The sequence below is a fragment of the Silurus aristotelis genome, assembly GCF_946808225.1.
Source record: "Silurus aristotelis genome assembly, chromosome: 15".
Classification (NCBI taxonomy): domain Eukaryota; kingdom Metazoa; phylum Chordata; class Actinopteri; order Siluriformes; family Siluridae; genus Silurus; species Silurus aristotelis.
In genome coordinates, this window is record NC_139588.1 from 16148645 (window position 1) to 16220733 (window position 72089).

The window sequence follows — 72089 nt, forward strand, 5'->3', positions numbered from 1 at the left end:
CATACTTTCTTTTTCATTCCTTTTGCCAGAATTTACAGTCGCATCCAGAACCTACTGTTCTTGAACCAAGGTTCATACCAAAGACAGATATAGGTGTTCCCATCCAAGCTGACAGCTTTTTATTCTTTTTTATGGAGTTTATCTTTCATTTGAAACCACTACTGGCAGTAAAATAAATTATTTATTAAAAAAAAAAAGATATAGTTACAGACGCACTTAGGTCACCTGAGCCAGGACTCAACCACGATTAACACCCTAGAAACAAGGCACTGGTCTTAACCCATTGAGCCACCAGCTACAACAAGCTGTGAGTTTCTGCAAGTGGTTTATCATTCATTTTACACCACTTGCTGCTGGATTCAACATAAACCATGTACATGATGAGACATGAAACTGAGCACAGCAACAGAACACAACAGCCCAAAGAGCCACCTTGGCCTTCGGAAGTATGACTTTTTTTTCCGGGATTTAACATATATTTGGGAATTGTCACTTCCTCTGGGCCAAGTTCATGTTATGGAAGTATTTTCTACATGTGGATTTAAGGAAAACTTACTCCTACTTGTGCACATGTTATTTAGTGGGTTACAGTACATCTGGAAAGTATTCCAAGCGCCTCACTGTTTTCCACATTTTGTTATGTTACAACCTTATTCCAAAACAGATTAAATTTATTATTTTCCTTAAAATTTTACAAGCAATACCCCATAATGACAATGTGAAAGAAGTTTTGTTTAAAAAAAAATGACATGTACATAAGTATTCACAGCTTTTGCCATGACACTCAGAATTGAGCTCAGGTGCATCCTGTTTCCACTGATCATCCTTGGGATGTTTCTACAATTCAATTGCAGTCCACCTGTGCAAATTCAGTTGATTGGACATGATTTGGAAAGGCACACAGCTGTCTATATAAGGTCCCACAGTTAACAGTGCATGTCAGAGCCATACATGGGAGAAGTTTGGAATCACTAAGACTCTCCCTATAGCAGGCCGCACAGCTAAACTGAAAGATCGGCTGAGAAGGACCTTAGACAGGGAGGTAACCAAAAATCCGATTATCACTCTGAAAGAGCTCCAGTGTTTCTCTGTGGAGAGAGAAGAACCTTCCAGAAGAACAACCATCTTTGCAGCACTCCAACAATCAGGCCCGTATGGTATAATGGTGAGACAGAAGCCACTCCTCAGTAAAAGGCACATACAGCCTGTTGGAGTTTTCCAAAAGGCACCTGAAGGACTCTCAGGCCATGAGAAACAAGATTGAACTCTTTGGCCTGCCTGCCAAGCATCAAGTCTGAAGGAAACCAAGCACCGCTCATCACCTGGCCAATACTATCCCTACAGTGAAGTATGGGGGTGACTGAATCATGGTGTGGGATGTTTTTTAGCAGCATGGGAGATTAGTCATGGTCGAGGGGAAAATAAATGCAGCAATGTACAGATACATCCTTGATGAAAACCTGCTCCAGCATGCCCCGGACCTCAGACTGGGGCAACGGTTCATCTTCCAACAGGACAACATCCCTAAGCACACATCCAAGATAACAAAGAAGTCGCTATGGGTCCACTCTGTGAATGTCCTTGAGTGGCCCAGACTTGAACCCGATTGAACATCTCTGGAGAGATCTGAAAATGGCTGTACACCGATGATCCCAATCCAACCTGATGGAGCTTGAGAGGTTTTGCAAAGTATGGGAGAAACTGCCAAAAAATAGATGCCAAGCTTGTAGAACCATACTTTAAAATGACCTGAGGCTGTAATTGGTGCCAAAGGTGCTTCAACAAAGGGTTAAGCAAAAGCTGTGAATACTTATGTACATTTTATTTATTTTTTTATTTTATTTTTTTTTTATGAAATTTGCAAAGATTCAAACACACCTTTCATGTTGTCATTATGGGGTTTTGTTTGTAGAATTTAGAGGAAAATAATGAATTTAATCTATTTGGGAATAAGGCTGTAACATAAAATGTGGAAAAAGTGAAGGGCTGTGAATACTTTCTGGATTCTGCACTGTACCTGTATTTTGAGTATTTTGTTTTATTTCAGTGATTTATCTTTTCCTATTACAATCAAAAAATTGCACCGTACATTCACAGTGCTATCATTGCCTGAGCAATCACATGAAAGCAGAGCTGTATTGCCAGCAAAGAATTTCAAGAGTGAATTGTTGTTTTAAGTTGTTTAAGATGTTTATGTTTTGAACAGAACAGTGGTGGAATTCTTATACTCTAATAAGGAAGGTCTAAACAATTGAGCAATAGGATGCCATAATCATGTAATCCAAATCTGTTCATTTTTTATTTTTATTAAATTTATAGGCGGAGTAGCAATAATGACAATTAGATGTAAGTATTAGAGCATGAAAGTGTAATGTTTAATGATCAGGCAGTACTGGCAAAAAAACGTGTAACATGGCCTCAGATAATGGTCCTGAAGATGCTTATCAAGCTTTGCATCTACACAAATTTGGCGCTAAGATAAAGTCTTTCATTTTGCAGTCTTGGTTTTGACATAATACAATTTCACAGAAAATCAGCTGATATTGACTTTATTTGGAGTATTGCTTGAACTTACTGGATCCAAAGAAGCCATATGCTTGGATTTTGGGCACATCCTCTGTTTTACAGCCATAAATGCATTTCAGAGAGAGCCTTGGCAGCACTTGGCCCAAATTTTAGGCTGCCATAGGCAACCTATCAATAATAATAAGAAAAAGTAGGATAACAAAAAGCAAACAACAATTAATTGACTTAAAATGAGTTTTGAACTGCTGTCTGTTGGACATGTTCCAAAGAATATAAACCATATAGGCTTAATGAGGCATGTTTCTGCAATAATGGGAGAGATTTGTACTAATTAAATGCGTTAAAAACAAAACAAACATTAAGAGTGCTAAATGCTCCATACAATGGTAACATGTACTGTGGCCAAGTTCATTAGACAGCATATGTGTTGAAGTTCTTGTGTGTGTGTGTGTGTGTGTGTGTGTGTGTGTGTGTGTGTGTGTGTGTGTGTGTGTGTGTGTGTGTGTGTGTGTGTGTGTGTGTGTGTGTGTGTGTGTGTGTGTGTGTGTGTGTGTGTGTGTGTGTGTGTGTGTAAGAGAAATGCTCAAACTGTAGGAGCACATGCCACACTCCCGCAACGCAGACTGTTACTGAAAATAAATAAATATTTCCCTCTTATTTCCGTTGCCAAGCTCATTTCCTTCTGCGTGACTGATGACTTGTGTTCAGCTGAGCAAATGCTTGCAGTCTGTCATTGATAGGACCCTATATGTAGAGCCTTCAGACAGCTTATACAGCAAGTTTGTTTTCCTAAAGTAAAGATTTGGTTTAAACCAAATTTTTTTGTTAATATTGGCTGATTGGTCAGACTTAAACCACTGTGACATCAGCCAGGTTTTCTAAACAACCACACATTCAATTATTCTTATGACCTTTTATATGAACAGTGCAGTTAGTAAATATGCATTTAAAATACATTAACAGGCCACATGTGAATGGCTGTTCATCGTAGCTGACCGCTCGTGATCCAGTTGTGGTACAAATACAGTCTAAATCTTTAAACATAGTTTATGATGATTTCAGTGCACAGTAACGTCAATAACCACCTAAGGCATGCTTTACATGAGTGCTATTCAGGATACTGTGTATGAGCTGGTGAACATGTTCAGTAGTGCTGAATGTTCCCTTAAGAATGTCTGCAATTACTTAGTTTAGTGCAAATGCCTTTGATAAAAAATATCACCTTCAGCCCCTGCAGTGCTTTGTATGAAGCTTCACAATTTACCTCCTCATGGTGTGGTAATTAATGGAAGTACATTTCTTTTTAAAGCTAATTTTCCCATTGCATTTTCTCAAGCCTTACACAGAGCACAGCTTCAGTAGCACATCACTGGCAACCAAAAAGAGTTGTGGTGATCTATGATCATGTGCTCCAGTTCTCTTTTACCTAAAACTATGTCCCTGATCAGGATAAAAGCTGAAGATCAATAAGTAAATGAATAAAGTTCATGGAACTTGTTTTTCACCTTTCATTCATTCATCTATCTTTGGTAACCATTTTATCTTGGAGTATTCCCAGAAGACTGCAGTACACAATGAACAGTCCCTTGGGAGCTACTTGGCATAGTCAGACCACCTACCTGCTAGAAAACCTGAAGGTTCTGGAGAACCTGGAGTAAACCCACACGGACATAAGAAGAACATGTGTACAGACAGTGAACTGAGCGCAGGATTGGTTAAAGGATCATATAAGGTTTCTGGCTGTGACATCAAATATGCATGATCAGTTAGAAAACTGGAATGCACTATAAACCAGTGTGTGTCTACTGACCCCCTGTGCCTTATCAAAGAAAAAGCAAGAAAAGGAGTCAGTAACCAACATTTCTAACATGCCGCATAGAATGTCCTAATTGTAATGTCTAATTAAATTAGACATTAAAATTATTTAATTTTGATAATTTAATTTAATGTTAACTATCCAGTCCTACTACTTAAAGACTGAAACAATCCTCAGACATATTTCTTTTAATTCTTTCTGGCCAAAACTGCTTTTGTGATAAACGTACCATATCCAGTTTTGTGATTGATTTTAGAGTCGCACAAATAATACAAATAATGGAATAATTAATTAAATAAATAAAAGCACCTTTAACTTTCTTTCGGCTTCTCCCATCAGGGGTCGCCACAGCGGACCATCCGCATGTTTGATTTGGCACGTTTTTACGCTGGATGCCCTTCCTAACGCAACCCTCCCCATTTATCCAGGCTTGGGACCGGCACTAAGAGTGGCTGGGGTTGGTTCCCTGACCGGGAATTAAACCCGGGCCGCAGCGGTGAGAACGCCGCATCCTAAGCACTGGATATATATTAAAAAAAAAAAAAAAAAAAAAAAAAAAAAGGGACAAGTCAGGAAGTACCCCAATAAACAAGACTTGACTTAACTTATTTGACACAGCTAATAAGCAAAACTTTAGCAATATTATTAATTTTAGTATATAATTTTAGTATTTTAGTATTTTAATTTTAATATTTAGTAATAAACTTGGCAGAGGAAGCACTAGTGATCAGAACTAGTGAGCAGAGACAGGAAGACAGATAAAAAGGTACTACAAATTAACCCTGATTAACAGGGTGTGAACTCAATTGTCTAAACGTTTGTGCAATTAGTAACACAAATGACCAAAAACACTAAAAACCTTAAAAAAAATACAATAAAAAATACAATAAGTCTATGCCTAAGCCCAAGTTATTTAAGTGAACGTGACCTTTATATCATCGTAAACCCTTTGTAGACATGATTTTATGTATTGTGATGCTACCACACAATTGACCGATTCGAATATTGTAAAAGTGTATACCCAGATTCTTGCATTAGGGTTGATAAAAACAACGGCACATGCGCTCTACTAATGACAAAAACTAATAAAACACGTCTCATACAGCGTTTTAAATTTTTACCATTTGTTTTCCTAATGCCATCTAATGTTTCATCTAAAGTAACATTAAACCTTAACCATACTTAACTGCTTGAGTTTTGTGAGGAAAAGCACAAAGGTTAAGTCAAGCTTGGCTGCTGCTTTATTTTCTTTTCGTAAACTGTCTAGCAGAATCGAGATCCCCAAAGACACAAACATTTACTATACCCAACAACAAAGTCATTCATGTGAATCAACACTGGAATTAATAAACTGCAAGTAATGACAATTGTGGTGGTGAATGCAGAAAGAATTTAAAATTTTTGTTTCTAAATGCTACAGACTACCTCTTCCTACACTTATTGAGCAATGTGCTACAATATTTTTCCTGTTTGCACGTGTGTTTTAAACATTGTCTAGCTCAACAGTCATGTTCTGACTTCTATACGCTTTCTGGAGAACAGCTTATAGCCTGCAGGCTAGATGTGATGTTAGTGTTTTACTGAGGCAGTAGCATCAGCACAATAAATGCACAAAAATAATAGGGACTTTGAGCATGGATGGCCGAAGGAGAGGCTGTTGTGACTGTATCTTCACAATTAAAATCCCCAAATAAATAAATAAATAAAAAGGCACAAGGTTAAGTGCTTTATGAAAAATCCAAAACATAGTGATCTCAGTACTGGAGTCTTTAATCTTTCAGAATTAACACTAATGTCAAGAGCAAATGAAAACAACTAATTGAAATAATTGGCACATGTACCCTTATAACAGAGCATATTGTTGGCAATAAGATACAATTCTTATTCAACATGTTAAATACAAAATGAGCTCTTCACAACTAAGGTCAGTTTTGTCATACTAGAGTTGTTTAATAGAGGCAGCAAAGGATGAAACAGGAAGTCAAACCGTTAACATTTTCAAAATATAAATTTTACACTTTGGTTGAATATTTGCTCAAACATATTTTGATCCAGGTCAAAGAATGAACTCCATACATTCTTCGTTTAGTGTGACAGAATGCGAGAGCTGAACAATAATAGTCTTTCAAAAATTTTAAATCAAGAGAAAAAGAACGATACAGCGGGTTTGGCTTCCAGGGTGTTACTAACGGAGAATTCGAAACACCGATCAATTGGGATTCAAATGTCAGCTATTTTTTTCTACAATTTCTAAGACACATATGTTACAGTCAGCATATACACAGACAAGGTAATGTACATGACTGGTTGGTGCAATTAACTGGGAACTTGTAGATTGGAAATATTGACAGATTAGCAAAAATGTGAACGTTGAGATTAAAAACATTTAGAACTTGCGTCAGTAACAATCCCGGATCTATTTTCTGTCACTGATGACTAAAACTCTATGGACTCATTAACCCCTTTCTTTAATGATTTCAGGTGAAGGTGATCAAACTGAGAGGCAGGAGGATGTCCATAAAGCTGTTCACACCACCTCAGTCAGACTGCAGGGCCGTGAGGACGGACTGTGGAACTCTGCTGGCGTAAAACTGATGATTCTTAAGTGTGGCTAACACACCCGCAGAGTTCATGTGCTTCACGTTGGCATCGTACCGGTAAGCATTCCCATGCATGTCAGTCAGCTTTCCTTTGGGGTTGCAACAAGTGAGCTTTATTTCACACCACTGTTTCATATATTGCTTAGGTTTGAGGTAATAAAAATAAAACTTGGAAATAATGCAACAAGAGACATGATGCGTTACCTCCGACTGCATGCAGAATGGCTTCAGTTGCGCAGGTGTCCCACTTCTTACAGCCCGGACTGGCAAACACATACGCAGATGCTGTTCCCTCCACCAGCTGAATAATCTGTGAAGTAAAGAAACACTCCTCTTATTAATATAAGGAGGAAGTCTGTTTAAAAAAAAAGTTTTTGAGGCATGAATTATGATTTGGGTTCCACAAGAGAGCTTTTTTTTTTTCTTTTCTCTTAACTCTTAGAAGTAAAGCTGCAATCATGTTTACAACTTGCTTTCTGAAAGTCTGAAATAACTGCCTCTGGAAGTATCGTGTAACGTGTTCATGCAGTTAAAAGCATCACAAATGTTAGAGAACTTTTTTTCTGAAATAAACCAACCATTTCATTTTGGACTGTTTATAAGAATTAGAAAAAAAAAGAAAAAAAGAATTCATCCATTATAAGATGCCTTTTCTCCAGGAAAAAAAATAAACCTTGATCAATTATAAACCAATTCAGTTCTCATTGTAAGCATTTCTGAAGCGTTTTCTTTTTCACTCACAAACTGTATGCAGTTTAGTATGAAGCAGCTCTCGTATCTCAGCACTTCAAGTTAATGTTTAAATACACTGTTCTGTCACTCATTGAATGATCTACTTAAGATTTTTTTGTTACTATGGTTATCACCTATTGTATGCTGTATTTATATTGAGATGATGAATGATAAAAGGTGAACCTCTTGTATTGGTAAAATACAGATATATTGTATACAGAGTGTATGATATGCCATAAAAAATATAATGTTTTAATACCAACTTTTAATACCATCTTTATGATTGGTTTGGCACAGATAATATTCGACTGAGGTCCAAGCCAATACCATTTAGTTCAGTTTACACAGACAAATGAATGTAAAGCAGTTGCTGTGTGCACTGGTTTTCAGTGGTCCCCCCTCCAGATCATAAATGCCATTAATTTTATAGTCTATTGGGAATTTTAATAGTATGTTTATTAATATGATACAGAACAATACTATAAATTAGGCCGGAGAAGAACAAAGGTCACGTGACCATCTCCTAAATAAAAATCCCTAGATGACAGCTGACCTCATGTAGACATACTAAAAATAAAAACATTTTCACAATTATAATAATGTACAGTCTATTGAATAGCTAGCTCTACCACCTCAGTAATACTTAAAAAAAATACTTATTTCATTTAAAAAAAAAAAAACGTTCTACTACTTAAACTTTACCTATGAGCAATAGCGAGGTTTTCTATTGGCCTTCCATACTAAATTCAGAAGGGGGATTAGAAAGAATGTTAACATCACCTATGATCACAGTTATAATGTAGATGATAATGCAGCCAATACTACTACTAGTGTAAATACTAATAATAATACGGTTCGTCACACACCTTATTTCCAGCTCCTCCCACTCTGATGACTTCATGAGGCTCCATGGCCTGCACAGTGTCCGTAACGAGTTTATTGCTATGAGAGCGAGTGGTGGTAATGATGCGTTTGCCTTCTGGGACTTCCTGCAGCTGGAAACCAAAGGCCCCCAAACCCAACATTCCCCAGAGAGTTCGGCCCAAAGTGGCACCTGCACCTGCCTGAAATTTCACATTATGTTTACACGAAGCAGCATTACACACATATCAACAAATAAGACAACTATAGAGACAGCTACAACGAGGTTTTTGTATTTTGTATCTATTTGCGAATTCTTTGGCCGATATTGACCATTTGTATTGCAGTCTGTGGAACAGCCTGACCTGGTAGTTGTAGAAGGGCTGATTAATCACTCCAGCGATTGCTTTTCCTTTATGAGCGATGCCTATCAGCACGGTCACATGATCCAGGAGCCCTGAAAACACACAGAAAATACATTCCACATTGGTAAATTTAGTTTTAAAATCATTTTTTTCCTTTTGACTAAAAATCTCACTTTTAAAATATATAAAGTATCTTAATATTAAGAGTCAGAAGTGGCAGTTGTTGATTATTGTAGAAATCAAATTTTAGGTGAAAAGCACAATTTTGTTTTTTTTTATTTCCATTTGATTTTTCATTCTGTACAATTCAATTAAAGGATAATGCGCTCCTTGAAAAGGTTTGGTTTATTACAGCATTGTCACAGGTCACTTTCAAGCTTGAAGTCAACTGTGACATTGTAAAGCTCTGAAAATGTTTCTATTCAGCCAAACACGCAATTCCTAGAAAAAAAAGTACAAGCAAGATAAATTAATGATGGAAATGACTTGAAATAAATATTTCAGGTCTGTTTGATATAACTGATGATGCTGCTTTTTGTCATTATTTTTGCTTACGAAAGAGAAACAATTTAAATGTTATTTATGTGGGAGAAATGCATAGTGTAGCACTACTGCTAAACCTGATTCTGTCTGTTCGTATTGGAGCTACAGACCCAGAATATAATATTATCATCCCTATACTATAGAGTCTAATACGGTTTAGGAGTAAAGGGCAAACAAATACGTACATGAAATGTGAACTTCCTGGCCTTACAATACAATGAAAATGTTATATATAGAAGAAAAGACATTCAGCATAGAATAGCTCACCTAATAATAATAATAATAATAATAATAATACAAATAAAATCCTTAAAAAAAAAAAAATTTACAAGTCTACAGAATGTAAAGAAATCAAACTGCGAATTGTTCGAAGATTTACACACCAGTTCAAGTGCGCGCCTGCTGAACAATACACTCGTGTGACATAGGTGGAGAAGTTGACAAGGGCGTGGTAAAGTCAGGATTGGAAAGTAGAACAGATTAAGGATTAGCATACTTGTTGGAGATCTGTGGGCCTCGAGCCAAATTCACAGAGACAACAGGGCTGTTCAATATGTATGCAGCTGAAGCACAGATACAGACAGAAGGGGAGAGGAGAGAGAGAGAGAGAGAGAGAGAGAGAGAGAGAGAGAGAGAGAGAGAGAGAGAGAGAGAGAGAAGATTGATTAAAGAGTGGTAGTGAATCTGTGTAAGACAATGTGACTATATGAAATGGAAGTCAAGGCCCCAGGGAATGGAGAAATGAACAGAAAGAAAAGTGCAAGTGAAAGCAGGTGAATTAACATTTCTGTCTATAATATAATGCACCGTTTTTAACCTTTACTAAAAAGTATAAATGAATATAAGTGAAAATAATCAATTATACAATTTACTGACCTATACCAGGGTGCTGCTGAATTCTACAGTCTGTACTACAGCAGCAGCTCTGACAGCGGTGCCGACTGCAAGCTAAATCCCACGTTTATTTTCATGCGTGGTTTGTTACTGCTGTTGTGAAAGCTCGTTCGCAGAAACTTTTATGGTGAACATTTCACATAATCTACAATTTACAATAAACAGATTGAAGCATGTGCTGCTATTTAACAGACAACATACAAAATCTCCTATCATTTTCTGTAAAAGGATATTCATAACATTTAGCAAATCTTGAGTGCTGGTGCTTAATACTAACAAAATGACAGGTTTTCCATCATGGGAAATTTAAGGTCACAGAACTTTACAGTTTCTTGTTTGTTAGTGACATGTCAAGCGTATTTTTGTCTTCTTAACCTGGAAAAAGAGGCAGGAAGCTATTGAGGGATTGACTGTTTATAGCTGCTACAAGGTACATAATAAGAGGAAGCTGTCTTCTGATTATTAAATGGGCTTGTAAATGTAGGAATGGGTATAAAACGCTTGCGGTGTTCCACCTTGTTAAATATTTTACTATGGTAACACTCCTCACTGTTTCATTCCTTAGATATTCAGTATGCACTATATTGTTACTGCACACAATTAAATACACCAACACTCCCTACTCACATGATTTAACAGCATAGAACTGTTTTACCCCCAACTCACTCAGTTTTATTCTTCTCAGGTTTCCTGTTAATCTGAAGCCACTCCTGGAATCACTCGGTGCAAAGCGGAAACATATGCATCACAGTGCACCAAATACACACATTTACAGACAATTTGATCTTAGCCATTTCATCTGCTGTTTTTTTCAGGAAGGGCGAAAGTGGACAACCCATAGGAAACCCACCAAGTAGACCAGGCCCCCAACACACAGTATATAGGCTGCACAGTGTGTGTGTGTGTGTGTGTGTGTGTGTGTGTGCGTGCGTGCAAGGTGTATAGGAGAGCCAGAAGTTAGATTTTCATTGGAGATGTTCTTACCTTCCGTGTATTCTTTGGTGCCATCTAGAGGATCAACCCACACAACCAGCTGAGAGACAAAAACAAAGAATTGTAAGGTCACAAAAACAGTTCACAGTTAACCGCCAGCACTTTAAAGCATCTTCTTATTTTTCGGCTGCTCTTATTAGCGGTCGCTACAGCGGATCATCTGTCTCGTACTACTCTGTCCTCTACATCCGTCACCTCACCACATCCATAAACCTCCTCCTTGGTCTTCCTCTTTTCCTCCTTCCTGGTGGCTCCATCCTCAGCATTCTCCTACTGATATACCCTATGTTCCTCCTCTGCACATGTCCAAACCATCTCAAGCTCACCTCCCTCACCTTGTCTCCAAAACGTCCTACATGTGCTGTCCCTCTCAAACTAATTTCTAATCCTGTCCATCCTCATCACTACCAACGAAAACCTCAACATCTTTAGCTCTGCTACCTCCAGCTCCACCTCCTGTCTTTAACTCAATGCCACCGTCTCTAATCCATACAACATCGCAGGTCTCACCACAGTCCTATAAACTTTCCCTTTCACTCTCACAGATACTCTTCTATCACAACCTTCTAGGCCTTCAAGGTACATAAAATAACATACTGAAAGAGAAGAATTTTTTAAATCAAACTATTATAAGTTTAATACATTTATATTCATTTTCTCCCGCTTATCCGTAATGCGGGTCACGGGGGCAGCAGTCTAAGCAGGCCCCAGGTGGTGAGCCCACGGGAAGATACATTTATATTGTCTCACTTTATTTTTAAATGACTTTTCGCAGGATTGTGCAGTGTGCAGTATAAATAAAACTTTAATATGACCAAGTATACTTCATTACAGTTTTCTCAGATAACAGAAACAAAACAAAAAAACAAGACTGACATCATTCCACCAAGATTTAATCAAACATTCACATCAAGTGTGCGCAAGTAAAACCTAGTGACCAGAAGGACTAAGAGTTTTCATACTGATGAGTGAGTCAATTAGCTAGTGTTTAAGCAATGCTCAAATTTCCCACATACCCATGACATGTTTTATTTATTTTGCTGTGCATTTCTCACGTCTTGGACATTTTAATGCCTAGAGATTCACATAACTTCTTTTCAGGTGTTTACCTCCTCCTCCTTTAACTTGCTGTACTCATCAGGACATTGCTTTTGCAATATTCCATCAAACAGGCTGGTCTCAATCAGGTCCTCTTCCGCTGACTCAGCTGGCAGATCCTAAAGAAAATGTAGGAGAGGAGAAGAATTATAAACTGTTATACTTTCCTAAAATATTGCACGTATCTTTAAAATGTTGTAGCAATTACAAGCTCTAAATGGAGGCTGCAAAATGCTACCTAATCCATCTGTAGCAATTTAAACCTGCTTCAGAATTATGAGTTTCACCACTCATCAAGAACACACATACCTCCTCACCAATGATGGTGATTTTTGGGAAGCTCCTCAAAAGAGAGGCACATATACTTTTCTGAGCGAGTCGATCAGCTAGTGTCTGCAGGTCATTAACCCCCGTCTGATGCAGGAATACACAACGTCCAAAATTAGGATTCGGTCAGAAATATACAGTGTGAATGCAAACACTTTAACATCCTAGCAGCTACACAGCCACGAATTCACAAATCGACACACGAAATCCAAAAATCTTACTTGATGTCCAGCCAAACATACATTACCTAATAACTCGGTCTGGTGGCTAACAGAGACTACATATTAAACCATTAAACAATATGAAATGGCAAAAGCAACAAACACACAAGTAGGACAAAGCGAATGGAAATTGTCTGTTTTGCAGCTAAAGCCTATCATTTTTTTTTATGGAATTTATGAATTTTCACATATGTTTTACTTCTGTTTTTTTTTTTTTTTTTTTGGGGGGGTTTGGAAAGATAAAATAGAAGAAAAAAGGAGATACATTAAATATATATATATATAAAAAAAAAAAAACAATATGTAAAAAAACAGCCAGTTTAGTGCATAGAAACAAGTCTGGGAGTCTGCAGAAAAGATAGTGTGACTATTCATCACATAGTGGTGAATGTAGTTTACACAACATTTTGCTATAAAAAAAACCTTATTGTACAAAAGGCCTTTATGTACTGTGTATTATGTGTAGCTGAAGCTAAATGTAAGATAGTTCTGTCCTACTCTCTAATTTCTTCCTTCAGGCAGTGCCGAGCTGCTTCTACAACTGCACCTATTAAATCTGTATATTCTACTCACCTTACTTGTAGTTAGTGTTGGAGAAGAGTACAAATAAAATGAATAACAGACCCACTGACACCAGCGAGAGATGAAAACTTACCTTCTCTACGATTCCCAATTCTCCACTGTGCAGCACTTTCCTTACAATGGCTCCAGCTTTTTCAGCCACTGAGTAAGCTGAAGCCAGCAGCCGCATTACCACAACTGCATTGCCTGCCATCCCTGCCTTAAAACACAGATATCAACAGATTTTAGTGCTTCAAAAATGATTATTACTTAGTATTTATGACTGAGAGCTCATTGTGAGCTGTTCAGCCAATAAGCAGTATTGGAGCGACTTTACTCTGGCCACTCATTTGCATTTGCAACATTAATGTCATCACACTCATACACACCATCTCACTCTCTCACACACTCCCACACACACACAGTACTGTGCATAACTTACACAAGTGTGTGGGGGGGGGGGGGTGCTGTAAGGCGATAATAGTTTTTAAAGTGTTAATATTTATTTTTTATAAAATTAGAATGTGTGACACTCTTTCCCTGCAAAACAGCATAAATGTTTTTTGCATTAACTTGGCAGTTAGACTGTTCCAATCATCTTGGAGAACCACAGATCTTCTGTAGATATAAGCTGCCTCAGATACTCGTCTCATCACTAAAGACATTTCTTAGTGACATTGGCTGTATTTTTGGGGTCACTGCCCTGCTGCAAAATCAATTTGTGTCCAATCAGACGTCTCCCCTGATGGTATGACATGATGGATAAGTATCTGCCTATAGGACACAATTAATCCTGACCAAATCTCCAACTCCATTTGCAAAAATGCAAACCTCCACCATGCTTCACTGTTGAATGCAGACACTGATTTTTGTGCTGCTCTCCAGTCCCTTGGATGAACAACTTGCCTCCTGATACAGCCTTATTTTTTTTACATTTCGACTCATCAGTCCAGAGGACCGGCTGCCATTTTTCTGCAATGCTGAGATGCTCAGCCTTGCTTTCATGTTGAAAGTATGGCTTTGTCGCTGCAATTCTTCCATGAAGACTACTTATGGGCAGATTCTTACGACAGTAAATGGATGTACCTGGGTCCCACTGGTCTCTTCTGATAGCACTGCTGGAAATATCCCCACACGAAAGGTAAGTAAGCATGATTGGTCTTTCATCTGCTGTCTTAGGATTCCTTGGCCAAACACTGTGTATACGCTCCTCAATATTGCCCGATTCTTTGTGCTTCTTCAAAATAGCTTGAACAGTACATCCGGAAACCATGGTCTGCTTTGAAACCTTGGTCTGGGAGATACTTTGCTGATGCAGTATAAATGCCTTGTGTCCTGTTGCTGTGCTCATTTACAGTGACATGAAACTTCCACAGGTTCTTCCACACCCTCACCTTAGTAGTAGAGTTTGGCTGTTCCTTACTCAGTTTTAAGCCTCGAACAAAGCGGTATATTATATATATATATATATAAATAATAATACACAACATAACAGTGTGTGTGTGTGTTTATATAAACATATATAAATGAATGCTTAGATGCCAGATATACATTTATTCAATTTAACATGGGCCATTTAAAACCATCGTAACACATTACACGCAGCGACTTACATATTTTTTAGTTATTGCATAAAAATATCGACTCACAAACTCCGTGCTGAAGCTCTTCTCGTAGAACAATGATTCCAAAGTCCAAGTTTATGGAAAACGGCAGACACTGACCAATATAGTCGGAGTTATCTGAAAAGCGGCGCTCCCGCATATGTTATCTACCTGTATTCGTACTACTTCCGCATTCTTAAGGCGGGATTTTATAATACCCACCCAATAGAAGTGCTTCTGTAAGATAACGAGTCTGTAAGATAGCCAATCAAAACGGAATACAGTTCCTGATATTAACCAATCTGAAAAATCAGTCATCCCCAAAAAAAACGCATGGTCATAGTGCCTGTTGAGTTAATGCGGAATTTTCTTCTTATATATTTTTTACAACAATCCTTTACTTATGTTTTTTTATTTCAGGTTTGTCTATTCTACTATGAACAGGTCCAGGAGTCTGTGCCCTTAACCATACTAATAAACAAAAAAAAATATTTTCTAAGTGTCTGGATGCTTGACGCTGTGTGGATTGTACTTTTTTTTTTTTAAGAAATCTGTTTTGTAGTTCATCTCTTTTAACATGTTCTTTATCTTATATATATATATATATATATATATATATATATATATATATATATATATATATATATATATATATACACACACATATACACATCAGCACAATCTATAATTTGGAAAGAGTATTGTCATTAATTTTAGCGTAATTACTTGCTTGCGACATTATTGTATGTTACAGTTAATTTAACATTTCAAACTTTACAGTAAAATTCTGTGTTTTCTACATATTAAGATGGTAAAAAATTTAGGCTACGTACTGTTTAAGAGAGTGGTAGCTCAGTAGTTAAGGTGCTGGGTTACTGATCGGAAGGTTTGGGGATCAAGTCGTGGTATCACCAAGCTGCCACTCTTAAGCCCTTGAGCAAGCCTCTGTGCTCCAGGAGCGCTGTATCATGGCTGACCTTGCGCTCTGACCACAGCTTCCTAACAAGTTGGGATATGTGAAGAAAATAATTTCACTGTGCTGTAATGTATATGTGGCAGATGAGAGCTATTCAATTTTTTATTCGTTTAATACATTGTCTAGTATGGCAATATGCTTTTTTGGACTTTTGAGGTTTTTTTATCGGTGCTATTTGACAGCTTTTTACCCTAATCTTTGGTGCGAACAAACATCATGATAATAGAAGACACTTAAATAACATACAATATCGTATGATACGTAGGTTTGCTAATAAACGAGAAGTGAATTAGTAATGTTTTCTTATTATTTAATGATTGATTTCAGTTAATTAGAAGTATGACAGTAGTAAATGAGACATATAGAAAACCACACAGCTTTCAAGTTCAATTTTAAGTTTATTTCTATAGCGCTTTTCACAATGGACATTGTCTTTGCAGAACTTAAAGAATTTAAGTAAATATTGTGTATTTGCCCCTGATGAGCAAGCCTGTGGTGACTGTGGCAAGTAAAAACTCCCTAGATGTTATGAGAAAGAAATCTTGAGAGGAACCAGACTCAAAAGAGAAAACACATCCCCATTTGGGTGATATAAACGGTGTGATTTCTGTTCCACATTGTTTTCTTTTTTAGTTCTTACCTTCTTTCTCCTTTACGTCCTGGCTTTGTTGTCTAAACTACTTTTTTTTGGTGACTCACAACTGCCTTTATTTCAAAACGATTGCTGTTTTTTTTTTTATCAACATTAAACATGAGGATGGGTTCCCCTATTTAGTCTGGTTCCTCTCAAGGTTTCTTCCTCATAACATCTAATGAAGTTTTTCCCTGCCACAGTCACCATGGCTGCTTATCAAAGATAAATACACCATTCACCTTAACTAATAAATTCTGTAAAGCTGCTTTGAGACAATGTCTGTTGTGAAAAGCGCTATAGAAATAACCTTCACTTGACTTGACTTGACTTAAACACAAGTGTGACAATTCTGCCAAAGGATCATAGTTGCTCTGGCCTGCTGGTTTTTTATTTATTTATTAATTTTTTTAGAAATGAGTTTATTAGAGGGACAGCGCATGTAGGACGTTTTGGGGACAAGAGAGGGAGGCGTTGATTGAGATGGTTTGGACATGTTCAGAGGAGGGACATGGGGTGTATCGGTATGAGAATGCTGAGGATAAAGCAACCAGGAAGGAGGGAAAAGAGGAAGGCGAAGGAGGAGGTTTATGAATGTGGTGAGGGAAGACATGCAGGTGGTTGGGTTAAAAGAGGCATATAAAGGACAGGGGGGGTGTGGAGACGGATGATCCGCTTTGGCGACCCCTAATGGGAGCATCCCGAATTACAGGTGCCGCTTCCATTCATATGGTGAATTGAATGCGCTAATTAGGGTTGTCGCTGACGTCACAGAAAAAGGCCTGAGCCTCTCGGATAAAAACGGTGTCGCAGCCGCCGAAAAGCAGTAGGCGTCAAGTGACGCGAGGTGGTATTTGGTGAGTGTTTCTGTTAGTACGAGAGTTTTGTTAGTTAAAACACTCTCTCTTGTATATTCTCCTCCACACTGTACACCGTTACCGCTATCCCGCTCCCATACTATTCTGCAGTATAGCGCTAGAGACGAGCGCCACCTACTGTTATTTCTGATCGGTTAGCTTGCATGTAGGTGGAGAAGTCGTTTTTCGGATATATTATGGATTTTATTATCCATTTATCTGCATATTTAATGAAAATAACTTACTTAAGTGGGACACGGGAGTGTGTTTGTTTGTTTGTTTGTTTGTTTACTAAGACCGCGAAAGTCAATAAAATGGCAATAAAAATCTTTATTACAAAATATTCAGTTTTTTCTGTGCTGCCCAGTGCACATAGTCCTGTTTAGGATTCGTGTCATTAGTATTAAACTAATACTGGTGAGGCAAAGCTACTATTGGGTCTTGTTTACCAAATACCAAAATAATACACGAATAATATTTGTGTCTTCACATTGAGATCTCAGTTGTCAGTGATTTAAAAAAATATAAATATATGTATATTTTGCATTTTTGTTCCAGTGAGTACAGACAGGTGTAGCATCCCGGACAGAGAAAATGGTGCGATCAAACTTCATGACACAAGAAGACACCTGTGACACGTGACACACTAATTACATTATGATTACAGTTTTGCTAATAAACTTGCAGGTTGAAATAAAAAAAACAAATGTGTTCCTCTCTAGGAAAACTTTAAACAGGCAAGAGAGAACCGGCAGAGTCTTTTGACGGCTTCTCACCAGTATTTGATTAACGTTTTGGCTTCAGTCCTGAGTTTGGAGGAGTCTGTGGCTGAGGAGTTCATTCTTGATTCACCATCTGTAAGTAGCAGATTTACACTTTATATTTATGGCTTTCATTTTGTGATAGAAGAGTATCTGCAAGAGTGAAGGGGAAAGTTTATAGGACTGTGGTGAGACCTGCGATGTTGTATGGTTTAGAGCAGGGGTCACCAACGTGGTGGTCGCCCGCAAGGACCACATAAGTCGCCCGCGAGCCTTTTCTAAAAATAGCTGTTTGCTACCTTGTTAAATCATTGTTGATGATTATTGTGAGAAATCATTAACATGATCAGTGTCTTCAAATAGATCAGGGGTGTCAAACTCAGGGTAAAATCCGGCCCGACGTACAATTATATCCGGCCCGCGAGATAATTTTTTATAGATCTATTATTATTGTTATAATGAAGCGCTGATAACACAAACTACATATCCCATAATGCAGCGCTTTAGCTGCCTTACCGAACACTAGACTACCTGAGAACATTCCAGCGTCAATCAAGTCAAACTTCTGTTGATGTATTTAACCCTATTGTAAAGTTATTGTGAAACAGCGCCTCACAGTGGTGAAGAGAAAAGTGGATTCTGAAAACAGAGCCTTTCCAAACCGATGGGAGTTTATGTTTACTAACATTGCTGGTAAACACGTGTGTCTTATTAGTGTAGCGATTGTGGCTGTAATTAAGGAATTGAATCTAAGACGGAACTACGAGACAAAACTTCAGGATAATCTAAAAAACCTGAATGCAGAGCAGAAGATACAGAAAGTAGAAGAGTTAAAGAAGAATCTGACATTTCAGCAGATGTTTTTCACCAGAGCAAAATCACAAAGTGAAGCTGGTGTGAAAACAGAGGAGAAATCAGTCACATCAGCCGGTTATTTACTGAGAGAGAGTTTCTGAAGAGCTGCATGATGAAGCTGTGAGACGTCTGGTGTTTGACAGGAGATATTTTTATGGAGAGCAAAATATTTTAAGTTATTTAAAGTTTAAGATTATTTTTTTATGAAATGGCATAAGAGCAAAGAAATCTGATTGTTTTGATTTGTTGTTATTTTAACGTTTACTTAAAAGCACAATTTGTATTTATTTGTTCAGGGTTTTTCGCAGCATGTTTATATTTCTAACTTGTATAATTTGGACAGAAGATATTTTTATGGAGAGCTATTTATTTAAAATTTAAGTTGATTTATTTTGGAATAATATTCCTGTCTGTTCTTATTCATATTTATGTTCAAAAAACATTGTTTTAGTGTGTTCAATAAATGTTTATCCTGTTCGGCCTGCGACCTAAAGTTTGCAATTGAGTTTGACATAGATACATATCATTAATTATTAATAATAACATACAATTAAAGGTAAATTGAGCAAATTTTATATTTTAGAATTGTGTATCAAACTGGTAGCCCTTCACATTAGTCGGTACCCAAGAGGTAGCTCTCTGTGTCAAAAAGGTTGTTGACCCCTGGTTTAGAGACAGTGGCATTGAGTTAAAGGCAGGAGGCGGAGCTGGAGGTAGCAGAGCTGAAGATGTTGAGGTTTTCGTTGGGAGTGATGAGGATGGACAAGATTAGAAATGAGTTTATTAGAGGGACAGCGCATGTAGGACGTTTTGGAGACAAGGTGAGGGAGGCGAGATTGAGATGGTTTGGACATGTGTAGAGGAGGGACATGGGGTATATCAGTAGGAGAATGCTGAGGATGGAGCCACCAGGAAGGAGGAAAAGAGGAAGACCAAGGAGGAGGTTTATGGATGTGGTGAGGGAAGACATGCAGGGAGTTGGGTTGAAAGAGGCAGATGTAGAGGACAGTGGGTATATAGACTGATGATATAGATGATTTATGGCTTTCATTTCTAACAATAATCTGGTCAGTCACATCCGATGTTTACTACGTCTGTCTTGATTTCTATATACACTGACCAGGCATAGCATTGACAAACAAAACACTATGACTGGTAAGAAGCATGAACATTTTCAAGTGTAAGGATTTGAGTGAGTTTGACAAGGGCCAAATTGTGATGTCTAGAGGACTGGGTCAGAGCATCTCCAAAACTGCAGCTCTTGTGTGATTTTCCCAGTCTGCAGTGGTCAGTATCTATCAAAAGTGCTCCAAGGAAAGAACAGTGGTGAACCGGTGACAGGGTCATGAGGGGTGCAAGGTTCATTGATGCACGTGGGTAACAAAGGCTGGCCCTCGTGGTTCGATCCAACAGAGGAGCTCCTGTAGCTCAAATTGCTGAAGAAGTTAATGCTTGATGGGTCGGGACTGTTTTAGCAGCAAAAGGGGGACCAGTACAACATCAGACAGGTGGCCATTAAGTTGTGCCTAATCAGTGGATATACAGTATCACAAAAGTGAGTTCACCCCTCACATTTCAGCAAGCATTTTATATTATACAATATATAGTATTGAAAAGAGACAATGAAACGTGGATATATTTTAGAGTAGTCAATGTGCAGCTTGTATAGCAGTACAGATTTACTGTCCTCTGAAAATAACTCAATATATAACCATTATTGTCTAAATAATTGGCATCAGAAGTGAGCATGTCCAGTGTCTATATTGTGTGAGCACCATTGTTATCTAGCACTGTTTTAATCATCCTGGGCATAGATTTTGCCAGAGCTGCACAGGTTGTTGCTGGGATCCTCTTCCACTCCTATATAATGACATCACAGAGCTGATGGATGTTAGACACATGGCGCTTCTCTGCCTTCCGCTTGAGGATGCCCCACCGGTGCTCTATAGGGTTCTGGTCTGGAGACATACTTGGCCACTCAATCACCTTCAACCTCATCTTGGGGTCATCTTGGTGGTGTGTTTGGGGTCGTTATTATGTACAGGGTTATTCAAAAAGAATGAACAGATTTTATTATGCAATATTTTATCAAGGAAAAGTAATACAAAACTCCAGCCATGTCACAAGTATTATACTCACAATCAACTTTTATGTAAATGACTGATTTATAAATAAACTGACTCATTCTATGAAAATGCTTGAGGACTGAAGCAATGCGTCATGATATCGGTTCCTTCTTTTTGAAAACCCTGTATTTCTACTTCTTTGATCGACTCTCGTGAGATCTGTTCCGAGTGGAACCCGTCTTGGAAAACCTCGGCATCTTTGTGGAGAGCAACAATTCTAATTCTCAAACCCTCAGAGAGTTCTTTCCCATGAGGTGCCATGTTGAACATTCAGTGGTCAGTATGAGAGAATTGGACTCAAATAACCAGATTTGAACTGCTCTATTACTAGACAAATTTGTATAGTCCTGTTAAACTTTATTTCGGCTTCTCCCGTTAGGGGTCGCCACAGCGGACCATCTGCATGTTTGATTTGGCACGTTTTTACGCAGGATGCCCTTCCTAACGCAACCCGCCCAATTTATCCGGGCTTGGGACCTGTAAAGCAGACAAAAACATGAAGATGATAAATAGGACATGTGGCTTTGCATGGTTACACAACATACAGCTGTTATAACTTGGGGTGTACTCCTTTTTTTTTTTGCCAGCTCTTTAGACAATAATGTCTGTATGTTCAGTGAATCTATGCTGCTGTACAATCTGTACATTGACTACTCTAAAATATATCATTTTCGTTTCTATAGTATTGTTCCTTGAAAATATGTTATAAAAAAATATAGTTGTTAAAATGTGAGGGGGGTGTACTCACTTTTGTGAGATACTCTATGTATATAGGGGTTCCTAATATATATTGTGTGCAATAATCTCATTGTTGTTTTAATGATATGAAATCACATCAGACGTGTCACCCAGTTTCAGTAACCAATCAAAACGCTGCATGAAGGATTCATGAATTCACTGTGTTGTGATTTTTGTTGCTCTTACTTGAATGCTGCAGTTTTAAATAATAAATAGCCTGTTCTTCATCTATCTTTCTATTAATCAGTATTATATTGGCATTGTCAAGGGAGCTAGTACAAGAAAAAATTTACAAACACATTTTTTAATTGTTCAAAATACTCTTCTGATTGTAGTTAGCAAAATTTATATATATATATATATATATATATATATATATATATATATATATATATATATATATATATATATATATATATAAATTTTGCTAACTATATATATAATTAAAATTTTTTTTTTTTTGCAAAAATATTGCTAGACTAGCTTCTCGCACTAGATGTCTCCAGTGAGCTTTTATTTATATATATATATATATATATATATATATATATATATATATATATATATATATATATATATATAAGCTCACTGGCGACATCTAGTGCGAGAAGCTAGTCTAGCAATATTTTTGGTCACCCCTCACTGTTTGTATATTCCCAATGTACAAAAAGTTTAAATGTAGGCCTACAAACACCGATAAGTAGGCTAGCTCTAGCACTTTAAACGCATTACCTAACCAGGACAATATTTTCTTTCAATAGTTGGACCCATTTGATGATTTCTTTGCCAAAGGAGGAACAAAATCAATTATATTTGTGTATCAAGAATCAGAAGTACCAGGAATAGGTAAGATGTTTCTTTAAAAGGTTATTTAGGATAGTGAATATTGTGTGGTTCTGTTCAAACAGTATAGACGAGAATTTGATCTCGTACAAGAAACCACTATTTGAGTCTGTTCTATGCTGTTTACATGTGACCTTTTATTGAATTTAACAAAAAATATTTTATGTGGAATGATTCAGAATATAAAAGGATAATAAGAAATGTTGTATGGGTCTTTCCAAATGCATTTTAATTTTTTTTCATAATTCAGCTAGAAAATGAAAACAGATCATTAATATAAAGTAACAGTATTTCAGACCAAATAGTGTGACCAAATGATTATCAGTAACATTGGTAGTTTAAGCCTAAAATAGTATTTATATATATTTTAATGATCAATGAGGAGTTTAAAAAATTGATAAAAGCTAAGAATTATAAATCCTCATTCTCAAAAATCCTTTAATTTTTTAGAATGTGGTCGCACTTTTCCTGGTGTTGAAGAGGGAGCCAAAATAATGCGCCTGTTTCTGGCAACCCTACAAGAGACAGATCTTAAAGGGCTTTGTCTTTTTTTCATGAAGAACAATGTGAACGTTGCCATCAACCCAGATAATATCCATCAGGTGACATTGATATTTTGAACTTCATTCTTTTGTTCCCTTTTCTGTTGTATACTGATCATATTTCAAAGAAATCATGTACATTGCTCTTTTAGGAGATCAGCTTCTTCACACTCAATGCCTCAGAGGGTGTTCTAAAAGGACAACAAGATTTGTTATCAAAGGTGTATTTACCTGCAATAGGTGCAACGGAGGACTGGGGCATCCTGACCAACACTGAGGAGGAAGGAAAAATCAAGCAGGATTTTACAGACGTTGTCTCTAACTACATCAAATTCATAAATGGTATGAGATTCTCCTCAAGCATTTTGCATAACTGTATAAACAGCAAAGATAAAAAAAGTTCACAGAAGGAAATACCTTTTTGTAGACACACATAAAATCAGTGGTCCAGAATCAAGTGAATTAAGCACATTTAACACATCCATTCAAAACTCTTAAAGTTGGGGTGTTGGATTAGATTTTTTTTTAGTTAATATTTAAGACTTTGGGTCAATTTGTTGGGTTACATCTTAATCTAATTTTAACAGCTGCGTGTGCTAATTTATTCTGCAGAAACTCGGACAATGCTGGAATGTAGTCAGCTTTCAGAACCCTCCGATATTGACTTCTCCACGCTTGTAACTCTCGACGATATGAAAGCAGCAGGTGCAGATGCAGACATGGTGTGCAAATGTGAGGAGGTTCTGATGGTGTGGTGCAGCGAGATTGATGAGGTGCATACTTTCAAATGAAGACTAAACAATGTTATAACGTTAGCAGTTAGTATTTGGAATAGAATAGCTGTAGCATAGCATTAACACTAGCACTACATAAGCACATTGTAAATGTTACAGAATGTAAAAGTGGCTTATGTCTATACGCATACCTAACTATCTACAGGCAAAACAACTGATTGACCAATATATATATATATATATATATATATATATATATATATATATATATATATATATATATATATATATATATATATATATATATATATATATGGCATTTAGACAAGCTGAATGACTGCTAGATTTACAGGCATCTTCTAGCCATATTAAGGTCCCTGAATAGTCCATTTGAGATTACTGATGAAACTTGAAAGTCTGTCGTCGATTGTATTTCAGGTGCTCACAAAAAGTGAAATACAAAAAGAGGATGAAACAGCAGGAATTGTAACTGAAATTGAACAATGGAAGAACATGGCATCCAAGTTCAGTTCAATCAATGAACAAATGAAAGTGACTAAGATCCAAACTGTGTTGAACTTCCTCTTGGTAATCGAATCAAAGAAAATGAAGGTAAACAGCAGGTATTTTAATTATTATTGTTAAGGGTTTCTTATTGTTTATTAGATCATCAGTTTTCTTGTTGTCTAGATCTGGCAGTCTATGGAAACTAGATTAATGGAACACTTAAAGAATGCAAAGGACAATATAAAACTTCTGTCCGTGCTAGAGAAAAACTGTCAGCCTCTTTACAACTTTGATCCAGTAAGTGTTGATCCACTCCATTCTAATGTTTCCCATAATAAAATAACTCTGTTTTCTAATATTAATAATTATTATTTTTAATTTGTTTGTGCATATCTTTCTATGTAGGTCACAATGGCCAAAAGCATCCAGTTAATCACGAAGTCCATCTTCATGATACAGTATGTCTCAAGATATTACAGCAGCTCTCAACATAGCACTTTACTCTTCATCAAGGTTGGTTTTTACGCTCCATAGAAAGGTTTTTTTTTTTTTTTTTTTTTGTAGGTTACAAGTTACATTTTTTTTGTTTTGTTTTGGATAGGTTACCAATTTGTTGATAACAGGCTGTAAAGCATACATCACTAATAATGGTAGTGCTCAAATTTGGGATCAAGACCCAGAAATCATCATAAAAAAGATAGAGGTAAGACTGAACAGTGGTGTAAGATGTGAAAGTACCGGTAAATTCACTAACGAGTGATCAATTTTAACTTGATCCTAAAGTATTTTTTATTGTAGACACTGTGTTTATGGTATTCTGCCTGTATTGTAAAATCTTGGGCCATAATTTTATTCGAATATCAACTGTGATTTTACTTAATTTGTGAAAGGATGAAATCGGATAGTTAGAGGTTACAACCCCAATTCCAACAAAGTTAATACACTGCGTAAAATGTAAAATTAAAAACAGAATGCAGTGATTTGCAAATCTCAAACATAGAGTTTTATTCACAATAGAACATAGAAAACATATGTAATGTTTAAACTGAGGAAATTCACCATTTTAAGAAAACAATAAGGTCAATTTCAGTTTGATGGCTGCATAATGTCTCAAAAATTAAAGATTTTGTAAATAAAATATTTATTGTCCCAACTTTTTTTTGGAATTGACTTTGTAAAATGGCTTCAAATTTATAAAATGGAAGTTGTATGTGTGCTTTTGTTAAAAGGATTGTGTGGGCCTGTTTCGGGAGTACCAGTCCTGCTTTCACAAGATAAAGGAACAAATTCTTGAACAGATGCCAGAAGGAAAAATTGAAGTGTTTGAGAAACCCATATTTGGCAAATTTGAGAGATTCTGCAAAAGGCTACAACAGGTACATTATTCATATCAAGTAATGTGATCTAAATATACTTTGGTCATGGACTATAATGACACATTTGTTTTCCAGATATCTGAGATGTTTACAGTCGTGAAAACGTTCTCCTCTCTCAACCAATCGAAAATAGAGAGAATCGACATTCTAGCTCAAAAGTTTCAGGATATTTGCACCAACATGAAGAAAAACCAAGACAATGCCCTGGACCATGGGAAAAAAGAGTTTGAAGTTGAATTTGCAGAATTTATGTTGCAGATTAATAACTTGACGGTAATGTGTTCTTTAAGCACCATTGAGTCAGATTGAATTAATCACTAAAAGGGAACATTTCGAAATACTGTGGTATTTTAGAACTTTGTATTAATCTGTCATTTTTTTCAGGTTGAACTGGAGGATTTTATAAGAAAACGTATTTCCGAATCAGGTCCAAATGCAGTGAACCTTCTGCAAAGGTAATTTGTAAATTACAAGAATGATGCTAAACACGTTAAACATACTCCACACAGCTGCTCACCTAGGTCATGATATCCATTATTTGTGTCTTAACTTTTTTACTCATATAGAATGTGTCAAAGAAGTTTCAGTTAATTTACAATTTAATGACTGGTGCTTATGTTCACAGGTTTCAAAATCTTAACATGCCCTGCCTGGAAGCAGAAATCTCCAAGAACTATAACCTCATTCTAAAGCGTCAAGCTTCAGAGCTTGAACATGTAAAAGAGGTATCTAATCTATTTTTCCCCTTTTTTCGGAATGTATGCTGCTTAAACTCCCAGTTTTGAAGAAAAAGAGTGGCTTAAATAATGCTTTTGTTCTTAATGTCTTTAGCACTTCCACGCCAACAAAGACGACCCTCCCCTAGTCCGAAACATGCCTCCAGTGGCTGGCAGGATTCTCTGGATCAGAAATCTGTTAAGCAAAATTGAGGAGCCCATCAGGAACATTCAGGTGAACATTCAGACCAAGTTTACAAACCAAATGACTTTGACATGACCAACAGACACAATTTAAATTACAAACAGAAATTTACCAACAGACACGATTTATTTTTAGTTAACACACCTTTAATTTTGTCACAAGAAAGTCGCTAGTGATCAAGACAGCTTACTTTCAGTTACTTTATCATGACTAGCTTAAATCATTATACTTATATAATGTAAATTACATTTTTGTAGTAATAGAATTAATGTATTAACATAAATGTCTTTTACTGTTAACATTTTTAAAGCCAAGTTATAATGCAAAAAATAATACATTTCTAATTTGAGAATGTATTTTCCAATTCCGAAAATGTTGGGATGCTATGTAAATAAAAACAAAGCAATGATTTGCAAATCTATAATATATTCACAGTAAAATATAGAAAAACATTTTCTCAGTTAAAATCATCTTTGGCAAAAAAAAAAAAAAAGTACTTTCAAATTTTATGGCTAAAACACGTCTTTCTACATTTGTAATGGGGCAACAAAATGCATTACTAAGAATAAACAGCTGGAGGGTCATGCAACTAAGGTTAATTAGCAACAGATCGGTAGCATGATTGGGTCTAAAAATACAATCAGAGAGGCAAAGTCTCTCAGAAGTTAAGATGGGCACAAATAAAGAAAATAAATTACTCACAAATAAATATTATGCAAAGAACCTGCCATATGTGAACATGAACCAGAACCAACGCCACCTTCTCTGCCATCAACAATCATTTAAAACGGACTGAGACAACGTAGATAAATATTCAGTCGTCAGATTAATTAAAATTTCAAATTATTTTTGGAATCTGTGGATCCTCTGTAATAAAGAGGAGAGGGACCATCCTTTATTAGAGATTGGTTAAAAAGCCAGCACCTCTGGCTCCGTTGACCTCCAGCATATGAGAAACCTTTGGCACATAAAGAAACAAAAAATATGACTAGAAAGGCCCAGGGTATTCTGCACAATGGTGAACATGGCTCTCTCCCAACTTTTGAGAGTCATGTTAAAGCCATTAAATACATTTTGTGTATTTACAATTTACAGAGCGTCGCAACTTTTTTTTTAAAATCGGGGTTGTATAAATCACCAGTCAACACATTTCCTCTTAATTATTTATTTAACTACCATTCACGTCATAGGATGTAAAAATCACATGTAGTATGCTGCTTTAAATTCCTGCACCAATGTAAAACACTTTCCTTGCTGGGTCTAAATGTTGTTTCCAATTAACTGTCAAATTGCCCCCCTCACATGTGATGAATCAATGCGTTGAACAGGAAAACACTGACATGTTGTCCACCCCTGAAGAAAAGCCACTTGTGCAGATGTACAACAGAACTGCTGCTGCGTTTCTCTCATTTGAAATTCTGAAGCACAGGGTTTGGATAAAGGAGGTCTCAGAACTGTTGAATTGTAAGTGTATTTGCTAAGCATACGTCTCTCAAGTATACATTTTTAAGTATTAAGGATATAAAGTACATTAATGTTTATAACTATACCTCTTTGTAAAGACCTGCAGGTGGACCATCCTAGATTTCACATGATCATCAGAGAAGCTAGACTAATACAGAAAATGGGACTGGAGGTTCCTGAGAAGACTCTGATCTATTTATAGACATTTACCCAGTATGACATGGTGATAAATACAAAAAATGTAAATATATTTATATTTAAATTAAATGGTAGTTTTAATTGAATTCAATTATATTAGAAAAATGTTGACTTCTCAAATCTGATTCTTAGGTGTTCTGTTTGTTTATTAGGTTTCCAGAGCAGCATGGCTCTCATTCAGATGGACTTGGATGTCAGATGTTTTACAGCACAATGTTTATGGTTAATCAAACAGTTGTCCATATTGATGCATAAACGTTTTGTAAACTTACTTACGATTAATCTTTATCATTTTTATTTTTTTTTTCTTCACAAGCCTTCATCATTTGAAAGGTAGATTATGAATCGCTCAAAATTTCCAGGCCTTAAGTATTTGTGAGTTGAAAACCAACAATATTTCCCCTTAGCTCTATTTCATCTCTTAGACTTTGGCTTATAGTTTCAAAAATGCAATGGGAAAAATTGCATACATATTACCAAAAATATGTGGATACCTGACCACAAATATATGAACATGGACTTTTTTTATGCCGTAATGAATTTTTAAGGAATCACTTTTAAGAAGTATGGTAGGAATCAGTTGCCATATTGATATTTAATCAGGCAGGAAATATAAACCAATAACTGAATCATAAACAAAATGAACTGCATAGAAATCTGTACCTTGTTTGCATGTATGATTTGAAAACAGGCTTCTCTTGTTCACTGTTCAGATGAATTAAAAATTAATGATTAAAAACAAAAATCATTCAGAGTAAATTTCCCCCCCAAAAAAATAAGAATCAGGTATTTTGATATAAACGATGCAAGCCCCTAAATGAGCAGACCCTAAGGTATGCATGCCTTGGGTACAGGTAACTATCATGATGACCAGAAGGAAGTCGTCCAAAAGCATTTACCGTATTTTCCGGACTATAAGCTGCAACTTTTTTCCCACGCTTTAAACCCCGCGGCTTAAACAATGAAGCGGCTTATTGATGGATTTTTCCCGGTTTCACAAACTTCAACCCCCAAAAAACTGAGCCCCATAACATTAGACTAATGAAATTACCGAACGCGTTAAGGTTAACCATTGAAACTCTTTATATTAAATCAGATGCGCTCCCACTGAATCGGGCTGCACCACATCATAAAAATGGATGATGTTCCTCTGACGTTTGACCTGCCGTTTACTCGCACTGTCTACAGGAAATGCGAATTATTCGTCACGCTGAAAACAACCGGGCATGAAAAAACGCACTTCACCTGTGTTCTGAGCTGCACGGCATCGGGAGAAAAGATTCACAGATGGTGATTTTTAAACGCACAGCGATGCCAAAGAAAAACTTCCGAGAGAAATTGTTGTGAAAGGAAGGAGGAAGACTTTCTTGGTAGGCTACTGTTTAGATACAAGCCGTGTAACAGACACTGTCTTTTGTTAAAGCCTGTGTAAAGTTCATTAGTTTCAGGCTTATAGACAGGTGCGGCTTATTTATGTTCAAAATAAAAATCTTTGTCAAATTCAGTGGGTGCGCTTATATTTGGGTGCGCTTAATAGTCCAGAAATTATGCTATGTATTTTTTTTTTTTTGCACTATGACACTTTAACTCTGGACATGCAGAGCACAGTGCCACTTCATACCACACCAAACTGCACATGCACATTTTAAGGACAATCACTTTAATTTGTACTGTCAATATCTGCCATACACATCCATGTATATACATATATTTCATATTTTATACATTTTATTTATCTACCTTTTTTTTTTTTTTATCCTTGATTTGATTAATTTTTATGCTTAAATCCTGGACAGTCCTAAAAAGCATTTCACTGCATGTCGTACTCTGTATATTACAAAATAAAATTTTATTAGATTTTTGATCATTTATTTTGAAAAAGATAAAAGAAAAACAAGCAAAAGAGAAGAAAAAACAGTAAGAGACTTACAGTACACTAGTTTTACAGTACACTAGCTACATACCCAGTGTCTAAAGATGTTTTAGGCTATAAAACATTAAGTTCCTAGCTCAAATCTCCTACAATTGTAATAATCTAAATACACTATATGGCCAAATGCTTTGTGCTTTCTGAACATTTCCACATTCAGTCTCATGCTGTTATAATAACCTTCACTCTTCTGGGAAGATGTTTTACTAGATTTTGGAGTGTGCTTAGAGATTTGTGCTCATTCATCCAAAGGGTGTTTGTAAAGTCAGGTACTGATAAAGGCCTGGGGTGTAGTGTGTACTATTCATCCCAAAGCTTGATGGTCATTTTAATGGAATGTTTTTTTGCAGAATCTATTTCTGTCTTTCTGTTTTGATTTGTCAGCGAGTGTGTGGACACTCTTTCACTATTAATTGTACATGATCTAAAAAAAAAAATGGCTGCAGCAAGAATTTGTTTGCAGAGTAGTATGTGCCTTCAAAGAATTTGTTTGCACCAGTACATGTGCCTTCAAATGTGTACCTTCCTATTGAGCCATATACAGGTTTCTTTTTTCCTAATTTTGTACTTTTTTTTTTCATTGTATCTCTGCTAAAAACTACTATGAAAGTACAAGCCTGAATATTTGTTCTGAAAATGATGCAATTAAAAATATATGATGAACAACATGATTTTTTTTTATTACCGAGCTTCTCAAAACCTGCTCACGGTCCATTACTAAACTGAATAAGATCCTATTTGCAGTAGCCCTTATGCAAAATCCATGACTCATCACTTATAAGAAACCGACATAACTAATACACACACTGAGGTGCAAAACACTCATTACATATAAACTTATATTGTCTTCTGTTTGATATATTTATTTCTATTGGGTGTGGGTTTTTGAATGTTTTTAATTCTTTTAAATATATATATAAAAAAAAAAAAGCGTGCACATACATATGCACACACAACATGGACAAAAGTATTGGGACACCTGACTTTTCCAACCAGTAAAGGATGTGTTTGGATGCAGTAGCATTTTATTTCCCGTTCACTTGAACAAGGGGACCCAAACCTGTGCCAGAATGACCTTGCCCCTGTGCGCAAAGTGAGCTCCAGGAAGATATGGTTTACATAGATTGGAATGAAAGAGTTTCAGTTGCCTGATATAGAGCTCTGACCTCAACCCTATTAAACACCTCTGGGTTAAATAGGAACACTGACTGCACCCCAGGTTCTTTTTTTTTATCCTACATTAGTACCTGACTTTACTGACACCCTTATGGCTGAATGAGCACAAATCTCCATAAGCACAGTGCAAAATCTAGTGTAACAATATTTAGCTTCCCCAAAAAACATAGGGGTTATTATAACAAACTTTAGTTCATATATTTTATACACTGAAGTATTGCAGCTTTGTCACATTTGGTATGAATCAGAGGCTTTTGAACACATTCTTCAGATTGGTTTCAGGTCATCGGTTGAACATTCAAATTCACTTTGTTGAATATTTTTACTTTATCATTCATTCATTCATTTTCTCCCACTTATCCGTAATTTGGGTCGCAGGGGCAGCAGTCTAAGCAGGCCCCCGCCTTCGACTGCTGCCCAATCCTCACAGCACCGTCCCTTACGGTCCCTCCTGCAGGTGGTGAACCCACAGGAAGGCGGCCCCACGTCACTCCGACGTCACAGACCTTGATATTTCCCTCGTAAGGGACCCCCGGAGCATAGAGGGTTAAGGGCCTTCCTCAAGGGCCCAAGAGTGGCAGCTTGGCGATACCAGGGCTTGAACCCCAGACCTTCCGATCGGCAACCCAGCGCCTTAACCGCTGGAGCCACCACTCCCCCTATTTTTACTTTATTTTAGCTTTAATGAAATGTGGCATTCAAGGGTTTAAAACATTTGAGAAGTTTTTCTCCTAATAAACTGGCTAGCATCAAACAGTCAGAAAGCGTAGTGAAGGACATCAGCTCTTCATGTTTGTCCTTCTTTGTAAGCTCTGTGTATTTCCTCTATTACTCATGGCCTTTTGTGTATCTGTTTATACGTTTGTGTGGTGTTTACATCTTTCTGTAGAATGATCCAAAAGTCAACCATGTTTATTCTGAAGCCAGTCAGAAGGTTTGTTGGTAGTGTGTTATCTATTCAATCTGTTGTTTAATGGTCTGTAGCCCATCTCTCCCTCCAGCTGTTCTGCAGTGAGTGTGCCCAGGATGGGTTCACAATTAGGGTTAAACACTGAATAGGCGCTCAGCTCACCGGGCTTTCTCACCGCTGGACTCCGCAGACCTTCATAAAGCCAGTAAAACAGAGACAGGAGAAAGAAGGGCAGTCCAAATTCCAGCTCTGAGAACAGACCGAGTAACACAAGCCACAGGAGCACCTTCAGCACGGTCAGATTAGTAACAGCCAGACGCTGTACACCGGACCAGCGACCAACAGCACTGTCCAGCAGCCAGTCTCTGCTTTCCTGTGGAAACAATTCACATTCAAGTTCAAGTTTATTGCTATAGCACTTTTCACAATGGACATTGTCTCAAAGTAGCTTTACAGAATTTAAGAATGAAAGTGAACCATGTGTGGTTATCCCTGATGAGCAGCCTGGGGAGACCGTGTCAGGAAAAACTCCCTTTAGATGTTATGAGGAAGAAACCTTGAAAGGAACCAGACTCATAAGAGGAACCCATCCTCATCTGGGTGATATTACCTTAATAATATTTACCTTAGTAAACCTACAACCGTACTACATGTATATATGTATGCCTTTCTGTGTTAAGGAGGAAGGAGTAAACGCTTGCCTCCTGTCCCGCTGGGTTTGACTCGGTGGACCTGCTGGACTTTGCAGCGTCATTAGGAGCTTCGTGTGTTTCCGAGCACGAACTTTCAGGCTGATGTTCAGTTTTTACTTCCCGTTTCTCCATTTTCCTCCGGGCTCTGAACTCTGCTAACTTCTGTTCCATCACCAAACATTACAAAAGAAAAAAAACAAATGAACAATTTAACGATATAAGAACTGTTTGTGACTTTTTCTTAAAAAAAAAAAAATGACACGTCAACAGAGTGCTAAAGTAAATAGTTCTGTTTGTTTATGTGTTGCACACGAACATATCTGGCGGTCGCACCGACCAGTGCAACACCCGGAAGTGTCTCAACTGTGTGGCGTGTTGAGAACATCTCAGTTTCCCACCCATATTATGCCGTTCCTGTGCTGACGTTGGCTAAAACAAACCGCGTTCCGTTCTCGGATTGGCTAATGCTGTCCTGAGTTCTGTTTTGGGATTGGCTAAGGCGGTCCTGAGTTTTGTTCTGGGATTGGCTAATTTTGAAAGTACTGTAAAAATATTAATATCCTTTAATACAAAAAAGCTAAAGAGCTTAGTTAAAAACAAGAAAACAAGTAAAGGATTATGGTATTATGTGAAGTTATTATTTTCAGTAGAAGTAGTAATAATACAGTAATACTAATAAATAATATTATGCCTGTCTGCTACCATGACTACCACTGATCTTTTAATCACATGACACACGAAGGCCAATAAAACAGGAACCAATAATTCAGTGTGATTTTATCTAGATCACAGATGTCATGCCATACATGAGAAGAGGGGAAAAGGGGAAGAACACGAATCTTTATTTCAAATTTAACATAACTTTGTTGTTTGCTTAATTCATATAAAAGCAAAAAAAAAATGCATATTTAAAATGAATGTAGAGAACGTAATTGAATGTGGCACAACCCAATTTGCAAACAATAAAAAAAAATCAGGAGCAGCTTTGTGTCTCTCATTATTCACTGATTTGACTATGACTGTACTGCTTATAGGTACTATATGTCTCACTGAGTTCGACTGCGGTAATTAAGCAGATTACAGAGTACAGTGGTCCCCCAGAGGACCTTAGTGAATTCATCTAGACATTGTCACTTTAATACAATAATGCATGTTAAAATTTTTATTAAATTTGTTACTGAAAACAGTTTAAAATATCATTCCTAATGTTCCTGAACATTCAGACCCGCTGCGGATTCCCACAAATTTTAAGCTAATCCGCAACTTGCTGTTAGTTAGATTCCAAATCAGAACCCACAAATTTTCCGAGCCGAGTTCTGCACCGTGAATTATCGGGGGTTGAGTGTAATGTTGTTTGTTTATTTGTTTTTTATTATTTTTTATATTATAAAATAAATGAGGGAAACCACAGCAACATTTAATTTCACTATAATACGGTTGCGGTTCTCTCGGTTGGTTGTGCATCTTTTTCTTCCACACTTTTTCCCTCCACTCAACTTTCTGTTAACATGCTTGGATACAGCACTCTGTGAACAGCAGTATCTTTGGCAATAGATGTTTGTTTGTATATGTTTCCCCTCCTTGTAAAGGGTGTCAATGATTGTCTTCTGGACAGCTGTCAGATCAGCAGTCTTCCCCATGATTGTGTAGCCTAGTGAACCAAACTGAAAAACCATTTTGAAGGCTCAGGAAACCTTTGCAGGTGTTTCGAGTTGATTGGCTGATCACCATATTCTAATCTTTTTAGATAAATTCTAGAGTTTTTGTTAAATGTAAGCCAAAATCATCACAATTAAAAGAACCAAAGACCGTGGGTCAATTGGTACCGGGCAACACAGAAAGAATACATAGCTTACATTATTTCCATTTTATTTATTATCTGATTCTGAACGATGTTTTATTTTGGAAAATTACCGGATTCCCTCCGCCACATCTGTCTATGACTCACTTTTGATGCATGTCATGGGTTTCTTGCTTTAGTTATGACATTTATTCTCGCTGCATGAGATACCTGTCTGTGTTACAGTGCTCTGTATATGTTTTTTTGTATAATGATGGTTTCTATAGCTGTGGCATCATAAAGATGGTATTATGAGGTAGACTGATTGAGAAAGGACACAACTGAGGGCCTAGGTGTGAAATACCATATGCCAGAAGCCATAAATACACCATCCCTAATGCAAACACACTTTAGCGTTCTGCTTCGCTTTCTGTCAAAGAGCTAATTCAACACAGCACTGTGTATCAGTAATGAGCATTCACCAACGTCCAAATGTGTATCCCCAAATGCTGTGTTTGTGAAAACCTTGTTTGTTTAGACAACACATTCTGAGTCCATGTCCTGAAGTATTCCATGTTCAACACATTTCCCCCCAAGCCATATGCAGTGCTTGATTTGGACACCAACACAACCCCACAAGAACTCCACAACCTGAACCTGCTCCAACTGACTGTAGATTAAAGGACATTTTCTATCATTTTGCACTGTGCCTTACTGAGTAAAAAGTGCTCAGCTTGCACATTCATCTGACGTTAATGATTCTTACCACCAGAGGGCGCATAAACATAATAGGCTAAATCTAAATATCCACTGCGACTCTTAATTAGGATAGTGTTAGACTAGAGATGCTTGGTCAAAGTTGGCCTATGATGACTTTTAATTTGGTCATGCCATACCTGAGAAGAGGAAAAAAAAGGAATAGCATTAACATAGAACTTTTTTTTATTTAACAAAACATTGTTTTTAAACTACAAAAATGTAAATTGAAATTAAATGTAGATAATGTAATCGAATGTGACAGCCCAATGGAGACAATTTTAAAAAAAGAAGGTAAAACTTATGTCTCTAATTAGAGTGACTGCTATTTCAGTACAAGCATATGGATGTACTCTACAGTATGTAAATGCTTGGGAAGCATTTAACTCTTAATGGGTTTTTTTCTTTGTACTATAAACTTCAATGATATATAAATTAATTAAACAGATTGCAAAGTAATGTTTTACAAAATCATTAAAGAAATGGATTAATGGTAACTTTATTTTCACTGAAATACAGTTTGGTATGATGTTAAGCTGTATTTCAGTGAAAATAAAGTTACCATTAATCCATTTCTTTAATGATTTTGTAAAACATTACTTTGCAATCTGTTTAATTAATTTATATATCATTGAAGTTTATAGTACAAAGAAAAAAAACCCATTAAGAGTTAAATGCTTCCCAAGCATTTACATACTGTAGAGTACATCCATATGCTTGTACTGAAATAGCAGTCACTCTAATTAGAGACATAAGTTTTACCTTCTTTTTTTAAAATTGTCTCCATTGGGCTGTCACATTCGATTACATTATCTACATTTAATTTCAATTTACATTTTTGTAGTTTAAAAACAATGTTTTGTTAAATAAAAAAAAAAGTTCTATGTTAATGCTATTCCTTTTTTTTTTTTACAGTTTGGTATGATGTTAAGGTCCCCTGGTGGTCTAGTGGTTAAGATGCAGCGCTCCCACCGCTGCGACCCGGGTTCGATTCCCGGTCAGGGAACCATCCCCAGCCACTCTTAGTGCCGGTCCCAAGCCCGGATAAATTGGGGAGGGTTGCGTTAGGAAGGGCATCCAGCGTAAAACATGTGCCAAATCAAACGTGCGGAGGATCCGCTGTGGCGACCCCTAACGGGAGAAGCCGAAAAGAAAGTTTTAAGGTCCCCTGGTGGTCTAGTGGTTAAGATGCAGCGCTCCCACCGCTGCGACCCGGGTTCGATTCCCGGTCAGGGAACCATCCCTAGCCACTCTTAGTGCCGGTCCCAAGCCCGGATAAATTGGGGAGGGTTGCGTTAGGAAGGGCATCCAGCGTAAAACATGTGCCAAATCAAACGTGCGGAGGATCCGCTGTGGCGACCCCTAACGGGAGAAGCCGAAAAGAAACTTTACAGTTTGGTATGATGTTACATTTTGGCCCACAACCCGAAAACAAGTTTGAATTTAGGCCCTTTCATTAAAAATCTATTTTGAGAGTAAGCTTACAACTATAATGTGTTGTTAAAATACTTCAACTGTACTACAACTATATGTTATTGTTAAATAAAAATCAAGTGATTTATACAATCTGATCAATGCAAAGTATTTAATAGCCTCTAAAAAGCTCCATTATATATGAATTATAGAAAGCTGTATGATCTAAAGTAATCTATAGAATAGATTAGAAGGTTGTGTGGACTATGGAAAGTTGTATGATCTGTAGGATTGCTCATGATCTATAGAAAATCCGAAGATCTGTTAAGCTTTTATGAGGGAAGTGGTGGTTCGTGGTTAAAACATTAGACTTATGATCAGACAGTTATGAGTTCAAATCCCAACGCCGTAAAGCTGCCACAATAGGGTACTTGAGCAACACCATCAACTGCTCAGTTGTTAGTCACTCTGGATAAGAGCGCCTACCAAATGACACAAATGCAAATGTTAATGATATGACATATAGGATGTTGTATAAGTTATGTAAAGTCATATGATTTAAAGTTTTGTAAACTATTGAAAGTCCTATGACCTACATTATCCACACCATATCTTATTATAATATCATCCCAGGTTCAATGCATCCCTAGGATAGTTTCTAGATCCATCACAGTCCTGACCAGGATGAAGTGGGTAATGAAGGTAAATGAATGTATTCTCTATGGTACATTATAAATAAAGAATCCTGAGGCCAGAAATATTTACAATAATAATCGGTTATATACAACATTGCTTTTTTCCAAAAATGAACAGCCAGATGCATGTACAATTGGTGAATGTGACAGTATGACAGTATAACAGCAACCCATCAACTTGCCTTTGGTGCAGTTGGTCAGCAGTTGGTCAGCTAGTCTGTGTAGAGATGATTAAATTCAGCACCTGGGGTACCATCACAAAAATGTAATACAGTATGAGCATACAGGAGAGATGATCAGTCGCATTAATAAGCAAAGTGGAAATAGTAAAACAGAGAGGGAAGTAACCTAATTAGAACACAAAGATTTTGAGACTGCTGCCAACATATTTTGTGTTCGCAGGTCAGATTTGACCCATGTCTTTACTCAGTCCAAAATGCTCAAAGAACAATGGTCATCATCCGATAGTGTTTTTACCTCATAGCTAACTTGTTATGCAATGATAACATTTGTAAACATTGTTTTGGTAAAATGGACTATTTATATAAGAATATACCACTCATTTTCATTTAAAAATGTTAAAATTTACTCATTATATTTGTTATAGTAAAGCCAATAGGTATTTGCTATCTGAATGTAATAGATTAATATTAGAACTTTCTTTCGGCTTCTCCCATTAGGGGACGCCATAGCGGATCATCCGTATTTATGATCCGCATTTTCGATTTGGCACGTTTTTACGCTGGATGCCCTTCCTAACGCAACCTTCCCCATTTATCCGGGCTTGGGACCGGCACTAAGAGCACATTGGCTTGTGCTTGGTTCCCCGACCAGGGATCGAACATACCTCCAAAATAAATCGCTTGTGGGATTTTCTTTTTCACTTAATATTATCAGCCATTGTGACATCTGTTGTGTTACGGCTCAAAACTGCACAGTATTAAATTAGAAAAAAGGGCAAAAGGTCATACTTTTTCACATAATCAAACTTTTTTTTGCAAAAAAATTGCAAATTCAAATAGAACATCTACCAACAGTATGCTTTTACGCTCTTAAATTGAACATTGACAACATCATTTGTGACTGTTTGTGCATGTGTGTTAAATTTAATGTTTTGAATACTGAACTTTGACAGGGTGTGTGTGTGTTCATATGCATAAATCACATTACGTGATTGTTTTAGTGTGCTCCTTACATATATGTTTCCCACATGTGTGGCATGTGCTCCACCCATTTGTCCTAAACATCCACAAACAATGGGAGAAAGCGTATCATTCACATGGCTGAGCAGCTCTTGTCTCTCAATTGTCAAAAAGGATAAGTCAACAAGTAAAAGATCTGGAGTTACATGGTAGCTCGAAAAATACTCTGGGGTGACTTAAATCCTATAAGCTGGCTGTAGCCTCCTTACAGGATCTGTACATCTCAGGAAGAATCAACAGCCCTATGTAAGCATCCAGGTGTGTTTTGTCAATCTCCATCCAGCTGTTGCCAAACACCATTTTCCCCTCAGTGTTCATCTTAAGCAGGATCTTCTAACCAGATGGTGGTATAAACAACTCAAATGCGCTTTTTATAACTTAAAAATGTGACACTGCATATCTAGTAGGCCCTGAGGTCATTCTGATGCCTGTCTCAGTTGGTTGTCTTAAAGAATTGATGACCATGAAATGTCACATTGTTTTTTAAGAGTTCCCTGAGCATCTGTGCCCTTTAGGCTGTCCTGTTTATTAGCTGTGTCTTCTTGATCAGGATCATACTTCACATCATCCTCATCCTAAGACACATCCTCCTCACTGTCACTGCTCTCTGTCCTCAATATTACTTTCATGACCAAAGATATGGTCAATAACCTCACATACACTAAATCTATGAGGATGTCTCTGAGGATAAGGATGATGTGGAGTATGATCCTGATCAAGAAGACACATCTGATGAAGAGCACAGCCCAAAGACACTGAATCTCACTGAATTGTTCATGTTGAAATAGACTGATGATGCAGAATGAAACTGATAACACACATGAGCCTTATTTATAAATAACAATGTTCAGACAATTCTGTTCATATTGTTTACACCACACCCCCTAAATTGATGAATATCAATGTTCCACAAGAAAAGTTGTGTTCCCATGGGGTTATGTGTCCCCAATAATAAAAGAGGGTAGGTGGGAGGGGGTAAGATGTGTCTGTGATGTGGGTAGTTGAGCCAAATTTTATTTACAGAGCAACCCATAACTTGTATATGAAAAAGAGCATATCAGCAATCTGGTGTGGACCTCAAAAATTTATCTTCGTTCATTCGATTGGAGTTACCTTCGGTCGTATCGCAGAGCCCCATCAATGCTGCGCTGTTTAATGCACGCTCAGTAAACAACAAAGCCCTGCTTTTATCGGACATCATCGCAGATCAAAAACTTGACTTGTTGTTCTTAACAGAAACATGGCATAAACAAAATGATGGATTAATCTTTAATCAGCTTACTCCTGAGGGGTACGGACTGTTTGATCTACCGCGACTTACTGGTCGAGGTGGGGGAATAATTGTGGTTCACAATCAGCAATTTAACATCAGCTCTGTGTGCATTCCACAGTTCTCTTCTTTTGAATGCCTTGTGTTAAGTATTTCTGCTCCGATGGCAATCACCATCGCTACTGTTTATCGACCACCTAAGGCTAACGATTCTTTTATGTCTGAATTTGCTGACTTGTTGTCATTGCTGTGTTTTAAATTTAAGAGCATCCTCATCTTAGGGGATTTTAATATACACATTGATGCTAATGACTGTTTGTTGACAAAGGATTTTCTATTCCTGCTGGATTGTTTTAATCTTAAACAGTTTATAAGTGGCCCAACTCACAACAAAGGTCACACTTTAGACCTTGTGATTGCAAACAATGCAATTGTGTCTCAGCAGTCTCTTACAGATATTGGACTTTCTGATCACCTGGCAATCTTCTTTAAATTGGAACTACATTTTCCCCGTACTTCACCTTTACACACTGTTAATTTCCGTAAATTTAAATCAATTAATTCAGCAGATTTTGCTGGCTCTGTTGTTCCTTCTCTTAGCGATCTTCATTTGGCTCCTCTCGAAGATAAGATCCTAAAACTGAACACTGCTCTGGTTTCTAATTTTGACCTTTTTGCTCCCTTGAAATCTCGCTATGTCTCTTTTGCTCAACCTGCCCCTTGGTACAACGATAACCTGCGCTCTATGAAGACAGCTTGCCGTAAACTGGAGCGCAAGTTGCGTGACTCAGGTCTGAATGTATTTTATCAGTCCTGGAAGGACACCCTGGGGGAATACAGAGCTGAAATTGAGTCTGTGAGATTCGCATATTTTTCTCAGATCATTGACAACAATCAAAGTAATCCTAGACATCTTTTTAACACCATAAACCGACTTCTGAAAGTTAATGTTGGCACTTCTTTACCTGTCTCAAATCAGCTGTGTAACGATTTTCTTAATTTTTTCAGTTCTAAAATTGACAATGTTTACAAACTTATTCATGCTGCACCTGTTTCATCATCCATATTTTGTTCACCTAGTTTTTCTGGCACACCCTTCTCTACCTTTTCACAAATTGATACCGAGCTGCTCACTAGGGAAGTATCACGTATGAAAGTTACCACTTGCTTGCTTGATCCCCTCCCTACAAGCCTGTTTAAATTCTTTTTGGATTCATTGTGCCCTGCTGTTCTCAGTATTGTTAATGATTCCCTGCATACTGGTGTTGTCCCAGCGGCATTGAAAACTGCTGCTGTAACACCTGTCCAAAAAAACAAAACAGTAACTTGGACAACTTAAACAATTATCGTCCTATCTCAAATCTACCGTTTCTTGCTAAAATTCTGGAACGTCTTGTGGCTTTGCAGCTACATAGTCATCTCACAGCAAATAATCTCTTCGAACCTCTTCAGTCTGGATTTCGAAAATCTCATAGTACTGAGACAGCCTTGGTCAAGGTCACCAATGACCTGTTATTAGCCTCAGATTCTGGTTCTCTCTCTATTCTGATTCTTCTAGATCTTAGTGACGCATTTGACACTGTTAATCACAACCTACTTCTAGAACGTCTGGAAAATGTCTTTGGTATTTCTGGGACTGTTTTAACTTGGTTTAGATCATACCTCTCTGATCGTCAACAGTTTGTATCTATGAGTGGATACCGGTCTGTGACTGGTTTTGTCTGTACGGGTGTTCCTCAGGGTTCCATCTTAGGCCCCTTACTTTTTAGCATATACATATATCTGCTTGGATTGCTTTTAAGAACACTTGGGCTAAATTATCACTTTTATGCGGACGATACTCAGATTTATATTCACTCTAAGCCTAATCAACATTTGGACCTTTCTTTTTTAACACACTGTATTGCTGAGATAAAAACATGGATGTCTCAAAACTTCTTGTGCCTCAATAGTAATAAGACAGAGGTCTTGTTTATTGGCACCCCTCACCAGCTTCGCAAAGCTGGTTCATTATCCCTAAACGTAGACGGCTCTGTTCTGGAATTACAAAAAAAATCTAGGAGTCATCTTTGACTCAAGTCTATCTTTTGACCCTCACATTCAGGATAACTGTAAAGAACTCATTTTTTCATCTCAGAAATATCGCTAGACTTCGCCATATATTATCCTATTTTGTGACTGAAAGGCTTATTAATACTTTTGTGTTTTCCCGCATTGATTATTGCAATGCACTTCTGGCTGGGGTTCCTAAAACTACACTTAATAAACTGCAATGTGTACAAAATTCAGCTGCTAGGATCCTGACTGGAGCCAGGCAAAATGAGCACATTACACCAATTCTCAAGTCCTTGCATTGGCTTCCGGTCAGGTTCCGAGTAGATTTTAAAGTTCTCATGCTTACATACAAGGCACTGCATGGTCTTGCCCCCCAGTATCTGTCTGCACTTTTAACTGTATACACACCCAAGCGTATCTTACGCTCTTCACAAGCAGGACTATTGGTTGTTCCACAGACACGGCTGCGTTCAGTAGGGGATAGGGCTTTTTCTTCGTATGCACCAAGACTTTGGAATTCACATCAGAGACGCACAGAACTTCAGTACTTTTAAATCCCTTTTAAAAACAAATTTTTTTATGGTTGCTTTTTTTTTTACATTTTGATTTTGTGTGTAATTAGAAGTATGTGTGTATTATTTGCTCTATTTTGTGTGTGTTGTATACTTGTTTGCCTGTATGTAAAGCGCCTTGAGAAGCTACTTTAAAGGCGCTATATAAAAATAAAGTTATTATTATTATTATTATTATTATTATTATTATTATTATTATTATTATATGTCAATATAACTTTCATATTCAGTCAACACTCTTGCGGGGTCAGATTTGACACGTAGCACCACAGATGTCACTTTCATTTTTGAAGACATTCAAAATGAACAAAAATAGTGCCATTTTTTTTGTGTGTGTGTCTTAAAAAAGCTATGCTTGAGGATATCACAAAGCCTTGTTTCAACAGAAAAAAGTAAAAAGTGTTTTTTACATATACAGTGAGGAAAATAAGTATTTGAACACCCTGCTATTTTGCAAGTTCTGCACTTAGAAATCATGGAGGGGTCTGAAATTGTCATCGTAGGTGCATGTCTACTGTGAGAGACATAATCTAAAAAAAAAAATCCAGAAATCACAATATATGATTTTTAAACTATTTATTAGCATGATACAGCTGCAAATAAGTATTTGAACACCTGTCTATCAGCTAGAATTCTGACCCTCAAAGACCTGTTAGTCTGCCTTTAAAATGTCCACCTCCACTACATTTATTATCCTAAATTAGATGCAGCTGTTTGAGGTCGTTAGCTGCATAAAGACACCTGTCCACCCCATACAATCAGTAAGAATCCAACTACTAACATGGCCAAGACCAAAGAGCTGTCCAAAGACACCAGAGACAAAATTGTACACCTTCACAAGGCTGGAAAGGGCTACGGGGAAATTGCCAAGCAGCTTGGTGAAAAAAGGTCCACTGTTGGAGCAATCATTAGAAAATGGAAGAAGCTAAACATGACTGTCAATCTCCCTCGGACTGGGGCTCCATGCAAGATCTTACCTCGTGGGGTCTCAATGATCCTAAGGAAGGTGAGAAATCAGCCCAGAACTACACGGGAGGAGCTGGTCAATGACCTAAAAAAGAGCTGGGACCACCGTTTCCAAGGTTACTGTTGGTAATACACTAAGACGTCATGGTTTGAAATCATGCATGGCCTGGAAGGTTCCCCTGCTTAAACCAGCACATGTCCAGGCACGCCTTAAGTTTGCCAATGACCATTTGGATGATCCAGAGGAGTCATGGGAGAAAGTCATGTAGTCAGATGAGACCAAAATAGAACTTTTGGGGTCATAATTCCACTAAACATGTTTGGAGGAAGAAGAATTCAGAGTACCATCCCAAGAACACCATCCCTACTGTGAAGCATGGGGGTGGTAGCATCATGCTTTGGGGGTGTTTTTCTGCACATGGGTCAGGGCGACTGCACTGTATTAAGGAGAGGATGACCGGGGCCATGTATTGGAAGATTTTGGGGAACAACCTCCTTTTCTCAGTTAGAGCATTAATGATGACCCGAAGCACACAGCCAGGATAACCAAGAAGTGGCTCTGTAAGAAGCATATTAAGGTTCTGGCGTGGCCTAGCCAGTCTCCAGACCTAAACCCAATAGAGAATCTTTGGATGACAATTTCAGACCCCTTCATGATTTCTAAGTGGGAGAACTCGCAAAATAGCAGGGTGTAAAATAACAAATGAAAGGCTGAAAGCGAGATTCACTGTAGCTCTGAATTCTGCCATTTTTGATGCCAAACCAAATCTTTGTCTAATGAGGAGTAGAAGGCTGCAAGATACAGTTGCAAATTAGCAGGCAAATGGCCAAACGGTCAACAGGGCAATGACAGGACAGAAGCAGAATGTGTAAATAAACATAAGATCAAAACCATGGTTTCAGAATATTGGAAAAAAAAACACTCAAAAATATTCAATAGAGAAATAACAACATCGTGTGTGTGTGTTTGTGTGTGTGTGTGTGTGTGTGTGTGTGTGTGTAAGATGGGATATTATTACACAGCAGTTTTTCATGTGAGTGGCACTTTTCAAACAACCGAGTACTAAACCCAACTCCAGGTGAACTGTGCAATCTGGATGTGTATCACGATCAGTGTTATTAAACTCGGAGTCAGACCTGGATTGGCCTGCCACACTGTTTTGCTATTTTCCTGTCAGGTCTTTAAGCTGTTGTGACAGCTTTTCTACATCCACTTTGCTGCCCTTGTGTAGAGCTTTAGGACTTTTCACTGACTCATCACTGCACTGGAGATGAGCTGAGAACACATAGAATGTTAAGTAGATTCTTTTTTTACCGTGATTCATTCATGTTTAGAGAGGAAAAGAGAATGAAATGGTAAGTGCGATGGGAATAACAAAATAGGAAATATGATAATAGACCAGAGTATCCATAAGCTGCTGGTCTTAAAGAATTTGAAGTAATGCAGTTAAATCCCCCAAGACTGCATTCCACTCAATAAATCAGAAAAATCGAAATTTGAAAAAGAGTGGCTTTATTATTGAAAATTCAGTGTACAAACAAAAACCGTAAATCTGAATGCAGAGACCTACAGGACTGGGATTATTTGTTTAGATATTTTATATGAATTTATAGGAACTAAGTATTCCCTGCTGTCTTGCTAATTTCGATCTTCATCGATCTGCTAACTTCTGAATTTTATGTTTTAAATTCTCTATTCCTGTGTTTTAATCCTTGCCTTGTTCAGCAACAACCCTATGTCTGGTTTATTCATGAAATCACTCTATTTGAATTTTTTGACACTCTTCTTGGATTCTGCTCTGGATTTTGTGATAATCCTCCTGCACATGGATTCTCACACATCTTCTGAGGCTTTTCCATTACATTAAAAGTACAAACACTGAACTTTAAACTGTAGGTGTTTGAAAGGAAACTGGTAGATCTATAAAATATATAACCGATTTTCAGCATTTAAGTAAACTAGTAGAACTAGAGCCAGATAAATAAATGCATAATCATTTTACCATAATTAAATGCAAAAAAGTTTCCAATTAACAGAACTCTAACCTAAATGCAGGATTTCAAAGTGTTATTGCAACAAAAAAGACATTACAGAGAGAGCAAACATTGCAAGTACATTATTCCACACCACCATGCTTATTATTAGTAGTAATATATAAACAAATGGAAAATGCATGTGTCTCTCAAAAACAATAAAAGACTAGGTAGTTCCAAACATTTTGATAGACAATGTATATGTTGGCACACGTCTGATAACTAACTGGGAAAAAAGCACATGAATTAGATTAATTTTTTTCTCTTTATTTATGTTTTTCTTTAAACCCTTTTAATTACAGTTCCATTTACAACAGAAGCCATAATCAGTCATTCAATGTAAACAAATTCGGCAATCGGGAAGAACAACTCATAGTAAGTCCAACGCATCCCGTAAAACTTGTGAACAAATGAGCAAGTCACTATCAGAGGAATGAGTGAATAATAACAAAATAGTTTTTAACCAGCGAGCTGTACATTCTGGTTTATATCTTTTGGTTTAAAAATAATTCGAAATTAAAATCAAATCCAAACAACCACACAAACTAAAAACATTTTGGCATTAGCTTTTTATGTTGTTGTACTATTCACTATTTTATCCTCCAGTATATTTTAACCACAACACATTCATTTTTCATTTTTTGGACCATTCTTTTCATAAAAAAGTTCCTTTGCATTTACACAAAAAAGATTTGGAAAGATGAATCTGCCAATAATGCAAAATATCTCTCTCTCTCTCTCTCTCTCTCTCTCTCTCTCTCTCTCTCTCTCTCTCTCTCTCTCTCTCTCTCTCTCTCTCTGTGTGTGTGTGTGTGTGTAAAATGCAGTTATTGCTAAAGAACAAGCCTGTATACTGCTGGTCTATTTCTCAAATCACACACTATGTATTATATTTTTGCTCTGTGTACTCTGTGTTTAAATGAATGCTTTGAAACATATTTTATATATATATATATATATATATATATATATATATATATATATATATATATATATATATATATATATATATATATATATATATATATATATAAAAGATCTCTGTCTGGTACAGTGTTAGCCATTTTTAACATTTTATCCCACAGCAGCCTCTGATGGCTTCAAATCCTTAATTCAGTTCAGTTTTTATTTCACATTGGGCTTTGTCAACAATCAACCTTACAGAAACCAGTATATGGATTAAGATCTGTATGCACATATCGATAAAGGCTCTTCCGGTATGTGGAATAAAACATGAGTGCTGTAATTTCTTTATGGTCCTCTCACATCATTGGGTGGCAATAGTGAACTATATCTTACTAAGTTTCCCAGTCTGAACGTTTCAAACTAAAAATACACAAAGTTTGTGGTTTGAGAAATAGCTTAAAGAGAAGTTAAAACATTCTGCCCACACGTTCATGAGGAATGTCAAACTGGTAGACAAGTGCTAACACCCATATAAGAATTCAAAGACACCATTCAAATATTTTTTATACACTTGGTCCTCAGACTTGGTTTTGATGATCATACTCAAAACCTTGCCAGGTTAGCTCATATAAACTAGCTAAAATCTGTTAAAATACAATTGCATATATGGATAACCAGTAAATCCCTTCTGACTAGTTTAGTATTTCCATGTTTTTTCACACATGAACTTAAGAGAACATCCGCATAAATACAGCCCCTATTGGTGGATTTGCTAAACCATGAAAATGATAGCACAACCCAGTAATAATGATGAACTTTGAGAATGGTTAAAGTTAAATTAGTTATAGTTTATATATGGTGTAAATTATGCAGATGAAACCTCTTTGTCACACTTGCCATTATAAATGCTTATGGTATTATTTATACTGTGCATGCTTTCAGTCACATCATGAGGTGATAAAATAAGGTAGCACATACATTATATCAGTGAAAATCTTCTTCTTCTTCTTTCGGCTGCTCCCATTAGGGGTCGCCACAGCGGATCATCCGTCTCCATACCACCCTGTCCTCTATATCTGCCTCTTTTACACCAACTACCTGCATGTCTTCCCTCACCACATCCATGAACCTCCTCCTTGGCCTTCCTCTTTTCCTCCTACCTGGTGGCTCCATCTTCAGCATTTTTCTACCAATATAATTCATGTCCCTTCTCTGCACATGTCCAAACCATCTCAATCTCGCCTCCCTCACCTTGTCACCACAACATCCTACATGTGCTGTCCCTCTAATAAACTCATTTCTAATCTTGTCCATCCTCGTCACTCCCAACGAAAACCTCAACATCTTCAGCTCTGCTACCTCCAGCTCCACCTCCTGTCTTTTACTCAATGCCACTGTCTCTAATCCATACAACATCGCAGGTCTCACCACAGTCCTATAAACTTTCCCTTTCATTCTTGCAGATACTCTTCTATCACAAATCACTCCTGTCACTCTTCTCCACCCACTCCACCCTGCCTGCACTCTTTTCTTTACTTCCCTAACACACTCTCCATTACTTTGCACTGTTGACCCCAGGTACCTGAACTCCTCCACCTTCTTCACCTCTTCACCCTGCAACCGCATCACTCCACTGCCCTCCCTCTCATTCACACACATGTACTCTGTCTTACTCCTACTGACTTTCATTCCCCTTCTCTCCAGCGCATATCTCCACCTCTCCAGGCTCTTCTCAACCTGCTCTCTACTCTCACCACAAATCACAATATCATCTGCAAACATCATAGTCCAGGGAGACTCCTGTCTGACCTCGTCCGTCAACCTGTCCATCACCACTGCAAACAGGAAAGGGCTCAGGGCCGATCCTTGAAGTAGTCCAACCTTCACCCTGAACCAGTCTGTCGTACCTACTGCACACTTTACTGCCGTCACACTGTCCTCATACATGTCCTGCACCACCCTCAAATACTTCTCTGACACACCTGACTTCCTCATACAATACCACAACTCCTCTCTCGGCACCCTGTCGTACGCTTTCTCTAAATCCACAAATACACAATGCAGCTCCTTCTGTCCTTCTCTATACTTCTCCATCAACATCCTCAAAGCAAATAAGGCATCTGTGGTGCTCTTATACATTATATCAGTGAAAATAACAGGGTTAATTTGTGTGGGGGACTAAACAGAAAAATACAGTGGTACCTTGACCTAGGAGTGAATTAATGTACGAGTTTTTCGAGGTACGAGTCGTCACTTAGTCGAATTTTTGCTTTGTTACGCAAGCAAAAAATGTATGTACGAGCTCGAGACGCTGCTAGATGGCGAAGCGAAGCCAGAAAGCGAAGACAGTGATGAAAATTAAGATAAGCAAAGAAGAAAAGGTAAAAAAAATTAAGTTTAGGGATACGTAGTGTATAGTAGTGATAGCAAAAAACGAGTTTTCCCTCCTCCTCCGCATATCTCCTCTACCCTCCACCTCTTCGTTAGCTCAAGTCGTCTCATCTCTAATGTAAGTACACTGTACAAAACCTTATTACATCTTTACATACTCTTTCTATTATGTTTTTATACAATATTTGTTATTTAAAAAAAATTTATTTTCCTTATTTAATAACATAAAACATTAAAAATGGGGTGGCATTTTGAGGGTTGGAACGGATTAAGGGAATTTTATGTATTTTCAATAGGGAAAATTTATTTGATGTGCGAGCAAATTGAGCTACGAGCTCGGCCACGGAACGAATTGAACTCGTAGGTCAAGGTACCACTGTATTATCAAAATTACAAAACAAGAGAAAGGTGCATTGACAGAATCTGAAAATCTTAGGCTTAGCAATGTAAGAACAAGCAAACAAAAATAAATGAAACTGAGTGAGTGGTATATACACAGATCAGCCATGAAATTAAAACTACTGAGAGGTAAAGAGAATAACATTGAATATTTAAATTCAGTGGCACCTGGGTGGTATATATAAAGCAGCAAGTGAACAGTCAATTATTGGATTTAATGTGTTGGAAGCAGGAAAGATTGGAATTTGTAAAGATTTGAACAACTCTGACAAGGGCCAAATTGTAATTGCTAGACTACTGGGTCACTGATGCTCCAAAACAGCTCAGAATATGCAGTGGTTAGTACCTACCAAAAGTGTTTCAAGGAAGGACAACTAGTAAAACAGCCACAGGGCTATCAGGGACTGGTATGATGAATCACGTTTTCTTTTACAACATGTAGACGGCCAGGTGTGTGAATGTAGCTTACTTGGGAAAGAGATGGGGGCAGAATGCATGGAAAGAACCCATGCTGATACCAGAAACGTTCTCCTGATAAGCCTTCAATTCAGGCATTCACTTGGATTGACACATACCACCTACCTAAACATTTTTGTAGACCAAATAAATTTCATAATAGCAAAGGACTTGGCCTCTAAATGTCCCAGATCTCAATTTGATTGAACATCTTTGGGACTAACAAGTCCCATCCACCTTGCAATTTACAGGAAATAAAAATAAATTTGTTGTTAAAACCTTAGTGCCGTATACCACAGCACACCTTTTTTTTGCGCGAGTCCATGTCTTGACGTGTCAGAGCTGTTTTGGTAGCACAAGAGAGACCTTCACAACCGGCAGGTGATTTTAATGTTATGGTTGATACAAGTGTGACTGAGGCTAGAATAATTCACAGGGAGGATGAATCAAATGGAATAGGTAAGTGGAGTAAGTGTGGTTAAGGGCAGAGGATTTGGGGATTTGGTGTTCTTAGATCATCGAAGACATGACGGTATGTGTGGATTTCAATATATTACTTCAATAAAGTTTAAGCACCAGTTATAAACTTTTTATTGGTTTACGGCTTAAAACCTTATTATGCACCATAAAAACACTGCAGTGCTTTGCATAAGCATTCACCCCCTTGAACTTTCCTACATTTTATAGTGTTGATGAACTGAAATGTTTCATGTTTCATTGAATTGTAGTTTGCATTAGAAAAGAAGTAGTATGTAAGGAGTAGTAAAACTGTAATGTTTTAACTCTGTAAACTAGAAGAATGTACTGTATATAGTTGTTGTTTTTTTTCCAAATTCTAATCTTTTCATCCCAAGCACATTTAATCTGGGCAGTTCTTGAAATGTGGACAGACACATTTTTTAACATCTCTGCTTGGTACAATAAATGTGGTAGTATTTTAGGATGTAACATCACCACCCACCATGTTTAAAAAATCAATTATGTTCATGACCAGGATTACTTTCAATATATACAATACACTGCCCGTCTAAAAAAAAGTCTCACAATAATATTTAGTTGGACCACCTTTAGCTTTGATTACAGCACACATTCAATAAGCTTCTGCAATACCCCAACATATATTCCAGAGATGCGATAATTTTTCTTGTAGTAAAGTTCTTGTATTGATGATGGGAGAGTCGAACGACTGCACACAGTCTTCTCCAGGTTTTCCAAAGATTCTCAATAGGGTAAAGGTCTGGACTCTGTGGTGGGCAATCCATGTGTGAAAATGATCTCATGCTCCCTGAACCACTCTTTCACAATTTAAACCCGATGAATTCTGGCATTGTCATCTTGGAATATGCCTGTGCCATCAGGAAGAAAAAAGTCCATTGATGGAATAACCTCGTCATTCAATATATTCAGGTAGTCAGCTGACATTATTCTTTGGGCACATAATGTTGCTGAACCAAGACCTGACCAACTGCAGCAACCCCAGATCATAGCACTGCCCCCACAGGCTTGTACAGTAGGCACTACGCATGATGGGTGCATCAGTTCATCTGCCTCTCTTCTTACTCTGATGTGCTTATAACTCTGGAAAAGAATAAATCTGATCTCATCAGACCACACGACCTTCTTCCAGAGTCAAATCTTTATGCTCCCTAGCAAATTGAAGTCTTTTTTCCAATTAGCCTTACTGATAAGTGGTTTTCTTGAGGCTACACAGCTGTTTAGTCCCAATCCTCTGAGTTCCCTTCGCACTGTGTGTAAATGCTCTTACTTTCACTATTAAACATAGCCATGAGTTCTACTGTTGTTTTTTTAACATTTGATTTCACCAAACATTTAAGTGATCGCCGATCATGATTATTCAGGATTTCTTTTCGACCACATTTCTTTCTAGAAGATGGTTCCTTACTATCCTTCCAGTTTTTAATAATTAGTTGAACAGTTCTTAACCTAATTTTAGTAGTTTCAGCAATCTCCTTAGATGTTTTCTTTGCTTGCTGCATGCCAATAATTGACCCTTCTAAAACAGATGAACATTGTTTCCACAACCACAGGATGTGTCTTCCGACACGGTTGTTTAATGAGAAGCTACTCACTCCATCAGTTAGGATTAAACAAACTTGTTGCCATCTGAAACATATACATCCATGCAGTAATTATCCAATGGGAGGTTCTTACATCTTGGCTTAGTTAAATCCAGGTGGATTTGACTTTTTTTTTTGGATGAGCAGTGTATATAAAGTACAAAAATAAAAAATAAACTGTTGGCTGCAAAACATAGAATGTTCTTAACACGTTATCATTATTATTGGCTTGTTTTGTGTAGACTCATGACATGATCAAGTTTAATTCAGTCCCAGGTTGCAACACTACGAACTGTTGAAAGTTTAAAGGGGGTAAATATTTATTTAAGACCATTGTAATGCCAGTAAACTAGATTAATTGCCTCTATTTGTATTAAAGGTTACAGTGGAATAAAAAAGGAAGGAAAGAAGGAAGTGTATAAAAAAAGAAACAGTGGTACATAGTTACACACCTAAGACTGCTGTCATGACTGATTTATCATCAAATCGCTTTTTATTTATATAAACTTGTAGACAATAAATTGCAAATTGTAGCTCAATGGTAGCCTTGTATTTTAATATTTTTAATATCAAGCATTTTTGTATTTTGTTTGATGTCAAACAATTACAGTGCATGTTACTGCCCGGATACGGGTATATGGCATATAGAGATGATTGCATTTTCCAATGATTTAGGTGCGGAGACTGGTACTAGTTTAAAATGTAAATAATTGTGATATATATATATATATATATATATATATATATATATATATATATATATATATATATATATATATATATAGGCTTTAATTAGGGTTCATTTAACACAGTAAGTTAAAAAGAGTTGAAATAGTGTCAAAAACAAATATTTCAATAACCAAATATATCAGTATGTCAGAATACGCACCAGTTAAAGCCTCTCAGTGTTTATCCGGTGAACCTTATTATAATCCACCATAATTAGCACCTACTGTAAACCTCCCAACTTCGACACACAGAATCAAAACGGTTTTAAGAAATATTTAGACTTTAAGGTTTCTTTTTTTTTTTCTTCCCCTTCAAAATTGGTGTGCTGGCCACATTTCCATCTCGAATGACACCTAACTATTAAAGAAAGTGATTCCACTTGTACCTTATTATGATTCAGACCACCAGTCCAGTTTTCTTTTGGAACTACTAGGTTTTTTCTGTGTGGCGTTTCTTTCTATCTAATTCCTAACATAAAAAAATGGCTCATTGACTTTTCCTCTCTCACCCTGCTGAGGAGCAAAATAAGTGGATTTAAGGTGTTAAAAGGCGCTTTTTGTAACCCTGGAATGTAAAAAAAAAAATTTATGGTAAAAACTGCATTCAAGGAATTGCTCTAATTGTTCTAATGTCAAGTGCAAAGTGGGAAGCACATTTTGCAAACTGTGACAGAATGTTTACAGATTTAGCATCCTGCAGCAGGAATAAAGTGGGCTATTGGTACCCAGATAGTTCTGCACTATTTTGGAAGTAAACTGGGTTGGTGGTCCTCAGTGTCTTCACAGAACCATGGTTACATATATAACCTACCATTTCTAAATGGCAGCTATTATAGGATTTAGCTCCACTGTGTCCTTTTGTTCAAGAGAAAAGGAAGTCTGTCTGAGATATTCAACTTCTTGACAGAGGTTGAGACAAGTGTATGAAGCTATAGCCTATAGCTGTTCAATTTGCATAATGCTGAACTGATTTAACAAGTCTAAAAAGGTTTTCAATGATGAAGCTCTGCTCACAGTCCCCTAATCTGCTGTAATGGTCAGTATCTCAAGGAGTTTTGGTAAGAAGTTGTCATTTAGGGTGCACTGATGCAGCGTTCAACAAAAGTCTCATGAGAACATTTTTCTACTTCAGAATGTAAAATTGGACATGGGATGGCATCGTGAACCACACATGCTCAAAGACCATTTAAGGTACAAAGTTCAAAATTAATACAATTTAAAATATAAACCTAATTTATGTTATCAGCAACAGAAATGTGTACATAGATTGGATCAATAATTCAATACATTACCAGGACAAATGTAGGAACCTGGAAATAACAATTATTATTATTAAATTTGACATGCAGCTGAATCTATTCGAATTATTTAATTAATTTAGCCAGTACTAAAATACAATCATTTAAATCAACGTTGATGATCACCATTGTTAATAATAAATACATTAATGAAAAATGACAATTTAAACCTGATTTAAAACGTATCAAACTGTGAATTTTGTGTGCTTTTACACCCCTATATATATATATATATATATATATATATATATATATATATATATATATATATATATATATATATATATATATATATATATATACAGTAATCCCCCATTTATTGATAAACAAAAAACCACAATAAACAAACACCACCCCAAAAATGCTATTTTATGTATACAGTACTGTTCTAACATTGTACTTCATTTTATAATTAATAATTATATTTTTATTAATAAATGTTATTATTTCAACAAAAAAAAGTTTTTAAAGTTTCTATCGTGCTACCCTAGAGACCGGGAAAATCAGTGAAACAAATTAGTTATGTGGCAAATGCAATTCGGGGGCGTGAGATTTGAACCGTGGTACAGCGGGGGATTACTATATATATATATATATATATATATATATATATATATGTGTGTGTATGTATGTGTGTGTGTGTGTGTGTGTGTGTGTGTGTGTGTGTGTGTGTGTGTGTGTGTGTGTGTGTGTGTGCAAAAGTTTTAGGCAGGTGTGAAAAAAGACTGTAATATAAGATTGCTTTCAAAAATAAATGTCTTAGTCACAATTAACAAAATGTCAAGTAAATGAACAGAAGAAAAATCTAATTCAAATCAATATTTGGTGAGACCACCCTTGAAATTTTTGTCTGGAGAGACCTTGCTGATGCAGTGTAACTACCCAATCTTGTTGCTGTGCTCAGTCTTGCCATAGTCTTTGACCTGTGACATTGTGTCTTCCACAACCTCACCCTAGTGCATTAGCAGAGTTTGGCTGTTCCTTACCCAGTTATAAGCCTCATACACAGCTGTTTCTGTTTCAATTAATGACTGAGTTTCGACCTACATATGAAATTGATTATTAATAGCACCTGCTTGGTATCACTGGTTAATCATAGACCTGTTTTCTTGAGTCAAGTGTATGATCAAAATGTGTAAGTGTATGAATTGATTTGGATTTCCCTTCTGTTTATTTACTTTCCATATTGTTAAGTGATTAAAATAAATTATTAAGACTTTAATTTTTGAAAGGTTTTTTTGTATTTTGGACAGTAAATATACATTATATATAAATGAGTGTTATAAATAAATATAAAAGCATGTGATGAGTAACAACTTGGTGACTAATATACTAATATGCAAAAAACTAATAATTTAACTTAAAAAATATATATTGAAAAAACACATTCAATCAGCAAAACTATATAAACTTTTTGTACCATCATTCATTTTGAGTGCATGAATTAGTCAGCAGCATTAAAACATTTCCATATCAAATACTGAAAACTTATATACTGAAATAAGAGAATGAAATTTAATAAAAAAAAAAAACCACATTTTAACATCATATATTTAGAGTGCATTAATTAGGCTGTGCTCACAGGGACATTTTTGTATCTACAGACACTTAAAGTGTCTTTTCCTTTACCCATGCTTCAGACATACAATGTGGATCAGAGTGTTCCATGTTTGAAAGAGTTTCCAGTTACATAGGGGTTTAAAACAAGGATCTCCTCCCATAACAATTTATTTTAGCAAAGCAGCAAGCCAAATTCATCTTCTGATGTTTGCAAAAATGTCTGTGTGAACTCTGCCTTTCTTAACCAGCAATCAAAAATAAAGGGACATCATGACTAGGCATGGGCGGATATGTTTCAGTTTTTTTGTTTAATAGGTCCTGTGAAATATTTCATGGTTTATTGTTTAACCATAGCATTGTATTTTTGTATTTTACAGTACTGCGCTCACTAGAAGGAAATACAGTGTGTATTTTATATATTTTGGCCTGCTTCCAGATGGACCACAGGGATAGCGGCAATATTTCAAAGCATACACAGTCATAATATTGTGCTTGTTAAATATTGCAATAAATCATACAACCGACTGGTTATATGTGTGAAACATATCTGCATATGTATAAGCCAGTTCTTAAACCTTCAATCAACTATTAACCTGTTCAAGACAGTACCATTTAACACTCTTTGGGTATAAAAAGTTGCCAGATAGTTCAAGTTTTAAGATTCTATAAGCATTAAGGTATTTCATGAAGTATTACAAAGTGATCAATTAAAAATCGATGTAAACACAGCAACAAAGCAACAGTGGAAATGCTGCCTATATGCTAACTCTTAGAGATGCAGTACTGCAAAACATGACTTAAAAATTATTTTTAAACTGAAATGCCTTTTAATGCTAAAATTCAATGTATGCTGATAGTATGTAGTCACCACAGTACCACTAAGTTACCCCAGCTAGCTAGCCAGCTAACATTGCCAGATTCTTAAATATTTCCTCAAAGCGCTAATCAATGATGAAGAGAGAAACTTTATAGAAACATAATGCTCAGATTTATAGATTCATGTCTTTAACATGGATATGACTGTAATGTATTTGAAATCATTACTAGATTTAGTATAGGACAACTGAAGAGAGTGTGTTGTACTACTATAGAAGCAAGGCCACAGCCTGGAAGTAAACCAACTCTTTTTTTAGGGAATACAAAGTTGTACCTTGTACACAGTTATCGGCACATACCTGGTCATGAATGCCCTTAGAAATTGAAGATCATATATTTAGAAGTCTTTTTTGCCCATTTCCAGGGTGTCTTTCTTTATGTTTTTCCTTTCTGTTAAAGGCGAAAGAGGGCTCAGCACGCGTGTTTGCACCAAACATGCTTAATCAGAAGCATGTTAATATCACTATTAAAAACTCTGTAGCTTGATGATGGTGTTGTGCAGATCATAAGGGCCAGGTGAGGAAATTTATTTCAGAGTATAAAGCAGCACCATAGACATTAGTTGAATATTATTCAAGTGTCTCTTTGTACCTGTATGTCCATTAGACTACATCAGAAATGGTAAGACCTTGAGGAAGAGGAGCATTGCACAAAATGCAAATTAAAACAAAATCTCATTTCACATCATTGCCATCATTGTGTATGTATGTATATATATATATATATATATATATATATATATATATATATATATATATATATATATATATATATATATACATACATACATACATACATTATATATATGTATATATGTGTGTCTGCAGGTTTTTTTTTTTTTTTACTGTCCGTTAGCATGAATCCATAAAGCCACATCCTTCCGTTTGCAATTCAACTGCAACATTAATCGTGTGAGTGTCAACAACATTTCCCTTGGAAATACAAACAGGATTCATTTGAGGTGCAAAAAATGCATTGTGTTATATACTATACTATACTATACTATAATATAAAATCTGAATATATTCTCTTTATTTAGTATGTAGTAGAGTTTGTAAAAGGATAAATAGAGCATTGTTTCAAATTGTGATGATTCATGTAAAAGGTTACCTCACTCACTCGATTCTCAGCTGTCCAACAAAACAAGTGCCCTTTTTTCCCCCCGAGGTTACATTCTTTACCATGTCCATATGCTTAACTGTTGCTTTTCGCTGTAGACACACACACACTGCAGATGAGGTCAGTAAGATTTCTCACCCTGTATGTCGTCGAAAGCACAAAAACTTCTATACTCATCAGTCCATGACCAACTTCGATTAATCTTAAAGTTGAATCAACAAGGGGCTACCATTCTGAGGTATGTTTTATTTTGCGAAGAATTTGAAGGTTTTTAGTTATCCAGAGTTATTCAGGACAGATTTTAATGTAATGAGTAGAAGCAACTCTAGTTGTATTATAATCTTGAAGACATTTCTCCACACACCTGAGGAACTTGCTGGACAGATATTATATATATATATATATATATATATATATATATATATATATATATATATATATATATATATATATATATATATATATATATACACACACACACACACATACAGTGAGGAAAATAAGTATTTGAACACCCTGCTATTTTTCAAGTTCTCCCACTTAGAAATCATGGAGGGGTCTGAAATTGTCATCGTAGGTGCATGTCCACTGTAAGTGACATAATCTAAAAAAAAAAAAATCCAGAAATCACAATGTATGATTTTTTAACTATTTATTTGTATGATACAGCTGCAAATAAGTATTGGAACTCCTGAGAAAGTCAATGTTAATATTTGGTACAGTAGCCTTTGTTACTGTTAATTACAGAGGTCAAACGTTTCCTGTAGTTTTTCACCAGGTTTGCACACACTGCAGGAGGGATTTTGGCCCACTCCTCCACACAGATCTTCTCTAGATCAATCAGGTTTATGGCCTGTCGCTGAGAAACACAGAGTTTGAGCGCCCTCCAAAGATTCTCTATTGGGTTTAGGTCTGGAGACTGGCTAGGCCACGCCAAAACCTTGATATGCTTCTTACAGAGCCACTCCTTGGTTATCCTGGCTGTGTGCTTCGGGTCATTGTCATGTTGGAAGACCCAGCCTCGACCCATCTTCAATGCTTTAACTGAGGGAAGGAGGTTGTTCCCCAAAATCTCGCAACACATGGCCCCGGTCATCCTCTCCTTAATACTGTGCAGTCGCCCTGTCCCATGTGCAGAAAAACACCCCCGAAGCATGATGCTACCACCCCCATGCTTCACATTAGGGATGGTGTTCTTGGGATGGTACTCATCATTCTTCTTCCTCCAAACACGTTTAGTGGAATTATGACCCAAAAGTTCTATTTTGGTCTCATCTGACCACATGACTTTCTCCCATGACTCCTCTGGATCATCCAAATGGTCATTGGCAAACTTAAGACGTGCCTGTTCATGTGCTGGTTTAAGCAGGGGAACCTTTCGTGCCATACATGATTTCAAACCATGACGTCTTAGTGTATCACCAACAGTAACGTTGGAAACGGTGGTCCCAGCTCTTTTCAGGTCATTGACCAGCTCCTCCCGTGTAGTTCTGGGCTGATTTCTCACCTTCCTTAGGATCATTGAGACCCCACGAGGTGAGATCTTGCATGGAGCCCCAGTCCGAGGTAGATTGACAGTCATGTTTAGCTTCTTCCATTTTCTAATGATTGCTCCAACAGTGGACCTTTTTTCACCAAGCTGCTTGGCAATTTCCCCGTAACCCTTTCCAGCCTTGTGGAGGTGTACAATTTTGTCTCTAGTGTCTTTGTACAGCTCTTTCGTCTTGGCCATGTTAGTAGTTGGATTCTTACTGATTGTATGGGGTGGACAGGTGTCTTTATGCAGCTAACGACCTCAAACAGGTGCATCTAATTTAGGATAATAAATGTAGTGGAGGTGGACATTTTAAAGGCAGACTAACAGGTATTTGAGGGTCAGAATTCTAGCTGATAGACAGGTGTTCAAATACTTATTTGCAGCTGTATCATACAAATAAATAGTTTAAAAATCATATATTGTGATTTCTGGATTTTTTTTTTTTAGATTATGTCTCTCACAGTTGACATGCCCCTACGATGACAATTTCAGACCCCTCCATGATTTCTAAGTGGGAGAACTTGCAAAATAGCAGGGTGTTCAAATACTTATTTTCCCTTACTGTACATACATACACACACACACACATCACCTTGGGAATCAACGTTCATTTGCTAGCAACTTCACCAACACACAATAAGGACACTTACATATATGTATGCAGTGTTTTGAATCCCTTTGAACTGATTCCTGCTTTGAACAAAGATTATTTGTAGTATGTGACCTATGTGATTGCAGGTTTAATGTGCAGGAAGTGACCTATTATCATACAAAAATAATGTTGTAGCCAACCGTACATGTTTATATATGGAATGAGTAATAGTATTAGTATTCAATAGTAGTATTTAATAATATATTTGTTTTGCCCAGTAGCCATTTTCCTACCTTTTCCAACTTATTACTGTTATTACTTATTACTATTATCTTTAACACTTCATCAAGGTAGAGAGAATGACACTTTTGGTTTCTTTGTTGTTGTTTTTTTCAAAACCTCTAACCACTATAAAATAATAGTTAGAAATGTTAAATTTTTTCAGGATAGCTGACCAGCTAGCTATTGTCAGCAGCACCCTTGAACACAAAGCCTTTTTATGACTTTGCAAGTGGGAAATAACACCAACAGACAATGATGAAAAGGCAGCACAGACTTAAAATTTTAACTATTGGAGTGCATTGTGGGAATGCACAGAATTTTTTTAAAGATCCAGACATAACTACAAAATAGTACACTCCAACAGTGGTGTACTAGGCAGAGAACAGAGTTTCAGAAAAAAACCAGACAGAGCACTTAGAAATTAATGAAGCCTCTCGGATTAGTGGAGAAACATGTTCAAGATTACACGTGTACTCAGGAATGTGTTTAGGAGTGATTTTGGGCGCTTGAGAGTGGGCCTGTGTAAACAGGGCATGTTATAGCAGCACGTGCAGGTGACAGGATGAGTAATCGTGCATTTCATAGTCGCGTCTGGGCTTCCGGTATATATATCTCTATACTATCCGCCCTCTCGGAGACTGAGCTTTGGCGAAACGAAGCAGCTCGTTTGGCGGCCATTAGCCTGCGTCGAGCCTCCTGCCTTTGTCGGTCCTGAAGATCCAGAGACCGGTCACGTGTCAGTCCGGCACCGCGTCCTTTAGGTGGCCTTTTCACTGCTGGTGGAGGCCACTTTCTTTCCTAGAAGAAAAACACAAGATAAATCACTTTTCTACAAAAAAAAAATTCAAATAAAACAGGTTTACATTTTGTGCTTGCATTTTGAGAAAGAAGCTCTAAATTTACAAGTTGTAAATTGTAAATATACGGATGCATCCGAAACCATAAAACATACTATTTAAGCCACATAAAAACACCAAAAATAAACTACAGATTACCAGTAATCTAAATCTGATTGGTTTTAACATTTCACTGTGTTCTCAACATTGTTTCAGAAATTAATTAATGCTATTTCTGGTTCCTGTTGGTGGGCGAGTGATGGTTTATGGTTTATTTTTATGATTTAACATGTAAACCTCTCTTAGATAATAAATTGAGATCTTTCATAAAAATCTTTTTTACCATGTACTTGTTTTATAAAATATTACTGCGTTCAGGTGGCTCAGTGGTTAAAAGCCTCCTTCTAACAAAGGCAAAGAAAAAAATATTTCTGTACTCAAATAAGGCACTTTTTGTAATAATCACGCTGCTAGTTTATATATTTTTATAGACCAAATACAGCTGATGGATATTAGTCATCTGGCTAAATCTGTCACATATTATAAATACAGTTGGTGATCAATTGATCTTGTTAAATAAATGAGGGAAAATAGAAGAATAGGATCACTACCAAATTATCAATGATACTGGTTAATGTCAGATCACAGTCGAACTCCAGCAAACGCCACAACCATAAAACATGGCCGCAGTGGACTATGCCTCCCATAATCTACAGCTTTCACAGTCACCTAACTTCTAATTTAGCATAGTTGTTCCCACTTTAACACATGCACTATTTCTATTTACGTTTATGTTATTGTCTAGTCCCATTTATCCCTATTCTCTATTCACATGACCTCACTCTGTTTAACCACTGTGATTTTATTTTCCTGTATTATTCTGCCTGAAATGGTCAAATTAAAGACTTTTAACCTGCATTTGCATACACATTTTCTTGTCATTGATGACATTCATTTTTCAATAACCTTAAAAGGAACCCTTGGGAAATCCAGCAACCTGTCAGCTTAAGTGTAGCAGAACTATGGACTTTTATTACTCTCTGAAGGGGTCTATTACAAAAGCTTATTATAGACAGTGAGGCCATTACTCTTTTCGGTGTAATAAATAATAAATGAAGAAATGCTAAAACAGTAAACTGAAAAAGTAATTAAATAAAACAATACTGGAATCAGGGGACTTGGAGAATATGTCCTCAAAGTAACAGGACTGATGGTAGTCTACTCAAATATTGTCGAATGTGTTGCATTATGATAAACATAAGGTGTACATTCCTCCTACTAAATCTATTATTTTGTTTGTTGTTTTGGAAAGATTATTTTTCTTCCTCTCCCATATTTTTATGGCCTCTTCTTACTACTGTATTTGTTACTTTCCAGAACTTTATAGTTACAGTAGCTGTAATAAGAAATGTGAAAACTAAAATACTGAAGCTCAGTGACTACAACTATACTCTATAGCATGTATGCAATAAAACACAGAATAACACCTTCTGACCAATAAGTTTTAGTTTTTTTTTCATTTCCTGAGACGTGCAAACATACATATACCACACAACATATATGAAGCAACAGGCTATTGCTAGCTTCTACCCTTCTGAAGAGGCCAATGAGCTGTGCACTCTTACAGGCAGCAGGAAAACAGAGGCTTTTCTGTAATAAAGTAAAGAAAGTCATTTTATAAATGATCTAATGGACTGGCCTTCTCCTCCGGTTCCTCCACGGTCCTCCATTCATTTCTCTTGATCTTCTGCAATTCATTAAACTTGGCTGTGACGTCATCAACGGACAGCTGCAGCAGATCCCAGAATCCAGCCAGATCCTGAGCTGTGGGTCGGGGCATTGCACTAGGGTCCTACAGGACGGCACAAGACAAAATATGCAGCTAAAAAGGATTTCAGTTATACTGGTCGTTTTAAAGTCATAAAAAGAACTGAATTAAACTGACACCAAATGTAATTTTAAAATTCGGAAATTCAGAAAGAAAGAAAGAAATCTGTAATTAATTTTTAATTAAGTTATTGTTAATTTCTTATGAAGATGGCCTACAGTACAAAACGTCTTATATGAGGAGCGGCTGGTTATAAGATTTGAAATGGTTAGCAGTGAAACTGTGGGAAATCAGGTCATATATGCTAAGTGCTTGATATTTAAACATTATATTGAAAATATAGAAATAATTTGTGGAGGATTAATCAACGATCTATGTAAAATTCACAAGTTTCAGAGAATACATTTATTAAATAAAATAAATGAAAAATAATGAACAAATGATTAACCATGATTTTAGATCATGAAAAAAATTTAATAAAATGACTACAGATTATAAAGCGAGATCGTTTAAATAATGACCAAAACCAAACATAAAATCAGATCATCAAATACTTATAGAGCGTTACTGTAGCATGTTTTATCTTCGGACTATTACTTTAATTTTATTAAGATTAAGCCTAGGCTTTTAAATTGACTCCTTGCTTATTGAATAACTCCATGCTTATTATTCCATTAGTGGATTTTCAGGTCTGAGAGATGACATCTTGTGAGAGAAAAATACTGTGCAAAAGCTACTTAGAAAGAAAAAGCAATTAAAGAAACCTAAATCTAAATCTCAGAATACTTGTGTTTTTTTTTTTTTTCTAACAAATTCTAACACTAAAATTTTAAGTAACATTTTACACCATGCATAGGATGTGAAACTAAACTAAGGATGTGGATTAGCCAGCTTTTAGTTCAAAACAGGTCAAAAATGTGCTCTTAGGTGTTGCAGTATATTAAGAGCCCTGCATTAAAACCTGCTTTCTTAAAACCCTTACTCTGTTACCACTATATATAGTATTATTCTTACAATTCTTGCTATTATTATCATCACTTAGTATAGTAATATTGGCATTGGTTTTATAATTAATTTAGATGAATATTGGCAAATATGAACTGTTTTTATAAATCCCTTTCATATCATCTATGTTCATAAAAATATTTGTGGCAACATGACACGTTTTATATTCCAAATAATACATTTATTATGTATTTATTATGTTAAGACCCTTTATTATACATTAGAGAAGGTATTTTTTTCTTCACACCCACAGTGTGTTATATGCTTTAGATGTTACTTTCTAATTCTTATTTATGCTTGCTATAAAAATATAATCATTATACTGTCAGCAACACAAGCACACAGGAAGGGGGTGGGCAAAACTGAATCCTCATTTTTTTCTGTTTCTATATGGAAGGCTGAAAGGACTATAATGTAAGCACAATACAATATGCTTATTGGAGCATTACCACAATCAAATAATAATTCCATAGACAAAACATACTAAACAAATGTTGCATCTTTTTCAGAGTGTACATGACAAGATAAGATGAACTAAGCTTGTTCTTACCAGGTTTTGCTCACAAAGCCAGTAAAACTGCTGAAATTTTTGTGACATGAGAAGTTGTGCACTTCCAACAGCACTACGGATCTTTCCTAAAACTGAGGCATAGTTACGAAACATAGTGGGAAAGGTTTTTATGAAAGCAAAAATAACAGAATATTAAATCTTAGTTTTATTCAGCATTATATAATACTGTTACATTTATATGTATCTGGATTGTGTGAATGTGTCTGTGTGTGTGTGACTTACTCTCTTCAGTTAGCTCATGCTCCTCAGCCTCACGCTCCATCTCTTTACACCAGGCCTCCATGCGCTTGGTCTCGTTGTGCAGAAGTTGCATGTACCAGCTGCCATCAGCACGCACTGTTGCCACCTGACCTGCCTCTGGTTCTTCCGTTTCCTCGACCCAGGCTGGCGCACGTGGGCTCGGTGGCCCACTTGGAGCTCGGTAATCATCTCGGTAGGTGAAGATGCCCTGTGTTCGCACAGTGCGTGTGGCACTGTACTGCGCAGGAGAGCTTGGCTCTGAGTGCCTCTGAAAACCACCAAACTGCACGACCTTATCCTCCACTGATCGGAACATCTCGTGCTCTACATCAGCCTGCACTGCTGCTGTCACGCTGTTCGAACGCTTAAAACGCCCATGGCTGAGAAAAGACACACACACACACACACACACACACACACACACACACACACACACACACACACACACACACACAATCATTGTTATTATTATGTTTATGATTATTATTATTATTAGTGTGTCAAGGACACTAGCCTCACCGTTTCTCACCCTCCACCTGGATGCCCACTGACTGATACTGTGGTAGACCTCTACTCTCTGCTTCTGAGTCTGTGACTCCTTCCACCTAAATAGGAGATCAGGAGAGTAAAAGAGAAACAAAGAAACAATCAACTAAGTGATGTAACATTCAACGACTCCTCAGTGATTTAACAGAATGGCATTTGTTCTGATGCCAGGACATTGCGAGTTTGAACTGCACCAATGTCACAGTCTGTCATGGCCAGAAGTACAGTATAATAGCGCATAATAGGCTTTGCTCTCTGGGTGGAAAGAATGGTATTATTCTGTATCATTACTCTCATGCATGCTTATAAAGAGTCATAATTGTGGGCAAGAAAAGGCAGTTAGCACTGTCCTATACTTTGGCTGCTCCGTGACACTGGTTTGAGCAGCTGTTGTGCCTCCTTTGAGACATACAGCCCTTGCATTCTATGATGGGAAGAAGTGGCTAGTAAATGGGATTTGTCAATAATGAAAAAAAAAAAATTTCAAATGGGGAAAAGATAATATTCAAACAGTTTAATCTTCTCCCATTAGTGCCAGAAAAGCTAATCAATGGGCTAGGGATGTGTGGATGATAGATGATAAATGTGGCTGAAAAATGTGTCCTGAGACAATGAATTAAAAGGAAAACATCATTAACCACACAAATGATAAAAAATGTAACAATATAATGTATCAAATCATAAATAGTACCTTGTACTCTGATTACAGTCATATCCAGTGATTGCCATTTAGACTTAAATCAGTGTTTATGGTATTATTTATATTATTATTATTATCATTATTATGAATAATAATTACAATTTACACATTGAGTGTTATAATATTAATTATTGTGGCAGTATAATAATTTTGTACAGTATATTTAGATACACAGGATGACCATAGATACATGACGATCATATATGAATACAGGTGTAATTTGTATACCTGTATCCCTATAGATGAACGTGGCGTTTTTAGGTATTCCTCTGCCTTCGACACGAGCACGGCCTTATCACAGGTCTGCACTGATGTATAGCTGCCTGTGGATACCAGCCGTCTGCCCTCAGTGGCCAATGTGAGCGCCTTGGCACTGTCCAAGCTCTCTGTGGAGACGTACTTCCCCCAGACATCTCTGCTGCGGGGCAAGCGGGGTAAACGGCCTTCTTGATATGCATCCTGCATGGACTCTGTGCTACTCTGAGCTGTGACTGAAATCAGTGGCTTTGTTACACTTCGTGGAGGAACTGGGGGAGGTGTTTTCTTATAGCTCGGAGTGAACGTCACTGCTGGTTCTGGATATCAAAAGAAAGGGGTACAAAACATGGGTCTTATGATTATTACACTGCGTTATAATGAGAAAAGAATTTTAAGGATCTAAAATCACAATCAAAAGTGGCAGGTGTACAGTATATGCAGGATATTTTTATAGCAAGTCTGCATTTGGCAGCTTGTGCAACAAACCTGATACTTAATAGATATAAAATACACTCATAACTATCTCTGCACCCAAATTAAACATGGTCAGCTTAGATATGTTTGGTTTTGATTCTCAAGTTTTGCACTGGAATATTAGACTAATGAACCTAATAAATAATATGTGCTTAAATTTACAATTTACAGAATTCCACAAAATTCCACATGAATCAGGCAAAGAACATTTATCCATTGAAGACATTTTGCCAAATTTTACAGATGTGTTTTCTTGTCTGTTTTTCTTATTTGAACCAGCGTCTTGGTTTCTTCTTTGGCTTGTCCCCCATGCTATATTCAATCTGGTTTCCTGGATTTTGACTTCTCTATGATTACTAACTTCATCTATGACAAATGTGATTCTGTTTTGGATGACTCAGATTAAGTATGACTTGGATGTGGCGTCTCAGGACATATCCAGCTGCTTTATCAAATCTCAAGAGCAAAAAAAAAAAAACGTTCTTTCCTAGAACGGTCATGCTGAAAGCAATCTTACAGCTCTCCTACAGCTCTCCAACACAAACCACAAAAGTGCACTCTGCATGGGTCTTCCTTAGAAATATGACCATTTGCCAAGATAATGTAAGGTGCTTACTGATGCAGTGTTCCCTACTATTTGCCTGCTCTTCCAGACATTACTTGTGCGCCATCTACAAATCGCCCTAGTCATCTCTTCTATTGTCACTTACAGTAACTATGATGAGCTCCAACAAACCTACTGATCGTTTGGGAAGGGATCCCAGAAAGTAAATGATCATCTTGTTTGCATCAAACTAAACACACACCTTTCACTGTCTCATGTCAGAAAGTGTATGGAATGAACCTGCACTTAAGACAATAATAGATATCCATCTAAATGATCTGATCATCTTTTCAAGCTTAATGGTTTGAAGATCTCCATTTTGAATTAGGGATATAGTAACCAGTTTTTTTTTTTCAGGTGGATATTTGTAATTACACCCAAAAGCCCTCAATCCAAGCACAGCCCTTTGACAATACAGTAATATCAGAATAAAGTCATTAATATGTATGGACATGGATCATGCCAATTTTTTTGTGAAAAATTATTTTCACTAAAATCATTTAGTGTAAAATCATTTTAATGTAAGATTCTATAAACACTGCAATATGCAATCACTGGATTAGGTGAGTGTACACATCATAAAGCTATTTAAGCATAAAAAATAATCACAAAATATCCTCTAAGATTATGCTGGTGTCAAGTTCTGATTATTTTCCCACATTCATTGACACTTGGACAGCTGGAAACTTTATGGATGAGAAAGTAGCCAAGTAATTACATATTCTTGTAGTTCCTCTAAACAGTTCAATGAATATTCATGCTCTGAATTGGAGCACCAGCGGAAAGGGAATGGAATGGCAACTCACAGCACCATTCCAGTAATCATGCCTCCAGGAAATTTGCACAGTGAAACCATTATGATCCACATCAAATCTCTTTCACATCTCCTTCCCCTAAAACAGACCCTGATTCAAATATCTGCTTAAGCTTAAAGACTTAATAGGCTAAAAAGCAGCAACCTTCATATCATTGCCACAAAGAATACAAGACCCCTGCTTATCATTATTGTAAGTAGACTCTGAAACGTGTGCTACTAAGGAGTATAGAAAGGAGGCCTGGGTCTGGGGATACATTTGTTCCTCCACTTATTCATCACTAGCAGTATTATCATTTTTCTTAAAATTATGAACATTATTCTGAACTTCGTGACAGTAAATTATTGCCACCTTTTATCCCTCAGACCTATCCTCTCATAGCATCATGGCTATTCACCAAAATATTTCCTGTGCCCTCTACTCTACTGAATGTATAAGAAGCCAGCAAAACTGGGAAGAGCACACATCCATCTTTAACATGAAATGAGAGGGAAAAGGAATCAACCAGACAAGAGACAGAGGGTGGAAGTCACTAACATAAATGTGTTAGGTGGGCAAGGAGCTATGAATCAGTGAGTGAAAAAGAAATTGCAAACTAGAAATGCAGACTAGTCACCAGTAGAACCCTTGACATGAATCATACAAAGAAGGCGAGAGAGACAGAGAGAGAATATGAATCACAGCACAGATTAAAATAGAATTAAATGCTGCTTGTACATTGAAAACTCCTCCCTATTTAACATGGCTATTACAAATATCTGAAGCACAATGGTTTGGCATTTCCTCTAACATGTTGTTTTGGTATATTCTAATAAGAAAAATGGATTGTAATGTATTATTATTATTGTTATTATTAATAGTTGTAATGATAGTAGTAGTTTATGTTTTCTGTGCTTCGTGAAAGTGTGTTTTATATATTTATTTATTTAAGCAATTTAACCAGAAATTAGCCAATAATCCAGTAGCACATTCTCTTGTCACTCTTCTAAGGATGACATTATATGCAAAGACAGTTGCTGTAACGTTACACTTTTTAATCTATAAAAAAAAAAACACCTATGCTATAGAAGCATTTGAAAAAATTTCAAAGGAATTCACCAGGTCCAGGAGTTAACATATTTCTTAACGCACCCTGATTTACCTACTGATCAATTGTGGCAAAAGGAGATGTGTATAAAGAGTAAAAGGAATGTTATATAGGTATATAGGAAGTGGATGAATGACAGAAACAAAGAACAAAATCCTGGAACGTAGAACACCTGTAACACCTGTAATGAGCAAGAACAGACAATAGACACAGAGAGATGAATAGTGATTGGAGAGTCTATACACAAAAGGTAATTAACACACAATAGCGATTCTGTTGCAGAAACACACGGCTTGGTGCAGTGGCTGATGGGAAGTGTGGTCTTATGGCATAATCCAGACATTCAGCAGCAAGGCCAATGTAGCTGAAAAATCATTACCCATGCCTTTGTTATGGGCCTTTAGTTCTTTCCATGAATTAGTGTGGTATTTCTGTTTCCTAGTATATTCCTAATACAAATAACTAAGTCATCACCTCATGGCCATAACCATACGTGTGCAGATTGTTATGAAAAAAACATTAATTCTTTTACTGTATTGGAATGCAGAGTTGAGCTGCTGGCAGTTGGTATGTACAAATAACAAGCACTGATATTGGCAGTGCAAAGTCAGACGTAGAAGCACTAAAGGTGACAAATAATGATGACTTACATCAACACCACGGGTACAGAAACCATACACGCAACACTAAACCAGCAATAAGAGACACAGCAATAAAGTACAACGTCTCTCTGGAATTGTTAACAAACATGAAGAGTTGGTCGATGCAAATGTCAATGCTAGGTATAAAGGACTGCATATTGAGAAATCCTTCTCGCTGGAGAACAGAGCCATCCTAATTATGGATGCCGTCTTCAAATAGCAGATTCCCGATGAGTAAGTTGAGGAACATAAAAAAGACTTAAAATGAAGTCCATCTGTGCTGAACTGTCAGAGAGTGTACTGTATGTGCTTTACTCAATGCAAAATAAACCTATTAAGAAGACAGACAGAGAGTTTTTACCTGGCGTTGGTTCCTGTGTTCGTTCAACATTACAGGCAGTAGGCAGGCGAAACTGGATCCCTGAAAGCAACAGTGCAGTTATTAGACAGGCAGTGCATATGGTACTTAGTTCTGACAAAAACACTTTAACATCTTACCTTCTTTATTCTATTAATTAATGAAATTCATTTAGACTTTTTCACCACACTTTCACAATCTGACACCGGATGATTGCAGCAAACGCATTTCACAGATGTACTGAACTGCCATGCTTAAATGCAAACATTTCCTTTAGTAATTTGCTGGGATCACTGGTGTCAGATATGCAAAGAAAGATAGGATAAACCCCAATCATATTATATGCAGAAGCATTTAGTCTGCAGATTTTAGATTTATTTAATAGTATTTTAAGTGTTCATTGTTTAGTAAAATAATATGAAAAAAATAAAAAATAAAAAGGTTTTTTCTTAAATAAAAGTAGATAAACACAAATGTAAAAACTTGAGAAAATTATGACTAAACGAAAAAAAAAAATCGATATAAAGACACTGCACAGACACTGTACAGTCATGTGAAATGAAAATACACACTCTTTTTGAATTAAATGGTTTTACATATCAGGACAGAATAAAAATCATCCCATTGTTAGCAGTCTTTAAATGAGATAACTACAAACTACAACCTACAATATGCAACAAATTACACCAAGTCATTATTAATTGTACATAAAGTAGAGACATGAAAAGGCCATGTGTGAAAACACTTAGCACACTTTTACTGCTTTAGTAGTATCTAAGATCTAGCAGCTAGGTGCTGCTTATCAAAAGCCCTTGATTAATTGAAGTGTTCAGCAAGTATGACCACTTCCATAAAATTCCACGTTTGAGCAGTTTGCTGATCTGGAGCATTCAGGTTCATGTTAAGGCAATGCCAAGGCGAAAAGACTTGATCTTAGAGAAGCAACTGCTGCTACCCATCAATCTGGGAAGGGTATTTAAAGTTCATCATTCTATAGAGAGGCAGACTATTCACAAGTGGCAAACATTCAAGACAGTTGCAAATCTTCCCAGGAGTGGGCATTCAAATTAACCTCAGACTGTCCAATGCTCAGAGAAATTGCAAAAAACCCAAGACCATTTAAGACTCTACAGGCCTTAGTTACCATGTAAAATATGAAAGTTCATGACAGTAAACAGTTCGGCTTCTCCCGTTAAGGGTCGCCACAGCAGATCATCCTTATTTATGATCCGCATGTTCGATTTGGCATATGTTTTACGCTGGATGCCCTTCCTAACGCAACCCTCCCCATTTATCCGGGCTTGGGACCAGCACTAAGAGTGCACTGGCTTGTGCAACCCTAATGGCTGGGGTTGGTTCCCTGACCAGGAATCAAACCCAGGCCGCAGCGGTGAGAGTGTCGCATCCGAACCACTAGACCACCAGGGAACATATGAAAGTTCATGACAGTAAAATTAGAAAAAGACTGGACAAGTTTGGATTGTTTGGAAGGGTTGCCAGAGAAAGCGACTTCTATCTAATAAGAACATGGCAGCATGGCATAGCTTTAAAAAGTTGCATCTGAACAAAATCACAGAAAATCGGGAACAATGTCCTTTGGACAAATGAGACCAAACTGAAGCTGTGAACACAGCACAACATTCAACAAAGCCCAAACACAACATATCAGCAGAAACACTTCATACCTGGCAGAGGGGTGATTATTTGGGCTGGACATGGGGAACTTGCAATCACTAAATAGACCATGAACTCCTCTGAATACCAAAGTATTATACAGTTAAAT

The 72089-nt window shown here is 36.9% G+C and overlaps 4 protein-coding genes and 1 long non-coding RNA gene across 17 annotated transcripts in view; 2 read left to right on the forward strand and 3 right to left on the reverse strand.

Annotated features, from left to right (window-relative positions):
* Window positions 1–6094: 6094 nt before the first annotated feature.
* bpnt1 (bisphosphate nucleotidase 1) lies at window positions 6095–15344 on the reverse strand. 4 transcript variants are annotated; one of them, XR_014536886.1, is made up of 10 exons: window positions 15187–15344; window positions 13632–13757; window positions 12738–12842; window positions 12440–12547; window positions 11322–11370; window positions 8901–8992; window positions 8541–8738; window positions 7147–7252; window positions 6547–7031; window positions 6095–6281 (listed from the first exon to the last, which is right to left on the reverse strand). XR_014536886.1 is itself a non-coding variant. In XM_083562345.1 (9 exons), exons 1-9 carry the CDS (start codon window positions 15299–15301, stop codon window positions 6880–6882), a joined length of 1047 nt encoding a protein of 348 aa, XP_083418471.1. In that variant the 5' UTR covers window positions 15302–15331; the 3' UTR covers window positions 6268–6879. The 4 variants fall into 4 exon arrangements, 2 of the variants coding, with proteins under 2 accessions (XP_083418471.1, XP_083418472.1); XR_014536887.1 differs by having other exon boundaries at window positions 13632–13753; window positions 15187–15331; XM_083562345.1 differs by having other exon boundaries at window positions 6268–7031; window positions 13632–13753; window positions 15187–15331.
* On the forward strand, window positions 14484–29395 carry LOC310737724 (dynein axonemal heavy chain 8-like). Of its 8 annotated transcripts, XM_083562276.1 has the most exons (19): window positions 14484–14678; window positions 18164–18202; window positions 18328–18462; window positions 22847–22931; window positions 23379–23530; window positions 23623–23812; window positions 24083–24243; window positions 24643–24816; window positions 24895–25008; window positions 25117–25224; window positions 25313–25414; window positions 25941–26087; window positions 26163–26360; window positions 26472–26542; window positions 26713–26812; window positions 26919–27038; window positions 28337–28472; window positions 28571–28713; window positions 28823–29395. In XM_083562276.1, exons 2-18 carry the CDS (start codon window positions 18200–18202, stop codon window positions 28672–28674), a joined length of 2100 nt encoding a protein of 699 aa, XP_083418402.1. In that variant the 5' UTR covers window positions 14484–14678; window positions 18164–18199; the 3' UTR covers window positions 28675–28713; window positions 28823–29395. The 8 variants fall into 8 exon arrangements, with proteins under 8 accessions (XP_083418402.1, XP_083418398.1, XP_083418397.1 ...); XM_083562272.1 differs by having other exon boundaries at window positions 28571–29395; XM_083562271.1 differs by lacking the exon at window positions 18164–18202.
* A 2560-nt stretch (window positions 29396–31955) lies between these two features.
* On the reverse strand, window positions 31956–33748 carry saysd1 (SAYSVFN motif domain containing 1). The gene is made up of 3 exons (XM_083562361.1): window positions 33388–33748; window positions 32446–33059; window positions 31956–32125 (listed from the first exon to the last, which is right to left on the reverse strand). Exons 1-2 carry the CDS (start codon window positions 33547–33549, stop codon window positions 32727–32729), a joined length of 495 nt encoding a protein of 164 aa, XP_083418487.1. The 5' UTR covers window positions 33550–33748; the 3' UTR covers window positions 31956–32125; window positions 32446–32726.
* A 26717-nt stretch (window positions 33749–60465) lies between these two features.
* The window catches only part of dlgap2b (discs, large homolog-associated protein 2b), a 122163-nt gene continuing 110539 nt past the window's right edge, over window positions 60466–72089 (reverse strand). For 2 of the 3 annotated variants that reach the window (XM_083562238.1, XM_083562239.1), the window contains exons 6-12: window positions 70310–70369; window positions 66298–66644; window positions 65343–65428; window positions 64806–65203; window positions 64563–64654; window positions 62879–63031; window positions 60466–61141 (exon numbers count right to left, since the gene is read on the reverse strand). In XM_083562238.1, the coding sequence (XP_083418364.1) occupies window positions 60923–61141; window positions 62879–63031; window positions 64563–64654; window positions 64806–65203; window positions 65343–65428; window positions 66298–66644; window positions 70310–70369 (1355 nt within the window). In that variant the 3' untranslated portion in view covers window positions 60466–60922. Of the gene's footprint in view, window positions 61142–62732; window positions 63032–64562; window positions 64655–64805; window positions 65204–65342; window positions 65429–66297; window positions 66645–70309; window positions 70370–72089 lie in introns of those variants that run through there. The other variant, XM_083562240.1, reaches the window with a different exon arrangement.
* LOC310737778 overlaps window positions 67749–72089 on the forward strand; it is a 4445-nt gene continuing 104 nt past the window's right edge. The window contains exons 1-2 of the long non-coding RNA XR_014536898.1: window positions 67749–71476; window positions 71756–72089. The exon at window positions 71756–72089 is cut by the window's right edge and continues 104 nt beyond it. This is a non-coding gene — a long non-coding RNA (uncharacterized lncRNA). The remainder of the gene's footprint in view (window positions 71477–71755) is intronic.

What these genes read in the sequence shown, in the direction of transcription:
- LOC310737724 (XM_083562270.1), top strand. Translation starts at nt 14,523, where the DNA reads ATGCTCAGCCTTGCTTTCATGTTGAAAGTATGGCTTTGTCGCTGCAAT. An exon ending in GAAATATCCCCACACGAAAG is followed by an intron (nt 14,679 to 18,327) that starts GTAAGTAAGCAT and finishes GTTCCTCTCTAG; the next exon opens with GAAAACTTTAAACAGGCAAG. An exon ending in CTCTTTACAACTTTGATCCA is followed by an intron (nt 25,009 to 25,116) that starts GTAAGTGTTGAT and finishes CTTTCTATGTAG; the next exon opens with GTCACAATGGCCAAAAGCAT.
- bpnt1 (XM_083562345.1), bottom strand. Translation starts at nt 15,301, where the DNA reads ATGCGGGAGCGCCGCTTTTCAGATAACTCCGACTATATTGGTCAGTGT. An exon ending in AATTGGGAATCGTAGAGAAG is followed by an intron (nt 12,843 to 13,631) that starts GTAAGTTTTCAT and finishes TTCCTGCATCAG; the next exon opens with ACGGGGGTTAATGACCTGCA. An exon ending in AGCCCTTCTACAACTACCAG is followed by an intron (nt 8,739 to 8,900) that starts GTCAGGCTGTTC and finishes GTGAAATTTCAG; the next exon opens with GCAGGTGCAGGTGCCACTTT.
- saysd1 (XM_083562361.1), bottom strand. Translation starts at nt 33,549, where the DNA reads ATGGAACAGAAGTTAGCAGAGTTCAGAGCCCGGAGGAAAATGGAGAAA. An exon ending in CAAACCCAGCGGGACAGGAG is followed by an intron (nt 33,060 to 33,387) that starts GCAAGCGTTTAC and finishes TTGTTTCCACAG; the next exon opens with GAAAGCAGAGACTGGCTGCT.